Here is a 72,089-nt window from a genome sequence, read left to right as displayed (position 1 = left end):
GTGCAGGGTTTACCACCAGTGAGTTAGTTTAATCCTTTGTTTCTCTGCCTTAAAAAAAATGCTCCACCATATCTGTGCTCAGTGTGCTGCACTGCTGCATGATATATCTGTGCTGAGTGCACTGCTCAGTGCTCACACTGCCTAATTGTGGGGACTGGGGAGCAGTTATAGCAGGAGTACAGTGCACAGTTTTGCTGACAGTTACCACCAGTCCAGTATACGTTTGTCTGCCTGAAAAACACTCCTGTGGTGTTTTTTTTTTTCTTCATACTAGTTTAGCAGTTCGCTGACAGTGTCCACCAGGTCCGTTATATACAGTATATTATATATAAGCAGTACGGTAGGCCACGGCTGTACCTACCTCTGTGTCGTCAGTGCACTCGTCGTCCATAAGTAATATAATACTATACTTACTATCCATCCATCTACATTGTATACCTACCTGTGGTGGTTTTTTTTATCTTCATACTAGTTTAGCAGTCTGCTGACAGTGTCCACCTGGTCCGTTATATACAGTATATTATATATATAAGCAGTACGGTAGGCCACGGCTGTACCTACCTCTGTGTCGTCAGTGCACTCGTCGCCCATAAGTAATATAATACTATACTTACTATCCATCCATCTACATTGTATACCTACCTGTGGCAGGTTTTTTTTTCTTCATACTAGTTTAGCAGTCTGCTGACAGTGTCCACCAGGTCCGTTATATACAGTATATTATATATATAAGCAGTATGGTAGGCCACGGCTGTACCTACCTCTGTGTCGTCAGTGCACTCGTCGTCCATAAGTAATATAATACTATACTTACTATCCATCCATCTACATTGTATTGTATACCTACCTGTGGTGGGTTTTTTTTTCTTCATACTAGTTTAGCAGTCAGCTGACAGTGTCCACCAGGTCCGTTATATACAGTATATTATATATATAAGCAGTACGGTAGGCCACGGCTGTACCTACCTCTGTGTCGTCAGTGCACTCGTCGTCCATAAGTAATATAATACTATACTATCCATCCATCTACATTGTATACCTACCTGTGGTGTTTTTTTTTTTCTTCATACTAGTTTAGCAGTCTGCTGACAGTGTCCACCAGGTCCGTTATATACAGTATATTATATATATATAAGCAGTACGTAGGCCACGGCTGTACCTACCTCTGAGTCGTCAGTGCACTCGTCGTCCATAAGTAATATAATACTATACTTACTATCCATCCATCTACATTATTGTATACCTACCTGTGGTGGGTTTTTTTTTTCTTCATACTAGTTTAGCAGTCTGCTGACAGTGTCCACCAGGTCCGTTATATACAGTATATTATATATATAAGCAGTACGGTAGGCCACGACTGTATCTACGTCTGTGTCGTCAGTGCACTCGTCGTCCATAAGTAATATAATACTATACTTACTATCCATCCATCTACATTGTATACCTACCTGTGATGGTTTTTTTTTTCTTCATACTAGTTTAGCAGTCTGCTGACAGTGTCCACCAGGTCCGTTATATACAGTATATTATATATATAAGCAGTACGGTAGGCCACGGCTGTATCTACGTCTGTGTCGTCAGTGCACTCGTCGTCCATAAGTAATATAATACTATACTTACTATCCATCCATCTACATTGTATACCTACCTGTGGTGGTTTTTTTTTTTCTTCATACTAGTTTAGCAGTCTGCTGACAGTGTCCACCAGGTCCGTTATATACAGTATATTATATAAATAAGCAGTACGGTAGGCCATGGCTGTACCTACCTCTGTGTCGTCAGTGCACTCGTCGTCCATAAGTAATATAATACTATACTATCCATCCATCTACATTGTATACCTGTGGTGGCTTTTAGTTGTGCGAATTGAAATATGGAGAACAAAAATGTGGAGGTTAAAAAAATAGGGAAAGATCAAGATCCACTTCCACCTCGTGTTGAAGCTGCTGCCACTAGTCATGGCCGAGACGATGAAATGCCATCAACGTCGTCTGCCAAGGCCGATGCCCTATGTCATTGTACAGAGCATGTAAAATCCAAAACACAAAAGATCAGTAAAAAAATGACCCAAAAATCAAAATTAAAAGCGTCTGAGGAGAAGCGTAAACTTGCCAATATGCCATTTACGACACGGAGTGGCAAGGAACGGCTGAGGCCCTGGCCTATGTTCATGGCTAGTGGTTCAGCTTCACATGAGGATGGAAGCACTCATCCTCTCGCTAGAAAAAAGAAAAGACTTGCGGCAAAAGCACAGCAAAGAACTGTGCGTTCTTCGAAATCCCAAATCCCAAAGGAGAGTCCAATTGTGTCGGTTGCGATGCCTGACCTTCCCAACACTGGATGGGAAGAGCTTGCGCCTTCCACCATTTGCACGCCCCCTGCAAGTGCTGGAAGGAGCACCCGCAGTCCAGTTCCTGATAGTCAAATTGAAGATGTCACTGTTGAAGTACACCAGGATGAGGATATGGATGTTGCTGGCGCTGGGGAGGAAATTGACAAAGAGGATTCTGATGGTGAGGTGGTTTGTTTAAGTCAGGCACCCGGGGAGACACCTGTTGTCCATGGGAGGAATATGGCCATTGACATGCCTGGTCAAAATACAAAAAAAATCAGCTCTTCAGTGTGGAATTATTTAAACAGAAATGCGGACAACTAGTGTCAAGCCGTGTGTTGCCTTTGTCAAGCTGTAATAAGTAGGGGTAAGGACGTTAACCACCTCGGAACATCCTCCCTTATACGTCACCTGCAGCGCATTCATAATAAGTCAGTGACAAGTTCAAAAACTTTGGGCGACAGTGGAAGCAGTCCACTGACCAGTAAATCCCTTCCTCTTGTAACCAAGCTCGCGCAAACCACACCACCAACTCCCTCAGTGTCAATTTCCTCCTTACCCAGGAAAGCCAATAGTCCTGCAGACCATGTCACTGGCAAGTCTGACGAGTCCTCTCCTGCCTGGGATTCCTCCGATGCATCCTTGAGTGTAACGCCTACTGCTGCTGGCGCTGCTGTTGTTGCTGCTGGGAGTCGATCGTCATCCCAGAGGGGAAGTCGGAAGACCACTTGTACTACTTCCAGTAAGCAATTGACTGTCCAACAGTCCTTTGCGAGGAAGATGAAATATCACAGCAATCATCCTGTTGCAAAGCGGATAACTGAGGCCTTGACAACTATGTTGGTATTAGACATGCGTCCAGTATCCGCCGTTAGTTCACAGGGAACTAGACAATTGCTTGAGGGAGTGTGCCCCCGTTACCAAATACCATCTAGGTTCCACTTCTCTTGGCAGGCGATACAGAGAATGTACACGGACGTCAGAAAAAGACTCACCAGTGTCCTAAAAAATGTAGTTGTACCCAATGTCCACTTAACCACGGACATGTGGACAAGTGGAGCAGGGCAGACTCAGGATTACATGACTGTGACAGCCCACTGGGTAGATGTATTGCCTCCTGCTGCAAGAACACCAGCGGCGGCACCAGTAGCAGCATCTCGCAAACGCCAACTCGTTCCTAGGCAGGCTACGCTTTGTATCACCGCTTTCCAGAATACGCACACAGCTGAAAACCTCTTACGGCAACTGAGGAAGATCATCGCAGAATGGCTTACCCCAATTGGACTCTCCTGGGGATTTGTGGCATCGGACAACGCCAGCAATATTGTGCGTGCATTACATCTGGGCAAATTCCAGCACGTCCCATGTTTTGCACATACCTTGAATTTGGTGGTGCAGAATTATTTAAAAAACGACAGGGGCGTGCAAGAGATGCTGTCGGTGGCCAGAAGAATTGCGGGCCACTTTCGGCGTACAGGCACCGCGTAATGAAGACTGGAGCACCACCAAAAACACCTGAACCTGCCCTGCCATCATCTGAAGCAAGAGGTGGTAACGAGGTGGAATTCAACCCTCTTTATGCTTCTATATGCTAGGTGTTTGTGTCGGCCACTTGGGTCGCTTAGCTTAGTCACACAACGACTTTGGTGCAGCTCTTTTTTTCTTTGCATCATGTGCTGTTTGGGGACTATTTTTTTAAGTGCCATCCTGTCTGACACTGCAGTGCCACTCCTAGATGGGCCAGGTGTTTGTGTCGGCCACTAGGGTCGCTTAGCTTAGTCGTCACACAGCTACCTCATTGCGCCTTTTTTTTTCTTTGCGTCATGTGCTGTTTGGGGAGTATTTTTTGGAAGGGCCATCCTGCATGACACTGCAGTGCCACTCCTAGATGGGCCAGGTGTATGTGTCGGCCACTTGGGTCGCTTAGCTTAGTCACACAACGACTTTGGTGCAGCTCTTTTTTTCTTTGCATCATGTGCTGTTTGGGGACTATTTTTTTAAGTGCCATCCTGTCTGACACTGCAGTGCCACTCCTAGATGGGCCAGGTGTTTGTGTCGGCCACTTGTGTCGCTTAGCTTAGTCACACAGCGACCTTGGTGCGCCTCTTTTTTTCTTTGCATCATGTGCTGTTTGGGGACTATTTTTTTGAAGTGTCATCCTGCCTGACACTGCAGTGCCACTCCTAGATGGGCCAGGTGTTTGTGTCGGCCACTTGTGTCGCTTAGCTTAGCCATCCAGCGACCTCGGTGCAAATTTTAGGACTAAAAATAATATTGTGAGGTGTGAGGTGTTCAGAATAGACTGTAAATGAGTGGAAATTATGGTTATTGAGGTTAATAATACTATGGGATCAAAATGACCCCCAAATTCTATGATTTAAGCTGTTTTTTAGGGTTTTTTGAAAAAAACACCCGAATCCAAAACACACCCGAATCCGACAAAAAAAATTCGGTGAGGTTTTGCCAAAAAGCGTTCGAACCCAAAACACGGCCACGGAACCGAACACAAAACCAAAACACAAAACCCGAAAAATTTCAGGTGCACATCACTACATATTACACAGCCTGGTTACCCCCTCCTACAACCCTTCTCCACTTCCTGACCTGAAACCCACCAGCCACCACCCGTTGAGTTGTAATAAAGCTGAAATAGAGAAAAAAAAATGGTTACTGGTGTGTTCCGGCCTGGTTTTCCTTGCATTCCTGTGCCCGTGTAAACAGTACAAGCTTTAGTAACTATGTAAAACCCTTTAAATTAAATTCATTTAACTGTAATGCAATATCTACTATCTGAAATTATATTTTTTTTTTTGAGGGGGGTTTAGGAAGAGAAATCATTGTTTTTAAAGGGATAAATGAAATGAAACTGCTTGAATTATAATATCAGTTTAGCAATAGTATTCCCTTCTTTTCCATAAGTAGTCACCTAGCTGTCTAAGATACTGGCTAACACCATACATGTAAAAATGTTATGTTGATGAACACACTATTACTATAATAAAAGAAAATGTCTACTGTATGTTGTAATGTTTAAGGGCATACCAGGGCACAGCGTAGCATGTTGTGTTTATGCTGATACCTGTTCCTGAATCCCTTGTTACATCAGGTGACACCTGATGGCAAAATGTGTGCCCCCTGACATTTCACATGATAGGAAAGAACAGCTTGACATGCAGCAAGCCTGGAATTCTGTCATGAAGAAACCCCAAGAGGTTGGAAAGGTAGAAAGCAAAGAATAAAATACAAGAGCCAGACTTAAAAATTAAATATTCTTTAAATCTTAAAAGAATGTAAAAGAAAAGAACTAGTCTTTAAATACAAAAACAACTGTTATGACAAAGAATTTGAAAAAAGGAGACAAAATATGTTTAGAAAACAAGTTACAAATAAAGGGGAGTGAAACAATTTAAAATAAGTAAGGTATTTTGCTATACACTATATAAAGTACTGTAGTGTGCATTAAAAATCCCTATGGCAAAATTCCGTAAAACACTCCTATATAGTGTATAATTTTGCACCATTCTCCGCAGTGCTACGTGATTTACTAGGCAACTGCTTGTGGCACCCCACCAAGACTCTGTGTGCCTATCCGCACTGAGGTGCTCATACAAAAATGTAACGTTATACTGTGCCACCTGCCATTGTTTATTACAGGCTATGATTTAACGGTTTTCATTGGGGTTCAGGGACTTTTTGCACTGGCCTTCTTAGCAGTAATGGACATTAGGGGACCAACGAGTACTGTGGCAGGCTCAAAGATTGAACTAGAGGGAATGGCAATTGGTGACAGCACTATGGTGGAGTAACTGCCAGAGGGAGCAAAGCTGTATTGTGTGTGTGTGTGTGTGTGTGTGTGTGTGTGTGTGTGTGTGTGTGTGTGTGTGTGTGTGTTTGTGTGTGTGCTTTATCTGATTCCCAGTGCTTCCCCCAGTGACTAGTGGGCAGCAGAAAGTGTGATCAAGACTGAGGTGGTTCCCAACAATCATCAGCACAGTTCCACTTGTGGTAGCACTGTTTGACAGTGAGCAGCGGTTCCCTAAGGTCACTGGCTCCTGTGATATCTTCTGGGCAATCAGGGGGCAGTGACGCAGCATCTTCACTCCCAGAGAGGCTGGCATCTTCCTTGGTGGATGGCCAGTAAGTAGTGAAACAGCTTGCCATGCTGGTGTGACTAGAGGTGGATTTCACTCGGTGACTGACAGCATTAGGCTGTGAAAAGGAGAAGTGGTCCTTGCAGGAATGCAGCCACCAGAGAAAGCAAGAATCCAGTCAGTAAACATCATCAAACCTTTCTTTTCATGGAAAGGTTATTGAGAAAGTGGTTGCAACTCAACCAGAAACCTAACACTCAACAAAAACAGGGAGCTATGGGAGGAGAGCACCAGGAGCAAGTTCAGCAGCAACATTTCCATCGGACTTGAGTCCTGACTTGATTAGGACATTTATAATTTAATCAAAATAATGTTAACCTAATTTTCCCCCTTACATTGGTCATCTACTATTATGAGCCACGGCTGTTTTGCATTTTGGTTATGTATTTTATGTTATACTTCTGTTTCTGTTTCCCTTGGCTTTTATGGGGTGTATGGAGTCCACCCTTAAGGAGGGGGTACTGTAATGAACAACAAGCAGTGGTTCATTCCTGTTTGCTTTCTGTTCATGAATTTTATGTTATAGTTCTGTTTGCATGCCAGGATTTATCTTGTACTTGTTTAGCCGATGGTGAGTCTGTGTAACTGCAGCCTGTTTTCTATGTGTTAAGCCTTACCTGTCATATATTTGGTCATTATGTGGTGAGTCTGTGTACTGCAGTCTGGCTCTTGTATGTGTAACCTCACCTGCCAGTATTTTAGTCTTTACCTTGTGCCTGGCTTCCTGATTGGGGCTTGCTTCCCTTATTACCCAGTTAGCCCTGCAGTCCAGGGCCGGTGATAGAAGTTTGTTATGATACCTGTATGTTCCAGTTCTTTGTTAGCTTCCTGCAAGCTTGTTCCTGGTCACTGGCAGCTTCCAGTGGAGCCTGTGTTCCTGCATCCAGCTGATGTACTCCAGTGTCCTGTATCCAGTTTCCAGAGTATGGTCTGAGGGATCATTTCCTGCTGTCCTCTGAGTTTGTCTTCCAGTGGAGTGGTCTGGTGTCCGAAGCCTCGGGGTTCTGGTCATTTCCTGTGCGCACCCTCTGTGGTGTCGTGAGTAGCGGCTCTGCCGCACCTTACGGCTGAAGCTGTATTATTCTAATCATCTTGCCGTTGTGTTTTCTGCGGAGGTTCTGCCATTGTTGTCCTTGCCGAACTGCGACGGATTCGTATTTGGCATTTGGGCAGCGTTACTTTGGTTACGGTTTTTCTTGGTGGCCGTGCTGTACATAAATTAGTTTATTATTTTCTGTGGTTTCCCCTTTCGCTTTTGTGTCTGTCTTAGTTAGTTTTCCCCTTGTTCTCTCTCTCTCTCGGTTAACGCCTTGTCACCAACTAAGACCGGGGGGCATCGGAGTACGGGCAGACCTAATCCGACCATTCAAACGCGGCTGCCATGGGCCCAAGAAACCATAGTTTCGCAGGCGTTAACCGACCACTAGGGAAGGACAACAGAGTTCGGGTTTTCATTAGGTATTGCTGCGTTCCCCAGTTCTGTTGCAGCTTCACGCATCTGTACTTGGAACTCTTCTGCTGCCACCCTATCTCCTGGGTTCCAAGTACAGAGAACATAACACCTGCAAATGTTTTCTTAACATGTGTTTTTTTTTACCATGTGTTTTTTTCTTACCATGCGCTGGGATGCGCTCACATCGCAAGCAAATAATTACAGTACAACGTGGCATTTGCAGGTGTGTGTGTATGCAAGCACCCACAAACTAATGCAGAGAACCAGTGTGCATATGCAGGCAGCGGGAGCAGGATGCTGCCTCTGCCCCACATATGGAGGGGGACTCTGCTGCAGTATATTGGCATGGGTAGCGGGCAGGTATGCTCCCTCTATTCACAGTTTAGTGTGGTTCCCTCAGCACCATTATGCATGTACCCACAAATTTTAGCAGAACAAAGGATTGCAATGGCGTGGCTTTGCCACAATCGCAGCAATGCCACGCCACACCATGCAGTCCTTTTCTACAAAGATGTGTGAGAACACCTCTGTACTGGGGGGGGGGGCACTGTGGAGCATATTAGGGGGAACAGTGTGGCAATCATGGGGAACTATGGAGCATATTGGAGGGCACTATGGTGCATACTTTGGGGGCGGATGTCAAATTAAGGACTTGTCCTGGGTGCCAAATATTTTAGGTATACTAGGTGATGACGCTGGCGAGACACAGAAACAGTGTGCTGAAGAGACACAAGGGTGGTTGGTGTTAGAGAGACGCAGGTGAGATGCAGTGGGGATGATGCTGGAGAGACTCAGGTGTTTTGGCAACGGAAAAACATAGGAGGATGGTGTCTCTCCAGAATGCTTGATCAAGGAAGTTCACATTTTCCATTTCCCCATCTCAAAACTTCTATTACTATGTATTATTTGGTTGAACCTCCATTGTTTGAAGATGACTTATTCCTATGCAAACAGGTGGCTTCCCTACCACATGATCTCCTTTATACATACCAAACAGTGGCTCAAGACATATAAGGCATGTAGGGAGATTTGAGGGTGTGTTGGAAGATGTAGAAATGGCATGTGGGTAGGTTTGATGATAGAATGTAGGAAGGTGTGTGGTGGTCTGTAACGCATGTAGAAAGCACCTAGGGAGGACAGATAGCATTTGGGAAGGTGTCCAGAGGGAATATAACAGGAAAGCAGGAAGGTCTGATGACATTTGATAGATTTATACATTTTGAGGGGCTCTCACAATACAACTGAAGTGTGAAATTCTTAATTGTTCATTTTTTTATATAGTGTCATGTTAACTAGCCACTGTGCTCCAGTTACTATGGCTCAAAGCTGGCAAGTGGTTATCCATTGTTGGAGGACATTTGATGACCACCACTGATATTATATGTTAAATATTTAATTACCTAATTTTGGATTCTGTATTAATTAATTTTAATTTTAAAGTAAATGTAAAGAATGATTGTATTGTTTCATTATCTCACAAATTCATATAATGTTCATTAGATCAAGATCCATAATTATCTTTATATTTAAACACACGTTTATAGATGTGCAAACATGTTGTTCACTATGGCTGCCAAATAATACCTTTTTGTTTGGAGAAAATATTTGTATAAATCCCAGATGGAAAGTTCTTCCTTCACGGTTCCCCAGACACGTCATTTTGATAGACATATTCTCCGAGGGCATTGTATTAAAGCAGCGCATGCACAGATCATTTTGCTGGACAGCCTACTCTATGTAATTGTCTGTAAAAACACCCTAAATCTCATTCCTAACTCCCATCCAGATGGCAACCACTATAATGTAGATGTAATTGTCATGCTCCCATCACTCTAGGTTTATATAAAACAAATATTCTGACTTTGAAACAATAACAAGCTCCATGAAATTATTTCTACCTAATTAACATTTGCATATATTTTTTAATTAGTAAGCTTTAACACATCAAAATAATTAATATAAACATTGACATTAAATGCTAGTTTAAAATGTATTTTAAACATTTATTTTGATTGAATTTTGTTTATATTTTCTTTTACATCTATATACACTCATGAACATTAAGGGACAAACAACACATTAGACAATGGTCCATAAAATTTGCGATGCTCAAGATGAAGCGAAAGTTAATATAGGCTCATGAAATATTCAAACTTTTAGTCATACCAATTGCTTTTTCATGAATGACTAGGTCAGGTGACACTATTTCTTTCAATCAGGTCCTATAGATAAAATATATGCAATAGCATAGTTACAGTACTTTGGCATACTCCATCACATATTTGGTGTATTTATTGCCTTTAATATGAAGCAGGTTGACCTGTAGCCTTTACTGATGCCCTAACAATCACTATGGATTTTGACTACTGCCAATGGCATGTGACTAATAGCTCATATAATCTACAAGGTATTGAATACCAGAACAAACTAAAGTAAATATTCCACACAAAAGAATTATTATTATTTTATTTGAAAATTTTTCATGCCCCCATAATTACAAATTGCAATTTGTACAGGTGCAATACTTGACCTCAAGGTTACGTTTGTTTATTTACTTCGTCTGTGGATTATTTATTCCCTGCTCTTTTGTTAATATAACTGTTCCTCTTTCTAAGGTCCTGCTGCATGCTAGAGACTTATCAAAATGCAGGAGTTCCAAATAAAGGAAATCTGAGAAAAGGTATAAAATCATTGCAAAGACAATGAACTTTCTCAGAACATTTAATTCAACAGTGAAACTGCAGACTGCTTAGATCAGTTTAACCCCGTAACTTAGTTCTTGGAACAGAAGGACGCTAATCCAGGAATGTACTGAGAACCCAACTCTGACGATGAAGGAATTACAGAAATCAATAGCTGACAGAGGGTTACAAAATGGACTCTGAGTCCCTCTTACCATACTCGGCAGTGTGATATCATGGGCTGAAATGCTTCCTATTACAAGAACAGTATATATAAACATGCTGTGTCAAGTTAGTATCTGAATGTTTGCTGTTTATGCTGAAGTTGATGCTGCCCTATTGGATTGTTCAACTGACTCTGTGATGGTCCAATTGCCAAAGAGCTAGTTCCCACATGACTTGAGCCATCAATGACTGATCAGTGTCTCCTTTTAAACCCCTCAGTTGCAACTGCACATTGCCAATACAACTTGTACCTTACCTATTAGCTCATGAGTCAGCAGCTCCACTTCCTGATTCCTGGTTTATTGCTATCCAGGGCACACCAGTGTTCTTGAGTACTCTTGCTCCTATCTTTGTGCCCCAGCTTCCATTGCTTCCTGTGTTCCATACAGTACTCAGCGCTATTCCGTCCAATACCTGCGTGCATTACCACTCAGCCTGCATGGTGCCTTTCATACACAACTGTGCATCACCATTCACAGCATGCAGAGTGCACATCCAGAATCAGCATGCATTACTATACAGAGTCTGCAGAGTGCACATCAAATATCACTGTGCATTACCATTCACAGTGATAGGATCCCTGTTTAGATAAGAACCTTTTTCTCTGTTATATTTAAAACATTTAAACTTATTACCTTTTACTGTAAATTCTGCAGTAGCCACGTACATCTTTGCCATGATGCATATACACGGGCATACACATCGTGGCATGCTGCATGTCACTCAGGGCTGCAACTATTCATAGCCGGCAGCCGCACCATTAAAGTGTATGGCGTGCTCGTCTCTGCATGTGCGTATCACAGTTGCGGGCACACTAGTAGGGCCATCCATGCCACGATGCGTATCCATTGCGGGATGGATGAGTGTGGCTACAACTGCACATGCAAGTGGCAGATTAACCTTTTCAAGATGGTTATTGTGGCCAGAGACTCTCCTCAGCCACATAATTAACTGTGGCCTCGGCACTGAAGAGGTAAACCTTCCTGTGAAAGAGACAGGTACATGTTAATCAGATTGTGTTTGGGAAATCACACTGGTTTTGTTCATATATAAAAAGGAGCAGAAAATTGCTTTGAAATGTAACTTATATTTATTTATATTTTTGTGAGATAACCTGATTGGTTGGAGAAGACAGGGAGGGCTTACTCCCTGTGGTACTGTGTGTAGAATTGGGATAAAAGGAGGGCTACAGTCCTGTGTAAGATGTATTATAACACCTTCTTTCTGCTGTAAACATCTTGGTGTGTGATATCCCCTGGAAATAGGGGAAATAGGGAAGGTCCTTTTAAGGAATAGATTTGAGCAAATAAACATATTTTGCCTCAAGACGACCGCTTCATCTTGTAAACAGCAGGGATACATGAAACTTAGCCCCATTCTCCAGCTGTCCAGGGTAACCCTAGCATCTCCAAGCTCTGGCTTCCATCAGCTACCATGCAGTGGGGATCAGTCAATGCCAGACGCCACAGGAAGAAGGAGTCTGGAGGTGGCAGCATTGTACCCGCCCACTGTATAGTGGGTAGAGTCAGTAGCAGGTGGTTACTGATGGTAAGCGGGAATCCCCTAATTGGCCAGGTCCAGTGTGACCCAAACCACAGGTGCCAATTTATGTTTTTGCTGGTGGGTGCTTGCGGGAGGCGGCAGCGGGAATGAACGGGCGGCCGTGGCAGTGACTAATGTCCATTACACATTATGCAACACACCATAATGCCCATTACACATTATGCAACTCACTGTAATGCCCATAACACATTATGCCACACACCATAATACCCATTACACATGATGCCACACACCATAATTTCTATTACACAAGATGCTACACACCGTAATGCCCATTACACAAGATGCTACACACCATAATGCCTATTACACAATATGCCACACACTGTAATGCCTGTTACATATTATACCACACACCGTAATGTCTATTACACATTATGCTACACACCGCAACACCCATTATGCGTTATGCCACACACTGTAATGTCATGTACATATTATCTCACACACAGTTATGGCGCTTACACCCATGCACAATAATGCCCCTTACAAATGATGCCACACAGTAAGGCTTCTAATTACTTTTAAATTACCTGCCTGTTGTCAGGGGTCTAATGTCAGGGGTATAATGCTTATTGCTAAGGGTTTCATGCACATTATCAGAGGTTACATGCTCTGGGTTCCACGCTCGTCTCCTTTGCATCGCCAGGGGTCTCCAGCATGTTGCCAGGGGTTTCATGTGTGTTGCCAGGGGTCTCCTGCACGTTGCCATGGGTTTCATGCCCATTGCCAGGGGTTTTATGCAGGTTGCCAGGGTTCTCCTTGCCACAGCCCCAGTAAAGTATGGGAGGGTGGGTGCAGGCATCATTAAGTATACTGCTAGCCCCCACAGTAGATTGAGACATGCTGGGGGCTGTGGAAGCGCTTCCATATATTGCAGTGTAGAAATATTTAAAATACCCGCAGCCTGGGGCACCTGAGACAGGTGCTAGAGGTCAAATGTGGCCTATAGCGTCTGTCTCCTCCTTGGCGGCAGACGTTTTTGGTGGGGGGTTTTACACTCTAATGTACAGAAGCGCTTCCAGCCTGTCTCATTCTACTGCGGGGGCTGCAGCAGCTAGCATTACTGGGGCAGCGGCTGGTTCCGTGGGTGCTCCTTGTGGTCCATGGGTGCTCGGGCCCGGGAGCACCGACAGAATTGGCGCCTCTGACCCAAACCTGTTCTATGACCATGGGACGCAAGTCAGTGAGGGCTTAGGAGGCATCCGGTCACAGTTATGTACTGTATAATCCTCATAATTTATGTGCCTTCCTTTTTTTTAAATGTGTCTAAACATTCCACTGTGCCTGTGTATTTTTTTCAAACCGATACAATAATACATTTTTAACAAAATACATTTTTCCTACAAAAAGTAGAGATGTGCAGCGGACACTTTTTGGGTTGTGTGTTTTGGTTGTATCTGGATCCCTGCTCATGTTTTGGATCTAGATTGATTTTACCAAAACCACCCTTTCGGGTTTTGGATCTGGATGATTTTTGAAAAAAACATAAAAACAGCTAAAATTGGGGATAATTTTGATCCTACGGTATTATTAACCTCAATAACATTCATTTCCACTCATTTCCAGTCTATTCTGAACACCTCACACCTCGCAATATTGTTTTTTTAGGTCAAAAGGTTGCACAGAGGTAGCTGTATGACTAAGCTAAGCGACACAAGTGTGCGGCACAAACACGTGGCCCATCTAGGAGTGGCACTGCAGTGTCAGACAGGATGGCAGTTTTAAAAACTAGGCCCCAAAGAGCACATAATGCAATGAAAAAACAAAGAGGTGCAAGATGGAATTATCCTTGGGCCCTCCAACCCAGCCTTATGTTGTATAAACAGGACATGAACAATTTAACAATGCAATCATTTCAGTGACACGACTGTGGCTGAAATGATTAGTTTGTTTGGGCCCCACTAAAAAAGAAGCAATTAATCTCTCCTTGAACAAAATGGCTCTACAGTGGCAAGATGTCATCCTCATCCTCAGATTCCCCCCTTCAGTGTTTTCATCCTCACAGAGAAATAATATTGAAACAAAACCACATCATTTAGGTGTCAGTGGAATGAATACACTATCATCCAAAGTTTCTGAACTTGACAATGACTTATGATGAATGCACTGCAGGTGACGTATAAGGGAGGATGTTCCTAGGTGGGTAATGTCCTTACCCCTACTTATTATGGATTGACAAAGGCAAAAGATGTCTTGACACCTGTTGTCCGGATTTGTGGAGAAAAAATTCCACACTGGAGAGGTGGCTTTTTTGGTATTTTGCCAAGGCATGACAATGGGCTTTTTCATTCCATGGCCAACAGCTATCTCCACTGCTGCCTTATCTAAACAAACCACATCACCATCAGAATCCTCATTGTTAAATTCCTCCGCAGCGCCAGCTACACTAATATCGTCCTGATCCTGGTGTACTTCTACAGTGACATCCTCAATATCAGCAACTGGACTGGCGGTGCTCCTACCAGCACTTGCAGGGGGGCGTGCAAATGGTGGTAGGAGCCTCCTCTTCCCATACGGTGTTGTAAAGGTCAGGCCTAGACATCGCAACTGCAGACAGTGCCAGCACCCCTGTATTTTCACAACACCCTTGTAATTTTACAGCATACAAGACAGGGCCAATGTACATTTATTTTTACTGCACCCTAGAATAATTATAGCATACAAGACAGGGCCAATGTACATTGATTTTCACTACACCCCTGAATGTTTACAACATACAGGGCCAAAGTAATGTTATCTGAACAGCAACACTCCTATATTTTACAGCATACAGCAGTGTGCTTTTAACAACTTCACCTCAGTATTTTTACAACATACAGTGCCAGCAGCACCCCTATATTTTACAGCATACAGCAGTGTGCTTTTAATTGTTAACTGCACCCCTTAATTGTTACAACATTCAGGGCAGCAGAACCCCTATATTTTATAGCATACAGCAGTGTGCTTTTAATTTTTAACTGCACCTCTGAATTTTTACAACATACAGGGCCAGCAGCACCCCTATATTTTAACGCATACAGGAGCAGTGTGCTTTTAATTTTTAACAACTGCACCCCTAAATTTTTATAGCATACAGGGTCAGTGTAATGTTATTTGAACAACAACACCCCTATATTTTACAGCATACAGCAGTGTGCTTTTAATTTTTAACTGCACCCCTGAATTTTTACAACATACAGGGTCAGCACCCCAATATTTTACAGCATACAGGAGCAGTGTACTTTTAATTTTTAACAACTGCACCTCTGAATTTTTACAACATACAAGGCCAGCAGCACCCTTATATTTTACAGTATACAGGAGGACAGTGCCCCTGCACCCTGTACAACACAGTGACAGCAAGGACAGCAACACCCATGTACAGCTGCAGTACATGAAGCACCAGTGACAGCCAGTGACAGCCAGGACAGCACCCCTAACACAGCATAGGTACACCACAATGACTGCAGCAGCACCCCTAAACAGCACACACTAACCCCACCCGACGTCACCACTCACAGAGAGAGACAGAGGTCTGTCTCCCTCACTCTACAAGTCCGGAGTGAAAATGGCGGCAACATGCGGCTGTTTATATGGAATCCAAAACCTGCGAGATTCCGACAGCGGGTTGATGACATTTTGCCTCGTTCTAGTTTCCGAGTCTGGCGGGATGTCCCGAGTCAGACTCGGATCCGGGCTCGGAGCATGAAGTTCAGGGGGATTCTGTTCTCAGGGAACTGAACCCCATCATCTCTAAAAAAAAAAAACAGACAAAAAGTTTTATTGTAACAATATATTTGCTGAACAACAAGGTTCAATACTAACAAAAAATAATGCTAAGGTCATGTAACCACGGTTAACTATGTAAAATTTTACTTAACACAAAAAAAGGGTTAAAAAGGTACTTCTTTGTATGTTACTTACATTTTTTAAAAGGTCACAAACATAATAACATAACCATTGTTTTATCTCCCTAGCTTACCCTTAGTTGAGCCCCACCCTCTATGCGGAGTGTCACCTGGCTCTTGAATGCATAATGTGTGCCTTAGTGGAGAAACCATGGGGGTTGTGTGGTGGTGTGCTGAATTACTTGTTGATGCCTCAGGAAACTGGGAACTTAATAGAGTTCCTAAGTTTAAAATGGTTACATTTAAGTCCCAGAATGCATTGTTTTGAGATTTCATCATGCAAACTACTGTCTCCAATATTCTGATGTATTCCTGATGAAATTGTTGATTATTCTCCATCATGCACAGGTATGTGTCATGAAATGATTATTGTTATTGTGAATCTGCTCCATTTTTGTCAGTGCAGAGATATTCCTGTTGCTCCTGTAGCTGTATTTAGTCAGGTCACTGATTTGCCTTACTTGGTTCTCTAAACATTGAAGTACTTTGATTTGATACTGGCATAATGTGGTCCAAAACATTTGATCTGGATTTTGTGGTGGTGGTGGTCATGTTGGACTGACTTGTGCGTGTGGTGTAGGTTGCATTGGTGGCGTTGTGGCTGCCTCAGGGACTGCCATCAAATTTAATGTAATTGTTTCCTCTTCTGTTTAAGGAGGCTGAATATCTGCTGGTTGCAGATCTGCTTGATCGTCCTCCTCTCAAACTAAGGGGTGGTATCTGATTAGCCCCAAAATAATTTCATCTTCAAAAAATGGTAGGGGGGTTTCAAGTTCTTTTTACATTAGTGCTGACTGTTTTTGTCCCTGTCCAATTATTTCTGTTTATTCAGTTTCTTCTGGGGTTTTCACGGCCACTAAAGAGGGTTTACTGGCACTTTATTTCCAAGGCTTCAACAAATTCACATGGTAAACTTGTACCTCTTTACTTCTACACTCCTGCCGTACCTTATGGTTCACAGGTCCCATCGCCTCTGTGATCTCATAAGAGCCTCACCATTGGGCATACAGTTTACTTTTAGTAGCAGGCACAAGTACCATTACCTTGTCTCCCGGATTAAAGGTCCGGTTGACAGTTGTAACATCAAAACTGTGTTTTTGACGCTGTTGAGCCCTTACATTCTGAAGTGGCGTAATTTGCTTTAGAGTGCCATACAATTGGGACACAAACTGAATGATTTAGGCTCTTGGGGTGATTGCTGCTCCCACTCTTCTTTTAATAGATCTAGTATCCCCCTGGGTTGTCCACCATAGAGGAGATTGAAGGGGCTAAACCCTGTAAAGACTTAGGGTGCCTCTCAAACCGCAAATATTAATAAGGTAAGATCCCAATCTCACTTTTTATCATGTGCTTAAGGGTTTGATTAAAGCATTCGACCAAGCTGTCTGTCTGTGGGTGGTAAACTAAAGTGGTAATTCTATCCACAAGATGACACAGGTCCTTCATGAATTTAGACACAAAAGGGGTACCTTGGTTCATCAGGACCTCTTTTGGTATTCCCAGACAGGTATACAGCACCAAAAACTCCCGGACAATAGTGCTAGATTTCATGTTATGCAGTGGTATGGCCTCCGGGTACCTGGTGGCATAATCCACCACCACTAATATATACTGATGCCCAGGAGCAGATTTTTTCACTGGCCCTATAAGATCCATACCAATACATTCAAAGGCAGAGAAATGTTTTATGTGTGGCCACTGCAGCTCACTGCCTAGCGACCTAGATGCCGCTGCAGCTCTTTACAGTTTGTATTCTGGCTATCTCTTAGCAACTAGGATGCTAGCTGCTACGTACAGTAGCACACCTGTGTGGAATTCTTCATTATCTGATTCCAGCCTGAAGACTTCTGTGATTGGTCTGTCTCCCTTTCATTAAGAATCCTGTTCAGTTCCGCCCAACAGGTGATATTCCCTAAATCCTGCACATAGTGAGCTTGTGTACCATGTACAGTTTCCAGTCTATCTGTTCCTGAGCCCTGGTTCCCTGCCTCCGTGTTCTGCATTCCTGTATCCTGACAGTCTTGCACCCGTGCCCTGTTTTATCCGGCCCTTTACCTGCCATCATTTGTCCATACCTGTTCTGTGTCATTGGGGGTCATTCCGAGCTGATCGTAGCTGTGCTAAATTTAGCACAGCTACGATCAGGCATGCAGACATGCGGGGGGATGCCCAGCACAGGGCTAGTCTGCCCAGCATGTCAATGCCACCCCCCCCCCGCCCCCCCCCCCCCCCGTAGAAATGCAAAAGCATCGCACAGCGGCGAAGCTTTTGCATTTGAGGATTATCTCCCGGCCAGCGTAGCTCCTGCGGCTGGCCGGTAGAACCTCTTTGCTGCCCGGGTTGCAGCAGCTGCGTGTGACATCACGCAGCTGCCGCGGGCCACCCCCCCAATGGTCCGGCCACGCCTGCATTGGCTGAACCGCGGCCTCTAAACGGCGGCTTAATGCCGCCATCCAGCCCCCAGCAACCACCTCTGCCTTTCTATCAAGCAGAGGTGATCGTTAGGCAACGACGGCCTTCTGCCATTTGGCATGTGGCGGCGCACTGCGGCGCCGGTGCATGCACAGTACTGACCCGATCGCACTGCTGCGATAAACTACAGCATGCGATCGGGTCAGAATGACCCCCATTGTCTTGCCGTGGTCCTTCAGGTACTCTCATGTCTGGTCCTGATCCAAGTCCAGGCTCCTGTCGAGTCTCTGTGATTATATCCTGCCAGTTCTGCTCCTGAGTACATCCACTCCAGCCATGCCTTTAATCACAAGTCTGCAGCAAAATGCAGTATCTCCGAAAGATCTGCAACCTTAACTCCAGCCACAGTCTAGCCACTGTGTTTGAATCCTGTCTGTTATTGCAGACTGCAGGCTAATCACATTATCCATTCAGCTAGTCACTCTGCAACTAGGTTCATGCTGCCAGTATTCTGCTTTCAGCAGTATACACCCAGCACCTGTTTGTTCCCCAGCAGTTAACCATTGCTCAGCTATGTTCACCTGCAACAATCATGTAGTCCCTTCAGTTATCATTTCCAGTAACCAGTGCATATCTGGCCCTGAAATATTCAGTTACCATATCTTGTCAAGCCTGTGTTCCTGTATCCAGTCTGCCTGCAATTAACTATTGCCTTGCCAGCTGCTACACTCCAGGTTTATTGGCTTGTGGTCTCCAATCTATTGTGTAATCCCCTACTGCTAAAGATTTAAATCCAGGCGGCATCTCAAGTACCAATGTGCGCATACAGTTCTAAGGGAACAGGAGCGGCTGTTATTGGCAGAAGACCCTCTCATTGGCTCTAGGGGGTCTCACACACATAGCACTGGAGTTCCCTAACAAAATCTTAGGCAGGGTAAATTCTGGCCGGAGTGCGGTATTTTGGCACACTGGGCATTCCTGACAATATTTTTTTAATGCAGCATGAATGCCTGGCCAAAAGAACTGTAGCTGGATACACTGGAGAGTTCTCTCCTCCATTAAATGGCCATCCCATAAATGTGTGTGAGTCACCCTCAATACCAGCAGCTCGCGTTTCTGGGGAATCAGCAACTGGGATATCCTTTTACCATGCAAATAAGTTACACGGTACAACAAATTGTTTTTTTTTTACCACAAAGTAAGGTACACCTTCAGGTTGTAAAACAAAGATTACGTTGGCATTTACTACTACCACATTTTGAAAAGCATTGGACAAGTTGTCATCAGTCTGTTGATTATGCCCAAAGTCCTGCAAGGACACACTTTCACCAATAGTGGACCAACATGTCTCAATCTCAATTTCCCCCTGCTGTTCACTGGCAAGAGAGGGCTTTACAGCCATACAACCTTGGCCTCCAGTAGATTATGGCCCCTGGGACAGCTCAGCCCCTGTCTGCCAATGCCATGCCAGGTAACCACCTCTTGTAACAGTGGGAAGTCCCCGCCAGAATTAGTGTATAAGGAGGTTTGGATGTTACTGCAGTTATAATTTTTTACTGGTCCTCCTTTAATCAACACAGGCAGGTGCACTCATGGGCATTTTCTATCCCCATGTATACACAGCACCTTTACAGGGGGTAAAACCTGGTCAGACCCGTGAGGAAAAGGTGATGGACAATTCACTGCTAGTATCAACCAAGGCCCAGATATTCGGCCTTCAATTTATACCATCAGATGAAACAGGGTGGTTTCAGCTGAGGAAATACTGCTAGCCGCCATGCACTGCAATCTATCAGCTCACCCTGCTTTGGGCAGTCCCGCCATACAGACCAGGCTCACCGCACTCAAAACATAGAGCTGGAGGCGGGTTGTTTGGTTTAACAATGGGGACCTGGGCTGTGGGCTTAGGTACTGGCTGTAACCCTTGCATGGCTTTATTCATTTTTCCCAGGGTCAGGTACCTATCAATTACCACTGCTAACTCCTCAAATGTCTGTGGGGTCAGCCTGCAGGGCCCAGTGTTGTAACTAACTGTCTAATACCCATATAGCCTGGTCTAGAGCCACCACTTCCACTACCCACTGAGCAGAGTTTTTATCCACTTGTAGCCAGACTTTGCTCAGTCTGTCCAATTTCACCAGTTGGACCCTTGGAGGTTCAGCTGCCACTCATGAAATTCTTTGCCTTTGCTGTGGCCCATCACCCCAATCTTGCTGAGTATAGCCTCCTTCAAGCAAGGATAGGAGCTGGCCTCAGACACCCTTAAATCAACATAGGCTCTCTGTGACTCTCCTACCCACGCCTCCTCAGGCTATTTTAACCGTGCAGCAGTGCTTTCAAAGGTGCTCAAAAAATCTTCTGTCTCTGGAGTAAATCATCCAGTGCTTTAAATAAATTTTCCATTTTCGTATGCTTCTCCACATTGTGGATCACATTAGCAGCCTTGATTAACACTTTCTGGTACACCAGTTCCACTGACCACTCCACCATAAATAAACAAACTTAACAATTTTCCTGGCTTTCCAGACACATATGCAACCCACCCCCAAAAAAACAAAACAACAAAAGCAACCTTGTTTAACCTGCAAAATTCTTCCATGTTACTCACTCATCCTCTTGAGTTCTTTGCTGTGTAGTAGTGTCCAGCAAGGGTCCCTGTTTGGGCGCCAAACGTGACAGAAATCACATAGACCAGAGAAACTTCACCAGTTTCTTTATTTCTTTGTTAGGCAGGACAGCACAGGGATCTCTGAGCATAGCAGTGCAGGTTTACGTCAGTACAGGTGCATAGTAGTACAGGATCACATCAGTACAAGTTGATAACAGTGCAGGATCACATCAGTACAAGTTCATAGTGATACAGGTTCACATCAGTACAGGTCCAGTGGCCCTAACGTCCCTGCACCCCCTTCTGGATGCTAGTAACCGCCAGAAGCCTTATTCCCTTTGTTATTATTATTACATTTTATTTATAAGGCACCACAAGTGTTTTTCAGCGCCGTACAAAGGACAGTAAAGGGAGACAAAACTTAACATTACAGTAAATAAATAACAAAAATAGAGTACAGGTAACAAAGAGCACCACAATTCTCAAAACATAATACAGCTTAGATGTAAGTAGCGAGGGAGTGACCAGCATACTACTAGGAGCTGATGGCCATAGATAGAGATGAGCCTTTACCAGCAGGAGAAAAAGTGGGTAAGGAGAGTAGGAGGGGGCTGTGAGTGAAATGTGTCAAGAAGGGGGTTTGGACAACAAGAGGAAAGAGGGCCCTATTTTGAGAAGCTAACACTCTAGTAGGAAGGGGCGACTGACAGATGACGTGAGGTGCGAGCAAGCGGGATGTAGCCTGATGGCAGGATGTAGGCAAAGAAGAGATGGTCAAGGCATGAGGCAGGGGGATGGAGTAGCAGCCTCAGGACTAGGTTATGTATCGAAAGGGTATTCTTTGATGAATAGGTGGGTTTTCAGTAGAGATGAGCGGGTTCGGTTTCTCTGAATCCGAACCCGCCAGAACTTCATGTTTTTTTTCACGGGTCCGAGCGACTCGGATCTTCCCGCCTTGCTCGGTTAACCCGAGCGCGCCCGAACGTCATCATGACGCTGTCGGATTCTCGCGAGGCTCGGATTCTATCACGAGACTCGGATTCTATATAAGGAGCCGCGCGTCGCCGCCATTTTCACACGTGCATTGAGATTGATAGGGAGAGGACGTGGCTGGCGTCCTCTCCGTTTAGACACTTGATTTACTAATTTTGGGGAGCATTAGGAGTACTCAGTAGTGTACAGTGCAGAGTTTTGCTGATAGTGACCAGTGACCACCACTTTTATTTATAATCCGTTCTCTGCCTGAAAAAAGCGATACACAGCACACAGTGACTCAGTCACATACATACCATATCTGTGTGCACTGCTCAGGCTCAGGCCAGTGTGCTGCATCATCTATATATATTATATATCTGTCTGACTGCTCAGCTCACACAGCTTATAATTGTGGGGGAGACTGGGGAGCACTACTGCAGTGCCAGTTATAGGTTATAGCAGGAGCCAGGAGTACATAATATTATATTAAAATTAAACAGTGCACACTTTTGCTGCAGGAGTGCCACTGCCAGTGTGACTAGTGACCAGTGACCTGACCACCAGTATATAATATTAGTAGTATACTATCTCTTTATCAACCAGTCTATATTAGCAGCAGACACAGTACAGTGCGGTAGTTCACGGCTGTGGCTACCTCTGTGTCGGCACTCGGCAGCCCGTCCATAATTGTATATACCAGTGACCTAACCGTGGTTTTTTTTTCTTTCTTTATACATACATACTAGTTACGAGTATACTATCTCTTTATCAACCAGTCTATATATTAGCAGCAGGCACAGTACAGTGCGGTAGTTCACGGCTGTGGCTACCTCTGTGTCGGCACTCGGCAGCCCGTCCATAATTGTATATACCACCTAACCGTGGTTTTTTTTTCTTTCTTTATACATACATACTAGTTACGAGTATACTATCTCTTTATCAACCAGTCTATATATTAGCAGCAGACACAGTACAGTGCGGTAGTTCACGGCTGTGGCTACCTCTGTGTCGGCACTCGGCAGCCCGTCCATAATTGTATATACCAGTGACCTAACCGTGGTTTTTTTTTCTTTCTTTATACATACATACTAGTTACGAGTATACTATCTCTTTATCAACCAGTCTATATATTAGCAGCAGACACAGTACAGTGCGGTAGTTCACGGCTGTGGCTACCTCTGTGTCGGCACTCGGCAGCCCGTCCATAATTGTATATACCAGTGACCTAACCGTGTTTTTTTTTTCTTTCTTTATACATACATACTAGTTACGAGTATACTATCTCTTTATCAACCAGTCTATATATTAGCAGCAGACACAGTACAGTGCGGTAGTTCACGGCTGTGGCTACCTCTGTGTCGGCACTCGGCAGCCCGTCCATAATTGTATATACCACCTAACCGTGGTTTTTTTTTCTTTCTTTATACATACATACTAGTTACGAGTATACTATCTCTTTATCAACCAGTCTATATATTAGCAGCAGACACAGTACAGTGCGGTAGTTCACGGCTGTGGCTACCTCTGTGTCGGCACTCGGCAGCCCGTCCATAATTGTATATACCACCTAACCGTGGTTTTTTTTTCTTTCTTTATACATACATACTAGTTACGAGTATACTATCTCTTTATCAACCAGTCTATATATTAGCAGCAGACACAGTACAGTGCGGTAGTTCACGGCTGTGGCTACCTCTGTGTCGGCACTCGGCAGCCCGTCCATAAGTGTATATACCACCTAACCGTGTTTTTTTTTTCTTTCTTTATACATACATACTAGTTACGAGTATACTATCTCTTTATCAACCAGTCTATATATTAGCAGCAGACACAGTACAGTGTGGTAGTTCACGGCTGTGGCTACCTCTGTGTCGGCACTCGGCAGCCCGTCCATAATTGTATATACCAGTGACCTAACCGTGGTTTTTTTTTCTTTCTTTATACATACATACTAGTTACGAGTATACTATCTCTTTATCAACCAGTCTATATATTAGCAGCAGACACAGTACAGTGCGGTAGTTCACGGCTGTGGCTACCTCTGTGTCGGCACTCGGCAGCCCGTCCATAATTGTATACTAGTATCCAATCCATCCATCTCCATTGTTTACCTGAGGTGCCTTTTAGTTGTGCCTATTAAAATATGGAGAACAAAAATGTTGAGGTTCCAAAATTAGGGAAAGATCAAGATCCACTTCCACCTCGTGCTGAAGCTGCTGCCACTAGTCATGGCCGAGACGATGAAATGCCAGCAACGTCGTCTGCCAAGGCCGATGCCCAATGGCATAGTACAGAGCATGTCAAAACCAAAACACCAAATATCAGTAAAAAAAGGACTCCAAAACCTAAAATAAAATTGTCGGAGGAGAAGCGTAAACTTGCCAATATGCCATTTACCACACGGAGTGGCAAGGAACGGCTGAGGCCCTGGCCTATGTTCATGGCTAGTGGTTCAGCTTCACATGAGGATGGAAGCACTCAGCCTCTCGCTAGAAAACTGAAAAGACTCAAGCTGGCAAAAGCACCGCAAAGAACTGTGCGTTCTTTGAAATCCCAAATCCACAAGGAGAGTCCAATTGTGTCGGTTGCGATGCCTGACCTTCCCAACACTGGACGTGAAGAGCATGCGCCTTCCACCATTTGCACGCCCCCTGCAAGTGCTGGAAGGAGCACCCGCAGTCCAGTTCCTGATAGTCAGATTGAAGATGTCAGTGTTGAAGTACACCAGGATGAGGAGGATATGGGTGTTGCTGGCGCTGGGGAGGAAATTGACCAGGAGGATTCTGATGGTGAGGTGGTTTGTTTAAGTCAGGCACCCGGGGAGACACCTGTTGTCCGTGGGAGGAATATGGCCGTTGACATGCCAGGTGAAAATACCAAAAAAATCAGCTCTTCGGTGTGGAGGTATTTCACCAGAAATGCGGACAACAGGTGTCAAGCCGTGTGTTCCCTTTGTCAAGCTGTAATAAGTAGGGGTAAGGACGTTAACCACCTCGGAACATCCTCCCTTATACGTCACCTGCAGCGCATTCATAATAAGTCAGTGACAAGTTCAAAAACTTTGGGTGACAGCGGAAGCAGTCCACTGACCAGTAAATCCCTTCCTCTTGTAACCAAGCTCACGCAAACCACCCCACCAACTCCCTCAGTGTCAATTTCCTCCTTCCCCAGGAATGCCAATAGTCCTGCAGGCCATGTCACTGGCAAGTCTGACGAGTCCTCTCCTGCCTGGGATTCCTCCGATGCATCCTTGCGTGTAACGCCTACTGCTGCTGGCGCTGCTGTTGTTGCCGCTGGGAGTCGATGGTCATCCCAGAGGGGAAGTCGTAAGCCCACTTGTACTACTTCCAGTAAGCAATTGACTGTTCAACAGTCCTTTGCGAGGAAGATGAAATATCACAGCAGTCATCCTACTGCAAAGCGGATAACTGAGTCCTTGACAACTATGTTGGTGTTAGACGTGCGTCCGGTATCCGCCGTTAGTTCACAGGGAACTAGACAATTTATTGAGGCAGTGTGCCCCCGTTACCAAATACCATCTAGGTTCCACTTCTCTAGGCAGGCGATACCGAGAATGTACACGGACGTCAGAAAAAGACTCACCAGTCTCCTAAAAAATGCAGTTGTACCCAATGTCCACTTAACCACGGACATGTGGACAAGTGGAGCAGGGCAGGGTCAGGACTATATGACTGTGACAGCCCACTGGGTAGATGTATGGACTCCCGCCGCAAGAACAGCAGCGGCGGCACCAGTAGCAGCATCTCGCAAACGCCAACTCTTTCCTAGGCAGGCTACGCTTTGTATCACCGCTTTCCAGAATACGCACACAGCTGAAAACCTCTTACGGCAACTGAGGAAGATCATCGCGGAATGGCTTACCCCAATTGGACTCTCCTGTGGATTTGTGGCATCGGACAACGCCAGCAATATTGTGTGTGCATTAAATATTGGCAAATTCCAGCACGTCCCATGTTTTGCACATACCTTGAATTTGGTGGTGCAGAATTTTTTAAAAAACGACAGGGGCGTGCAAGAGATGCTGTCGGTGGCCAGAAAAATTGCGGGACACTTTCGGCGTACAGGCACCACGTACAGAAGACTGGAGCACCACCAAAAACTACTGAACCTGCCCTGCCATCATCTGAAGCAAGAAGTGGTAACGAGGTGGAATTCAACCCTCTATATGCTTCAGAGGTTGGAGGAGCAGCAAAAGGCCATTCAAGCCTATACAATTGAGCACGATATAGGAGATGGAATGCACCTGTCTCAAGTGCAGTGGAGAATGATTTCAACGTTGTGCAAGGTTCTGATGCCCTTTGAACTTGCCACACGTGAAGTCAGTTCAGACACTGCCAGCCTGAGTCAGGTCATTCCCCTCATCAGGCTTTTGCAGAAGAAGCTGGAGGCATTGAAGAAGGAGCTAAAAGGGAGCGATTCCGCTAGGCATGTGGGACTTGTGGATGCAGCCCTTAATTTGCTTAACAAGGATTCACGGGTGGTCAATCTGTTGAAATCAGAGCACTACATTTTGGCCACCGTGCTCGATCCTAGATTTAAAGCCTACCTTGGATCTCTCTTTCCAGCAGACACAGGTCTGCTGGGGTTGAAAGACCTGCTGGTGACAAAATTGTCAAGTCAAGCGGAACGCGACCTGTCAACATCTCCTCCTTCACATTCTCCCGCAACTGGGGGTGCGAGGAAAAGGCTCAGAATTCCGAGCCCACCCGCTGGCGGTGATGCAGGGCAGTCTGGAGCGACTGCTGATGCTGACATCTGGTCCGGACTGAAGGACCTGACAACGATTACGGACATGTCGTCTACTGTCACTGCATATGATTCTCTCAACATTGATAGAATGGTGGAGGATTATATGAGTGACCGCATCCAAGTAGGCACGTCACACAGTCCGTACTTATACTGGCAGGAAAAAGAGGCAATTTGGAGGCCCTTGCACAAACTGGCTTTATTCTACCTAAGTTGCCCTCCCACAAGTGTGTACTCCGAAAGAGTGTTTAGTGCCGCCGCTCACCTTGTCAGCAATCGGCGTACGAGGTTACATCCAGAAAATGTGGAGAAGATGATGTTCATTAAAATGAATTATAATCAATTCCTCCGCGGAGACATTGACCAGCAGCAATTGCCTCCACAAAGTACACAGGGAGCTGAGATGGTGGATTCCAGTGGGGACGAATTGATAATCTGTGAGGAGGGGGATGTACACGGTGATATATCGGAGGGTGAAGATGAGGTGGACATCTTGCCTCTGTAGAGCCAGTTTGTGCAAGGAGAGATTAATTGCTTCTTTTTTGGGGGGGGTCCAAACCAACCCGTCATATCAGTCACAGTCGTGTGGCAGACCCTGTCACTGAAATGATGGGTTGGTTAAAGTGTGCATGTCCTGTTTTGTTTATACAACATAAGGGTGGGTGGGAGGGCCCAAGGACAATTCCATCTTGCACCTCTTTTTTCTTTTCTTTTTCTTTGCATCATGTGCTGATTGGGGAGGGTTTTTTGGAAGGGACATCCTGCGTGACACTGCAGTGCCACTCCTAGATGGGCCCGGTGTTTGTGTCGGCCACTAGGGTCGCTAATCTTACTCACACAGTCAGCTACCTCATTGCGCCTCTTTTTTTCTTTGCGTCATGTGCTGTTTGGGGAGGGTTTTTTGGAAGGGACATCCTGCGTGACACTGCAGTGCCACTCCTAGATGGGCCCGGTGTTTGTGTCGGCCACTAGGGTCGCTAATCTTACTCACACAGCTACCTCATTGCGCCTCTTTTTTTCTTTGCGTCATGTGCTGTTTGGGGAGGGTTTTTTGGAAGGGACATCCTGCGTGACACTGCAGTGCCACTCCTAGATGTGCCCGGTGTTTGTGTCGGCCACTAGGGTCGCTAATCTTACTCACACAGCTACCTCATTGCGCCTCTTTTTTTCTTTGCGTCATGTGCTGTTTGGGGAGGGTTTTTTGGAAGGGACATCCTGCGTGACACTGCAGTGCCACTCCTAGATGGGCCCGGTGTTTGTGTCGGCCACTAGGGTCGCTAATCTTACTCACACAGCTACCTCATTGCGCCTCTTTTTTTCTTTGCGTCATGTGCTGTTTGGGGAGGGTTTTTTGGAAGGGACATCCTGCGTGACACTGCAGTGCCACTCCTAGATGGGCCCGGTGTTTGTGTCGGCCACTAGGGTCGCTAATCTTACTCACACAGTCAGCTACCTCATTGCGCCTCTTTTTTTCTTTGCGTCATGTGCTGTTTGGGGAGGGTTTTTTGGAAGGGCCATCCTGCGTGACACTGCAGTGCCACTCCTAGATGGGCCCGGTGTTTGTGTCGGCCACTAGGGTCGCTAATCTTACTCACACAGCTACCTCATTGCGCCTCTTTTTTTCTTTGCGTCATGTGCTGTTTGGGGAGGGTTTTTTGGAAGGGACATCCTGCGTGACACTGCAGTGCCACTCCTAGATGGGCCCGGTGTTTGTGTCGGCCACTAGGGTCGCTAATCTTACTCACACAGTCAGCTACCTCATTGCGCCTCTTTTTTTCTTTGCGTCATGTGCTGTTTGGGGAGGGTTTTTTGGAAGGGACATCCTGCGTGACACTGCAGTGCCACTCCTAGATGGGCCCGGTGTTTGTGTCGGCCACTAGGGTCGCTAATCTTACTCACACAGCTACCTCATTGCGCCTCTTTTTTTCTTTGCGTCATGTGCTGTTTGGGGAGGGTTTTTTGGAAGGGACATCCTGCGTGACACTGCAGTGCCACTCCTAGATGTGCCCGGTGTTTGTGTCGGCCACTAGGGTCGCTAATCTTACTCACACAGCTACCTCATTGCGCCTCTTTTTTTCTTTGCGTCATGTGCTGTTTGGGGAGGGTTTTTTGGAAGGGACATCCTGCGTGACACTGCAGTGCCACTCCTAGATGGGCCCGGTGTTTGTGTCGGCCACTAGGGTCGCTAATCTTACTCACACAGCTACCTCATTGCGCCTCTTTTTTTCTTTGCGTCATGTGCTGTTTGGGGAGGGTTTTTTGGAAGGGACATCCTGCGTGACACTGCAGTGCCACTCCTAGATGGGCCCGGTGTTTGTGTCGGCCACTAGGGTCGCTAATCTTACTCACACAGTCAGCTACCTCATTGCGCCTCTTTTTTTCTTTGCGTCATGTGCTGTTTGGGGAGGGTTTTTTGGAAGGGCCATCCTGCGTGACACTGCAGTGCCACTCCTAGATGGGCCCGGTGTTTGTGTCGGCCACTAGGGTCGCTAATCTTACTCACACAGCTACCTCATTGCGCCTCTTTTTTTCTTTGCGTCATGTGCTGTTTGGGGAGGGTTTTTTGGAAGGGACATCCTGCGTGACACTGCAGTGCCACTCCTAGATGGGCCCGGTGTTTGTGTCGGCCACTAGGGTCGCTAATCTTACTCACACAGTCAGCTACCTCATTGCGCCTCTTTTTTTCTTTGCGTCATGTGCTGTTTGGGGAGGGTTTTTTGGAAGGGCCATCCTGCGTGACACTGCAGTGCCACTCCTAGATGGGCCCGGTGTTTGTGTCGGCCACTAGGGTCGCTAATCTTACTCACACAGCTACCTCATTGCGCCTCTTTTTTTCTTTGCGTCATGTGCTGTTTGGGGAGGGTTTTTTGGAAGGGCCATCCTGCGTGACACTGCAGTGCCACTCCTAGATGGGCCCGGTGTTTGTGTCAGCCACTAGGGTCGCTAATCTTACTCACACAGCTACCTCATTGCGCCTCTTTTTTTCTTTGCGTCATGTGCTGTTTGGGGAGGGTTTTTTGGAAGGGACATCCTGCGTGACACTGCAGTGCCACTCCTAGATGGGCCCGGTGTTTGTGTCGGCCACTAGGGTCGCTTATCTTACTCACACAGCGACCTCGGTGCAAATTTTAGGACTAAAAATAATATTGTGAGGTGTGAGGTATTCAGAATAGACTGAAAATGAGTGTAAATTATGGTTTTTGAGGTTAATAATACTTTGGGATCAAAATGACCCCCAAATTCTATGATTTAAGCTGTTTTTTAGTGTTTTTGGAAAAAAACACCCGAATCCAAAACACACTCGAATCCGACAAAAATAATTCGGTGAGGTTTTGCCAAAACGCGTTCGAACCCAAAACACGGCCGCGGAACCGAACCCAAAACCAAAACACAAAACCCGAAAAATTTCAGGCGCTCATCTCTAGTTTTCAGTGCCCGTTTGAAGCTTTGCAAGGTCAGGGAGAGTCTAATGAAGCTGGGCAGCGCGTTCCACTGAAGGGGTGCAGAACGGACAAAATCTTGAACTCGAGCATGGGAAGCAGTGACCAGGGTAGAGGAGAGGCGATGGTCATTGGCCAATCATAGGGGGCAGGAGGGAGTATGAAGGGAGAGGAGGTTGGAGATTAGAGATAGCCTTGTATGTGAGGGTGAGGAATTTGAGGAGGTTTCTGTGGTTGAAAGGGAGCCAGTGCAGATTTTATTGAAGGGGAGTGGCAGATGTGGAGTGGCAGGAGAGCAAAATAAGCCTAGCTGCAGAGTTGAGGACAGATTGGAGGGGAGCAAGTGAGGCCGGTAAGGAGAGCGTGCCTGGAACCCTTTAAACACACTCTTACAGGTGTCTGTAATAAACTGCTTCTCAACCATTAACAACAGTAACACTTGACCTGGATTCTCAATAGCCACAATACTGCAATTCTAAATCCATGTCAGATCTGTGCTGTCTTTGCCACAATATATATATTAGTGATGTGCACCGGAAATTTTTCGGGTTTTGTGTTTTGGTTTTGGATTCGGTTCCGCGGCCGTGTTTTGGATTCGGACGCGTTTTGGCAAAACATCACCGAAACTTTTTTGTCGGATTCGGGTGTGTTTTGGATTCGGGTGTTTTTTTTACAAAAACCCCTCAAAAACAGCTTAAATCATAGAATTTGGGGGTCATTTTGATCCCATAGTACAGGGGTGTCAAACACAAGGCCCGCGGGCCAAATCCGGCCCGCCAGACCTCGTCTGATGGCCCGCGGTGCCGCCGCCAGCCTTGCAGCCTCCCCTTTTTTTTTTTCAATGAATTTACTCCGTGCCTGCACGGAGTAAATTCATTTTAAAAATGGCTCAAGTTAAAAAAAAAAAAAAAAAATGTACTTACCTTCCGGGATCTGGCCCGACTTCTTCCTGCCCCGCACTGCTCCCTGGGTGTCGGACGTGACGTCATCACGTGACGTCCTCCCGACATCTCCAGGGATCAGAGGAGCGCGCGGACGCCGCGGAGAGGAGCAAGAAGAAAGAAGTAAAAGAAAGAAAGAAGTAAAAGGTAAGTAAAGTAAATGGAGGGGGCAGATGGCTGGGCACTATAAAAGGGGGCAGATGGCTGGGCACTATAAAAGGGGGCAGATGGCTGGGCACTATAAAAGGGGGCACATGGCTGGGCACTATAAAAGGGGGCAGATGGCTGGGCACTATAAAAGGGGGCAGATGGCTGGGCACTATAAAAGGGGGCAGATGGCTGGGCACTATAAAAGGGGGCACATGGCCTTGTGTTTTCCATATGTTTAATAAACAGTGTTTGGCAATATTTGTATGTTTAAAAAAAAATGAATGTTTGTTACCAAAAAACATTTTTCAATACATTGTACAATAATTGTACATTTGAATATCTACTTGTCATTATTCTGACTATGTTTCTGCTTTCAGAGCTAGTTATTACTTACATTATTACAAAAAACAGTAATAATTGAATGCAGTGACATTAATTTATGATAATAAAGAGTGGACACATAGACCTACAGATACAACCGGCCCTTTGATGGGGACCAAACTGCTGATGCGGCCCCCGATGAATTTGAGTTTGACACCCCTGCCATAGTATTATTAACCTCAATAACCACAATTTCCACTCATTTCCAGTCTATTCTGAACACCTCACACCTCACAATATTATTTTTAGTCCTAAAATTTGCACCGAGGTCGCTGGATGGCTAAGCTAAGCGACCCAAGTGGCCGACACAAACACCTGGCCCATCTAGGAGTGGCACTGCAGTGTCAGACAGGATGGCCGATTTAAAAAATAGTCCCCAAACAGCACATGATGCAAAGAAAAAACGAGGCGCACCAAGGTGGCTGTGTGACTAAGCTAAGCGACACAAGTGGCCGACACAAACACCTGGCCCATCTAGGAGTGGCACTGCAGTGTCAATCAATACAGGATGGCACTTCCAAAAAATTGTCCCCAAACAGCACACGATGCAAAGAAAAAAAGAGGCGCACCAAGGTGGCTGTGTGACTAAGCTAAGCGACAAAAAGTGGCCGACACAAACACCTGGCCCATCTAGGAGTGGCACTGCAGTGTCAATCAAGACAGGATGGCACTTCCAAAAAATTGTCCCCAAACAGCACATGATGCAAAGAAAAAAAGAGGCGCGCCAAGGTGGCTGTGTGACTAAGCTAAGCAACACAAGTGGCCGACACAAACACCTGGCCCATCTAGGAGTGGCACTGCTGTGTCAGACAGGATGGCCGATTTAAAAAATAGTCCCCAAACAGCACATGATGCAAAGAAAAAAAGAGGCGCACCAAGGTGGCTGTTTGACTAAGCTAAGCGACACAAGAGGCCGACACAAACACCTGGCCCATCTAGGAGTGGCACTGCAGTGTCAATCAAGACAGGATGGCACTTCCAAAAAATTGTCCCCAAACAGCACATGATGCAAAGAAAAAAAGAGGCGCACCAAGGTGGCTGTGTGACTAAGCTAAGCGAAACAAGTGGCCGACACAAACACCTGGCCCATCTAGGAGTGGCACTGCAGTGTCAATCAAGACAGGATGGCACTTCCAAAAAATTGTCCCCAAACAGCACATGATGCAAAGAAAAGAAGAGGCGCACCAAGGTGGCTGTGTGACTAAGATAAGCGACACAAGTGGCCGACACAAACACCCGGCCCATCTAGGAGTGGCACTGCAGTGTCAATCAAGACAGGATGGCACTTCCAAAAAATAGTCCCCAAACAGCACATAATGCAATGAAAAATGAAAGAAAAAAGAGGTGCAAGATGGAATTGTCCTTGGGCCCTCCCACCCACCCTTATGTTGTATAAACAGGACATGCACACTTTAACGAACCCATCATTTCAGCGACAGGGTCTGCCACACGACTGTGACTGAAATGACTGGTTGGTTTGTGCCCCCACCAAAAAAGAAGCAATCAATCTCTCCTTGCACAAACTGGCTCTACAGAGGCAAGATGTCCACCTCATCATCATCCTCCGATTCCTCACCCCTTTCACTGTGTACATCCCCCTCCTCACAGATTATTAATTCGTCCCCACTGGAATCCACCATCTCAGGTCCCCGTGTACTTTCTGGAGGCAATTGCTGCTGGTGAATGTCTCCACGGAGGAATTGATTATAATTCATTTTGATGAACATCATCTTCTCCACATTTTCTGGAAGTAACCTCGTACGCCGATTGCTGACAAGGTGAGCGGCTGCACTAAACACTCTTTCGGAGTACACACTGGAGGGAGGGCAACTTAGGTAGAATAAAGCCAGTTTGTGCAAGGGCCTCCAAATTGCCTCTTTTTCCTGCCAGTATACGTACGGACTGTCTGAAGTGCCTACTTGGATGCGGTCACTCATATAATCCTCCACCATTCTTTCCATGGTGAGAAAATCATATGCAGTGACAGTAGACGACATGTCAGTAATCATTGGCAGGTCCTTCAGTCCGGACCAGATGTCAGCACTCGCTCCAGACTGCCCTGCATCACCGCCAGCGGGTGGGCTAGGAATTCTTAGCCTTTTCCTCGCACCCCCAGTTGCAGGAGAATGTGAAGGAGGAGATGTTGACGGGTCACGTTCCGCTTGACTTGACAATTTTCTCACCAGCAGGTCTTTGAACCTCTGCAGACTTGTGTCTGCCAGATAGAGAGATACAACGTAGGTTTTAAATCTAGGATCGAGCACGGTGGCCAAAATGTAGTGCTCTGATTTCAACAGATTGACCACCCGTGAATCCTGGTTAAGCGAATTAAGGGCTCCATCCACAAGTCCCACATGCCTAGCGGAATCGCTCTGTTTTAGCTCCTCCTTCAATGTCTCCAGCTTCTTCTGCAAAAGCCTGATGAGGGGAATGACCTGACTCAGGCTGGCAGTGTCTGAACTGACTTCACGTGTGGCAAGTTCAAAGGGTTGCAGAACCTTGCACAACGTTGAAATCATTCTCCACTGCGCTTGAGTCAGGTGCATTCCCCCTCCTTTGCCTATATCGTGGGCAGATGTATAGGCTTGAATGGCCTTTTGCTGCTCCTCCATCCTCTGAAGCATATAGAGGGTTGAATTCCACCTCGTTACCACCTCTTGCTTCAGATGATGGCAGGGCAGGTTCAGGAATGTTTGGTGGTGCTCCAGTCTTCTGTACGCGGTGCCTGAATGCCGAAAGTGGCCCGCAATTCTTCGGGCCACCGACAGCATCTCTTGCACGCCCCTATCATTTTTTAAATAATTCTGCACCACCAAATTCAATGTATGTGCAAAACATGGGACGTGCTGGAATTTGCCCAGATTTAATGCACACACAATATTGCTGGCATTGTCCGATGCCACAAATCCACAGGAGAGTCCAATTGGGGTAAGCCATTCTGCGATGATCTTCCTCAGTTGCCGTAAGAGGTTTTCAGCTGTGTGCGTATTCTGGAAAGCGGTGATACAAAGCGTAGCCTGCCTAGGAAAGAGTTGGCGTTTGCGAGATGCTGCTACTGGTGCCGCCGCTGCTGTTCTTGCTGCGGGAGGCAATACATCTACCCAGTGTGCTGTCACAGTCATATAGTCCAGAGTCTGCCCTGCTCCACTTGTCCACATGTTCGTGGTTAAGTGGACATTGGGTACAGCTGCATTTTTTAGGCACTGGTGAGTCTTTTTCTGAGGTCTGTGTACATTTTTGGTATCGCCTTCCTAGAGAAATGGAACCTAGATGGTATTTGGTACTGGGGACACAGTACCTCAATCAAGTCTATAGTTGCCTCTGAATTAACGATGGATACCGGAACCACGTTTCTCACCGCCCAGGCTGCCAAGGCCTGAGTTATCTGCTTTGCAGCAGGATGACTGCTGTGATATTTCATCTTCCTCGCAAAGGACTGTTGGACAGTCAATTGCTTACTGGAAGTAGTACAAGTGGTCTTCCGACTTCCCCTCTTGGATGACGATCGACTCCCAGCAGCAAAAACAGCAGCGCTAGCAGCAGTAGGCGTTACACTCAAGGATGCATCGTAGGCATCCCAGGCAGGAGAGGACTCGTCAGACTTGACAGTGTCATGGCCTGCAGGACTATTGGCTTTCCTGGGTAAGGAGGAAATTGACACTGAGGGAGTTGGTGGTGTGGTTTGCAGGAGCTTGGTTACAAGAGGAAGGGATTTAGTGGTCAGTGGACTGCTTCCGCTGTCACCCAAAGTTTTTGAACTTGTCACTGACTTATGATGAATGCGCTGCAGGTGACGTATAAGGGAGGATGTTCCGAGGTGGTTAACGTCCTTACCCCTACTTATTACAGCTTGACAAAGGCAACACACGGCTTGACACCTGTTGTCCGCATTTGTGTTGAAATAATTCCACACCGAAGAGCTGATTTTTTTTGTATTTTGACCAGGCATGTCAATGGCCATATTCCTCCCACGGACAACAGGTGTCTCCCCGGGTGCCTGACTTAAACAAACCACCTCACCATCAGAATCCTCCTTGTCAATTTCCTCCCCAGCGCCAGCAACACCCATATCCTCATCCTGGTGTACTTCAACAGTGACATCTTCAATTTGACTATCAGGAACTGGACTGCGGGTGCTCCTTCCAGCACTTGCAGGGGGCGTGCAAATGGTGGAAGGCGCAAGCTCTTCCCGTCCAGTGTTGGGAAGGTCAGGCATCGCAACCGACACAATTGGACTCTCCTTGGGGATTTGTTATTTTGAAGAACGCACAGTTCTTTGCTGTGCTTTTGCCAGCTTAAGTCTTTTCTTTTTTCTAGCGAGAGGATGAGTGCTTCCATCCTCATGTGAAGCTGAACTACTAGCCATAAACATAGGCCAGGGCCTCAGCCGTTCCTTGCCACTCCGTGTCGTAAATGGCGTATTGGCAAGTTTACGCTTCTCCTCAGACGCTTTTAATTTTGGTTTTTGGGTCATTTTACTGAACTTTTGTGTTTTGGATTTTACATGCTCTCTACTATGACATTGGGCATCGGCCTTGGCAGACGACGTTGATGGCATTTCATCGTCTCGGCCATGACTAGTGGCAGCAGCTTCAGCACAAGGTGGAAGTGGATCTTGATCTTTCCCTTTAACCTCCACATTTTTGTTCTCCATTTTTTAATGTGTGGAATTATATGCCAGTATCAATAGCAATGGCCTACTACTATATTTACTGCGCAAAACTAAAATGCACCACAGGTATAGAATGTAGATGGATAGTATGCTTAATGGATGACGAGTGACGACACAGAGGTAGGTACAGCAGTGGTCTACCGTACTGCTATAAGTATATATATAGTATACTGGTGGACACTGTCAGCAAACTGCAAAACTGTCTAAAATGCACCACAGGTATAGAATGTAGATGGATAGTATACTTAATGGATGACGAGTGACGACACAGAGGTAGGTACAGCAGTGGCCTACCGTACTGCTATAAGTATATATATAGTATACTGGTGGACACTGTCAGCAAACTGCAAAACTGTCTAAAATGCACCACAGGTATAGAATGTAGATGGATAGTATACTTAATGGATGACGAGTGACGACACAGAGGTAGGTACAGCAGTGGCCTACCGTACTGCTATAAGTATATATATAGTATACTGGTGGACACTGTCAGCAAACTGCAAAACTGTCTAAAATGCACCACAGGTATAGAATGTAGATGGATAGTATACTTAATGGATGATGAGTGACGACACAGAGGTAGGTACAGCAGTGGCCTACCGTACTGCTATAAGTATATATATAGTATACTGGTGGACACTGTCAGCAAACTGCAAAACTGTCTAAAATGCACCACAGGTATAGAATGTAGATGGATAGTATACTTAATGGATGACGAGTGACGACACAGAGGTAGGTACAGCAGTGGCCTACCGTACTGCTATAAGTATATATATAGTATACTGGTGGACACTGTCAGCAAACTGCAAAACTGTCTAAAATGCACCACAGGTATAGAATGTAGATGGATAGTATACTTAATGGATGACGAGTGACGACACAGAGGTAGGTACAGCAGTGGCCTACCGTACTGCTATAAGTATATATATAGTATACTGGTGGACACTGTCAGCAAACTGCAAAACTGTCTAAAATGCACCACAGGTATAGAATGTAGATGGATAGTATACTTAATGGATGATGAGTGACGACACAGAGGTAGGTACAGCAGTGGCCTACCGTACTGCTATAAGTATATATATAGTATACTGGTGGACACTGTCAGCAAACTGCAAAACTGTCTAAAATGCACCACAGGTATAGAATGTAGATGGATAGTATACTTAATGGATGACGAGTGACGACACAGAGGTAGGTACAGCAGTGGCCTACCGTACTGCTATAAGTATATATATAGTATACTGGTGGACACTGTCAGCAAACTGCAAAACTGTCTAAAATGCACCACAGGTATAGAATGTAGATGGATAGTATACTTAATGGATGATGAGTGACGACACAGAGGTAGGTACAGCAGTGGCCTATCGTACTGCTCTAGTATATATAGTATACTGGTGGACACTATGTCAGCAAACTGCAAAACTGTCTAAAATGCACCACAGGTATAGAATGTAGATGGATAGTATACTTAATGGATGACGAGTCGACGACACAGATGTAGGTACAGCAGTGCACTCTGCACTGTACTCCTCCTATATAATATTAATTATACTGGTGGTCCCCAGTCCCCACACAATAAAGCAGCACACTGAGCACAGATATGGAGTGTTTTTCAGGCAGACAACGTATACTGGTGGTCACTGTCAGCAAAACTCTGCACTGTACTCCTGCTATAGCTGCTCCCCAGTCACCACAATTAAGCAGTGTGAGCACTCAGCACAGATATATTATGCAGCACACTGAGCACAGATATGGTATGGAGCGTTTTTTTCAGGCAGAGAACGGATAAAAACTGGTGGTCACTTATCAGCAAAACTCTGCACTGTACTCCTCCTAACAGCTGCTCCCCAATCCTCAACACAAATAAGAAATAAAGTAAACCAATCAACTTCTACAATAAACGGAGAGGACGCCAGCCATGTCCTCTCCCTATCATCTCCAATGCACGAGTGAAAATGGCGGCGACGCGCGGCTGCTTATATAGAATCCGAATCTCGCGAGAATCTGACAGCGGGATGATGACGTTCGGGCGCGCTCGGGTTAGCCGAGCAAGGCGGGAAGGTACTAACCTGCCTCGGACCCGTGTGAAAAAGGTTAAGTTCGGGGGGGTTCGGTTTCGGAGAAACCGAACCCACTCATCACTAATATATATATATATATATTTCCACTAAGTGTTTCTTCAGATAAATCTATTCCAACAATTATTAATACATCTAGGATTTGCCATAAGGGTATAAAGTACACTTCCCCTGTAATATATAAACAGCCATCAAATAACACATGCATGCACACCTCTCTATCCATGCTTTCTGGGAGCCATGCTGTCATTGTTCTTTGTTAAAGATGGTCACACTTGTCTCATATACTATTTCCTGCATTGCTTGCACCCTTATATAGTTTAAACATATTGAAATATTGTATGGTCATTTACAATGTGGAAATACTGTTTATATGTGAATTTTTTGGAGGATAATGAAAATACATTAGACCTGGTTTACAATCTTTCTTGAATAGAATTATCCTAATGATTTTAAAGGTATATTTCCAGGTACAATCTTGCGAGTCAGTTATTTTTAGGTACATAATTAGTGATTAAATCTGAAAAGTTATTAAATGATGAAAATTGTACAGTGCTTTAATAATAAAAAAGTAGTATGAGCAAAGAAAGAGAAAATCAATACACTCCTTTTCAATTTTGCATCACATTTTTTTTAGCTGTTCAAGATAAGAAATAGGATCATGTGACTATTTGTTGGTGCTTTTGGTGCTTATTTGGAACCCTTAACTACCAGGCTTAATGTAACATGCTAAATTTAGAAGGACAAACCTTTTCCTCTCAACTATCCCAAGACTATACAGTATCTGCACCTCTAGTATGCTTGATTGCTCACTTAAGCTAAGGAACTTTTTACGATTGTTTTTATGTATACTAGTGATTTGCATTTAAGCCAGTGGGGGTAATTCAGAGTTGATCGCAGCAGCAAATTTGTTAGCAGTTGGGCAAAACCATGTGCACTGCCTGGGGGGCAGATGTAACATGTACAGAGAGAGGTAGATTTGGGTGGGTTATTTTGTTTCTGTGCAGGGTAAATAATGGCTGCTTTACTTTTACACTGCAATTTAGATTTCTTTGAACACACCACACCTAAATCTAACTATCTCTGCACATGTAATATCTGCCCCCCCCCCCCCCCCCCCTGCAGTGCACATGGTTTTGCCCAACTGCTAACAAGTTTGCTGCTGCGATCAACTCTGAGTTAGGCCGTAGTACTTAGGCACCTAATACATTTTTAACTGGTTACTGTACTGTTGATGTAATATTTTTACTATTTCCAGTTTTTTTGGGTACTCCACATATAAAGAGAATGACCTTGTTATCACTAAAAGCCATTTTAAGGCATCTATAAAGAAATCTTAACATGCATGGTTATCATTGTATTTAGGTGAGTGCAACATCTGTGTGGTTTGCACTTGCATAACATCTCACAGAATTACACTATTGTGTATTTTCTTATTTACATTTCTTGTATAGCATGTCATTAAGGAAAAGATCTTGAAGACTTTCATTTGAATTTACTTCACATATATCCAGCAGTGGAGGAAGATGTATTCCCATATAGACCATAGACCTATTCCACTGGGTATTGAAAGAAACCTTTATGTGCACAATGACCATCTATTTTAGGTGAATGAAACAGTTGAGTGTTCTAACCATCATCTAGTACTAATTTCACAATAGTGTTCCTCCTTTTTATACAGACTGATGACAAAAGAAAGTGAAACACATTTCCTGGTGATAGAGGAGTACACCTGTTATGATATTATATAGAAGCGAAACAACAGCTTTTCCACTGCTGAAACTGGAACAAAATTGTGGACAAAGTAGTGAACTGAGACATATCTCCATTGTATACAGTTTTTAACCTATTGCAGAATTATCTACCCTGTAAGGATTCATCTACGTTGGTGGATTATTATATGGCTGTCTTTCTGATATCATTTGACTGTGGAGGTAATGATTATTTTATCCGGCTTTGGGCACCATTCTACAATCCAAGTCAGATGCTCTGCATAGGATTGGAGTCTAGAGTAAATATTTCTTTCATTTCTGCTTATCAGAGAGTTTTGATCATATTTTTTTAATTTTCCCTTCAAAAACTATAAATAAACATTCTCTGTGGCCAACAGTAAAATAAAGTCCATGTATAATTATGTAAAATGTCACAGAGACCAGAAGTACACTGTATACCAGGTCTTTCCTTGCCTGTTGAGATATTAATTATTAACAGAGTGATTGAAGGAGACAGCAGGACTTCAGAAAAAGAAAGGTTACTGCTTGCCTAGAACTCTGACCCCCATATCAAATAATTCTGTCATTTCATGTCACTTACTTACAGTAATGTACTAAAATATTTTTTTTTAAGTTTGCTTTTCTATGTCCATTAAAAAAAAAAAAATCATAAAGATTGTATGCACTGAAGCTCCAAATTATAGGTATCAGACTGACATTACATAAAAGATAGAGATGAGTGACAGTTTTTTTTAAAACATTACCATTACACTGAATATTCACTGAATTCCACATTTGACCATCAAATGTTGAACATTTTTCAATGGAATTTGTCACTGAGCATTTCTATCTCAACTGCAGCATACAGCAGAATGAATATTGGTCTCAACTGTATTCATACACTATAAATTCCATGACACGTGAATTTACAATTACAGTACAGAATATCTGTGAAATGATGAACAAAGCATGGCTAGAAGACAGCACCTCTGTGAAATAGCCTCCTCTTCCACAAAACCTGATTTGTACAACATGCTGCCACAACAACAACAACAACAACATGTGCTAATGCTAATACAAAGACACTACTTTGTATGGACAAATAATAAAATGAATCTACAACAATAGCAATCAACACTTTTTCGTATTACAACTGTCAAACAGATACAGGTTACATGGTTAAGGAAAACACATTCAAATACTTGCATGTGGTGCTCAACTGAACTTCACTGTGCTAGTAGCAGACAGACCAGCATTTTGAGAGGCTTTTTTTTACTGCAATGCAACATAAAAGCCACATACTATAAGTTCCACCATTGTCTGCGTATGTCATTCCTGCTCTCAAATAAGATACAGGTTGAGTATCCCATATCCATATATTCCGAAATACGGAATATTCCGAAATACGGACTTTTTTGAGTGAGAGTGAGATAGTGAAACCCTTGTTTTTTGATGTCTCAATGTACAGAAACTTTGTTTAATACACAAAGTTATTAAAAATATTGTATTAAATGACCTTCAGGCTGTGTGTATAAGGTGTATATGAAACACAAATGAATTGTGTGAATGTAGACACACTTTGTTTAATGCACAAAGTTATAAAAAATATTGGCTAAAATGACCTTCAGGCTGTGTGTATAAGGTGTATATGTAAAATAAATGCATTCTGTGCTTAGACTTAGGTCCCATCACCATGATATCTCATTATGGTATGCAATTATTCCAAAATACGGAAAAATCCCATATCCAAAATACCTCTGGTCCCAAGCATTTTGGATAAGGGAGACTCAACCTGTAGTAACATCACAATAGATTGCCTCTGCTGAAACGGACTCAAAAATTCAGTTTTTAATCTACTTTTTATTTTTATTCCCAGTTGTGAAAATTATCAATTTTAGTCAATATGTTGCTCTCCTTCATTTTTCTTACATCAGAGGTTCTCAAATGCATCCCAATGGTCCAGGTTTTAAGTAGATCCATGTTTAGCCACAGGTGACTTAATTATCTCCTCAGTTAATTTGATTTAACCATCTGTGCTGAGCCACGGATATACCTAAAACCTGGACCATTGGGGTGCCTTGAGGACTGCGTTTGAGAACCTCTATTTTATGGGGCATACACACGGAGCGATTTGCGCAAGCGATTTGTGCTAAGTGATTTAGTGTAGGTAATTTGCCTAGAGCTTCCCGGAGTCAAGATCGCCCATACATACGTAGCGATGTGCGCAAGTGATCTGTGCTAAGCGATTTAGTGTAGGCGATTTGTGCTAAACAAAAAAAACCTGTTGGTGGTAGTGTACTTACCAAACTACCGTATATACTCGAGTATAAGTCGACCCGTATATAAGCCGAGGCACCTAATTTTACCCCAAAAACCTGGGAAAACTTATTCACTCGAGTATAAGCCTAGGGTGGGAAATGCAGCTCTAGCCGTACACAGCCCTCAGTGCCAGATATGCCCTCATACTGCCAGATATGCCCCCACAGTGCCAGATATGCCTGATATGCCCCACAGTGCCAGATGTGACAGATATGCCCCACAGTGCCAGATGTGCCTGATATGCCCCACAGTGCCAGATGTGCCCCACAGTGCCAGATATGCCCCACAGTGCCAGATGTGCCTGATATGCCCCACAGTGCCAGATGTGCCCCACAGTGCCAGATATGCCCCACAGTGCCAGATGTGCCTGATATGCCCCACAGTGCCTGATATGCCTGATATGCCCCACAGTGCCAGATGTGCCCCACAGTGCCTGATATGCCCCACAGTGCCAGATGTGCCTGATATGCCCCACAGTGCCTGATATGCCCCACAGTGCCAGATGTGCCTGATATGCCCCACAGTGCCTGATATGCCCCACAGTGCCAGATGTGCCTGATATGCCCCACAGTGCCTGATATGCCCCACAGTGCCAGATGTGCCTGATAAGCCCCACAGTGCCTGATATGCCCCACAGTGCCTGATATGCCCCACAGTGCCAGATACTTACCCTCCGTCGCTCCCGTGCTTTCTTCTGAATGAGGGACACGCAGAGCGCAGCGAGCGGCTCTCCTGTGTCCCTCCTGCATCTCGGGCGGCAGCGGCGTGTGTTAAAGGAAGTGCCGGTTCATGCACTTCCTTTAACACTCAGACGCCGCTGCTGCTGGAGATTCAGGAGGGACACAGGAGAGCCGCGCGCTGCGCTCTCTGTGTCCCTCAACGCTGACTCGATTATAAGCCGAGGTGGCTTTTTCAGCACAAAAAACGTGCTGAAAAAGTCGGCTTATAATCGAGTATATACGGTATATAGAACTCCACTTCTGGACTCCGCTTCTTCACACTTCAGACTCCTTGGCGTGGTGCACAGTGTAAATAACAAGAAGAGGGCTCGGGGATAGGCAGGGAGTGGTTCGGGTGACGTAGATCGCTATCGCTCATCGCTCGTTTCTGTACACACGGGTGATTTGAACTCTCTTGCTAAGCATTCTGACTATATTTACACTGCATAGAGACGCAAGGGGCCGCACATCGCTATCGCTATGGGGCATACACAATTTGTCAATTTAATTTCTAAGTGATCTAGTCAGATAGCTTAGAAAATAGGCAAAAATTGCTCCATGTGTACCCCCCATAACATTATATTTTTTATTTATTTATTTATTTAATTTTGGAGGTAGTGGTGCAGTTTTCAGGATTCTCCCACCTCTTACAAAAAAATACAGAGGCTATTAATTAGTCTGGTTTCTAGTTTTGAATAGCACAATGCACAAATATGGTTGTTTGATTCAAATCTTGAAGATTTAGAACTGTAGCAGATACAGCCTGTCCTGTTTTAGAATTGGTTATGTATTTAGGCTGTTAAATGATTTGAGGAGAGGGCAACAAATACATATTTTTTCCCTGAAGTTTTTCATCACAGGTGTCACAAACCATACCGTAGGCCGGTATCCAATTAGCTGCAGTAATTTAGGGGGTAATTCAGAGTTGATCGTAGCAGCAAATTTGTTAGCAGTTGGGCAAAACCATGGGGGTCATTCCAAGTTGATCGCACGTAGCAACATTTTGCTGCCCATGCGATCAACTAGACGCCGCCTATGGGGGAGGGTTTTTTTTGCATAGCAAGGCTGCGAACGCTTGTGCAGCCGAGCTATGCAAAAACATTTTGTGCAGTTTCTGTAGCTCTGGAGTTACTTACCCGCTGCGATGTCTCCAGCCTGTCAGGTCCCGGAATTGACGTCAGACAACTGCCCTGCAAACGCCTGGACACGCCTTTGTTAGCCGCACCACTCCCAGAAAACGGTCAGTTGACGCCCCGGAACGCCTTCCTGCTGTCAATCTTCTTGCGAATGCGGTAGCGATCGCTTTCTTCGTCTTTCTTGTCGTTGCCCAGCGACGGCCGTTGCTGGGCAATGACGCACCTGCGCATTGCGGCCGCCATGCATGCGCAGAACCGACCCATTCGCAAAGAGAGTTAGATTTGGGTGGGGTGTGTTCAAACTGAAATCTAAATTGCAGTGTAGAAATAAAGCAGCCAGTATTTACTCTGCACAGAATCAAAATAACCCACCCAAATCTAAATCTCTCTGCAAATGTTATATCTGCTACATGGGCAGTGCACATGGGGGGTCATTCCGAGTTGTTTGCTCGTTGCCGATTTTCGCTCTACTGCGATTAGTCGCTTACTACGCATGCGCAAGGTTCGCAGAACGCATGCGCTTAGTTATTTTACACAAAAGTTAGGTATTTTACTCACGGCATAACAAAGTTTTTTAATCGTTCTGGTGATCGTAGTGTGATTGACAGGAAGTGGGTGTTTCTGGGCGGAAACTGGCCGTTTTCTGGGAGTGTGCGAAAAAATGCTGGTGTTTCTGGGAAAAACGCGGGAGTGTCTGAAGAAACGGGGGAGTGTCTGGGCGAACGCTGGGTGTGTTTGTGACGTCAAACCAGGAACGAAACTGACTGAACTGATCGCAATGTAGGAGTAAGTCTGGAGCTACTCAGAAACTGCTAAGAAATTTCTATTCGCAATTCTGCTAATCTTTCGTTCGCAATTCTGCTATGCTAAGATACACTCCCAGAGGGTGGCGGCTTAGCGTGTGCAATGCTGCTAAAAGCAGCTAGCGAGCGAACAACTCGGAATGAGGGCCATGGTTTTGCCCAATTGCTAACAAATTTGCTGCTGTACGATCAGGTCTGAATTACCCCCTTAGTTCAGCTAATGGATCGGGCTATCCACTTAGCCCCGATAAGTAGCACTTATTGAGGATTATGCTTTGGGGTGCCTCAGGCAACCAAAGCATTATCCGCGATAAGCAGCCGTCGGAGACCCATTTTTTCGCGATAATGCATGGGTCTGGGAACTTATCAGCGATCCCATGTGTTATGGTCCGAAAACGGGTCATTTACCACACAAAATAAAAAGGCTATAATTGGATACCTAAAATGGAGCTATTTTAGCCCATTTTTTCTGTGTGATAAATTACCACATGCAATTGAATCTTTCATTTCCTGGATAATGCTGTCATATTCAGGTGGACCGTGCCGTTCCTGGCCTGTCACAGTGTTCCTGATTCTTACTGAGCTGGCTGCATGGGCGCAGCCATGTTGTTTACAAGTCAGGGGAACTCACCTTTCTACTGGATCCTGCTGCTGCTGCTGCGCTTACATAATCCATGCATCCAATTGCAGCCAAAAGGCCCCTAATTAAATCAGCACACGTGTCTCAGCCTTTGTTGGAACAACTCACTTTCTATGTATATCATACTTGCCTACCCTCCCGGAATGGCCGGGAGGCTCCCAAAAATCGGGAGGCCCTCCCAGCCCCCTGGAAAGGTGGGCATGTCTCTCGCTTTCCCTTCCAGCCACTCCGCACCCCCTTCCCCCTCTCAGCCACCCACAGCAGAGGGCAAGTGGGCGGTCTGAGGGGATCCGATGACGTGATCCACGCTGAATCGCGTCATCGTAGCTCTGCTCCCCACTATACAGTGCCTATTTTCTTGGCACTGTATAGTAGGGGGTGGAGCCATGATGCGCGATCGTGATGCCATGCCCCCAGTCGGCCCACTTCCCCATAAGCCACACGCCTGGGGATCCCACCTTACATCTTCTACACAATTCTGGATAGTCCATCTTGCCATCGGCCACGCCACTCATGCCCAACAGGCAGCAAAGTAAGCAAGTGTGATGTGCCCAGGCCACTCAGTATGATTACCTGCGCTCAGCACCACTGTATACAGCTAGGCTGACCATAATATCTCTTTAAACTGGGACACTCATAAATTACACATGTTCTGAGGCTGATTAAAACCAGGTGACATCCAGACTTGTAGTCAGCCAGCCACAGAACCTGTGTAATTCATGAGTGTCCCAGGTTAAAGAGATAATATGGTCAGCCTAATACAGCCTGTGCCAGTGCTCCTGATGCAGTACCACTACCATGGAGCACATCCACTGTCAGACTGTGCCAGTGCTCCTACTAGCTGCCTGAGTCCACTCTCCTCACTGCTCAACTCTATACATTCTCCATTTCTGAGCTTGAGCCATTGCTCCTGTTTACAAACCTGGTTGCAGTACTGCTACCACCAGCAGGTGTCAGTACCTCTATTACTAGCTGCCTCATTAACGACAGCCATGCTGCAGATGCAGGATGGCCGTCGCTCCACCTGCAGGCCCCCCTCCCGGCTGTTGCTCCCCGCCTCGACGGCATCGACAAGTGTGTATGCACTTGCCGATACCGGCACCCCGCCGGTTCACCACCGCAGCCAATATCGGCATCAGCGGGGACATATGAAGTGTGTACTGGGATTTTCGTGCTCGCCTTATTGGTTCCCGATATGTCCCTCTGCAACACACCTATAATGGTCCAAGCAGAGGTCAAAGGTTTTCTCCCTGGGAAATGCTTCATGCTACTTTTGCGCATAACAAGAACGAGACAGCAGACTGGAACTTCTCTCCTTAAAAGTTTGAAAACACTGTGCCAAAGTAAGTGACTTCTTAGGGATGTTTTAGTTGTAACTACTATTGTTTAGATCATCTCTTTATTACTCTTACAGAGCCAGCTGAAGGGAAGATAACTTGCAAAACTCATCACTGTGCAATATACTGTATGATAAAACCAGGGGTGTAGCTAGGTGCCATGGAGGAAGGGCATGTTTCGTTGCCCCCTCTTCAGTACTGAATTGGGTGCATGTTACATTTGAAAAGAAAACAATATTTAAAAATCCTAGCTTTCTAGAGTCTAGGGCCGGTTCTAGACCTTGTGGATCTCAGGGCGAAAGTTTCCTTTGGGTGCAACAAAAAATAAGATTTTACTCACCGGTAAATCTATTTCTCGTAGTCCGTAGTGGATGCTGGGACTCCGTAAGGACCATGGGGAATAGCGGCTCCGCAGGAGACTGGGCACAACTAAAGAAAGCTTTAGGACTACCTGGTGTGCACTGGCTCCTCCCACTATGACCCTCCTCCAGACCTCAGTTAGGATACTGTTCCCGGAAGAGCTGACACAATAAGGAAGGATTTTGAATCCCGGGTAAGACTCATACCAGCCACACCAATCACACCGTATAACTCGTGATACTATACCCAGTTAACAGTATGAAATATAACTGAGCCTCTCAACAGATGGCTCAACAATAACCCTTTAGTTAGGCAATAACTATATACAAGTATTGCAGACAATCCGCACTTGGGATGGGACTACGAGAAATAGATTTACCGGTGAGTAAAATCTTATTTTCTCTGACGTCCTAAGTGGATGCTGGGACTCCGAAAGGACCATGGGGATTATACCAAAGCTCCCAAACGGGCGGGAGAGTGCGGATGACTCTGCAGCACCGAATGAGCAAACTCTAGGTCCTCTCAGCCAGGGTATCAAACTTGTAGACTCTTGCAAAAGTGTTTGAACCCGACCAAGTAACAGCTCGGCAAAATTGTAAAGCCGAGACCCCTCGGGCAGCCGCCCAAGAAGAGCCCCTTTCCTCGTGGAATGGGCTTTTACAGATTTAGGGTGCGGCAGTCCAGCCGCAGAATGTGCAGGTTGAATCGTGCTACAGATCCAGCGAGCAATAGTCTGCTTAGAAGCAGGAGCACCCAGCTTGTTGGGTGCATATAGGATAAATAGCGAGTCAGTTTTCCTGACTCCAGCCGTCCTGGAAACATATATTTTTCAGGGCCCTGACTACGTCCAGTAACTTGGAATCCCCCAAGTCCTAAGTAGCCGCAGGCACCACAATAGGTTGGTTCACATGAAACACTGATACCACCTTAGGAAGGAATTGGGAACGAGTCCTCAATTCCGCCCTATCCATATAAAAAAATCAGATAAGGGCTTTTGCATGATAAAGCCGCCAATTCTGATACACGCCTGGCCGACGCCAAGGCCAACAGCATGACCACTTTCCACGTGAGGTATTTTAGCTCCACGGATTTAAGTGGCTCAACCCATTGCGACTTCAGGAAATCCAACACCACGTTGAGATCCCACGGTGCCACTGGAGGCACAAACGGGGGCTGACTATGCAGCACTCCCTTAACAAAAGTCTGAACTTCAGGCAGTGAAGCCAGTTCTATTTTGGAAGAAAATCGATAGAGCCGAAATCTGGACCTTAATGGAACCCAATTTTAAGCCCATAGTCACCCCTGACTGTAGGAAGTGCAGAAATCGACCTAGCTGAAATTCCTCCGTTGGGGCCTTCCTGGCCTCACAGCACGCAACATATTTCCGCCATATGCGGTGATAATGGTTTGCGCTCACTTCTTTCCTAGCTTTAATTAGCGTAGTGATAACTTCCTCCGGAATGCCCTTTTCCTTCAGGATCCGGCGTTCAACCGCCATGCCGTCAAACGCAGCCGCGGTACGTCTTGGAACAGACAGGCCCCCTGCTGCAGCAGGTCCTGTCTAAGCGGCAGAGGCCATGGGTCCTCTGAGATCATTTCTTGGAGTTCTGGGTACCAAGCTCTTCTTGGCCCATCCGGAACAATGAGTATAGTTCTTACTCCTCTCCTTCTTATTATTCTCATTACCCTGGGTATGAGAGGCAGAGAAGGGAACACATACACCGACTGGTACACCCACGGTGTTACCAGAGCATCCACAGCTATTGCCTGAGGGTCCCTTGACCTGGCGCAATATCTTTTTAGCTTTTTGTTGAGGCGGGACGCCATCATGTCCACCTGTGGCCTTTCCCAACGGTGTACAATCATTTGGAAGACTTCTGGATGAAGTCCCCACTCTCCCGGGTGGAGGTCGTGTCTGCTGAGTAAGTCTGCTTCCCAGTTGTCCACTCCGGGAATGAACATTGCTGACAGTGCTAACACATGATTTTCCGCCCATCGGAGAATCCTTGTGGCTTCTGCCATCGCCATCCTGCTTCTTGTGCCGCCCTGTCGGTTTACATGGGCGACCGCCGTGATGTTGTCTGACTGGATCAGCACCGGCCGGTGTTGAAGCAGGGTGTCTAGCCTGACTTAGGGCATTGTAAATGGCCCTTAGTTCCAGAATATTTATGTGTAGGGAAGTCTCCTGACTTGTCCATAGTCCTTGGAAGTTTCTTCCCTGTGTGACTGCCCCCCAGCCTCGAAGGCTGGCATCCGTGGTCACCAGGACCCAGTCCTGTATGCCGAATCTGCGGCCCTCTAGAAGATGAGCACTCTGCAGCCACCACAACAGCGACACCCTGGCCCTTGGAGACAGGGTTATCCGCCGATGCATCTGAAGATGCGACCCGGACCACTTGTCCAATAGATCCCACTGGAAGATCCTTGCATGGAACCTGCCGAATGGAATTTCTTCGTAAGAAGCTACCATCTTTCCCAGGGCTCGCGTGCATTGATGCACCGACACCTGTATTTGTATTAGGAGGTCTCTGTCTAGAGACGACAACTCCTTGGACTTCTCCTCCGGGAGAAACCCTTTTTTCTTGTTCTGTGTCCAGAACCATACCCAGGAACAGTAGACGCGTCGTAGGAACCAGCTGCGACTTTGGAATATTCGGAATCCAGCCGTGCTGTTGTAGCACTTCCCGAGATAGTGCTACTCCGACGAACAACTGTTTCCTGGACCCCGCCTTTATAAGGAGATCGTCCAAGTACGGGATAATTATTTCGGCCATTACCTTGGTAAATACCCTCGGTGCCGGGGACAGACCAATGGCAACGTCTGGAATTGGTAATGACAAACCTGTACCACAATTTTGAGGTACTCCTGGTGAGGAGGGTAAATAGGGACATGCAGGTAAGCATCCTTGATGTCCAGTGATACCATGAAATTCTCCAGGCTTGCAATAATCGCCCTGAGCGATTCCATTTTGAACTTGAACCTTCGTATATAAGTGTTCAAGGATTTCAATTTTAGAATGGGTCTCACCGAACCGTCTGGTTTCGGTACCACAAACATTTTGGAATAGTAACCCCGGCCTTGTTGAAGGAGGGGTACCTTGATTTCACCTGCTGGAAGTACAGCTTGTGAATTGCCGCCAGTACTACCTCCCTTTCTCCGAGGGCAGCAGGCAAGGCTGATGCGAGGTAACGGCGAGGGGGAGTCGCCTCGAACTCCAGCTTGTATCCCTGTGATACTACTTGCAGAACCTAGGGATCCACCTGTGGGCAAGCCCACTGGTCCCTGAAGTTCCCGAGACGCGCCCCCACCGCACCTGTCTCCACCTGTGGAGCCCCAGCGTCATGCGGTGGACTCAGAGGAAGCGGGGGAAGATTTTTGATCCTGGGAACTGGCTGTCTGGTGCAGCTTTTTCCTTCTTCCCTTGTCTCTGTGCAGAAAGGAAGCGCCTTTGACCCGCTTTTCTGAAGCCGAAAGGACTGTACCTGAAAATACGGTGCTTTCTTAGGCTGTGAGGAAACCTGAGGTAAAAAATTTTCTTCCCAGCTGTTGCTGTGGATACGAGGTCCCAGAGACCATCCCCAAACAATTCCTCACCCTTATAAGGCAGAATCTCCATGTGCCTTTTAAAGTCAGCATCACCTGTCCATTGCCGGGTCTCTAATACCCTCCTGGCAGAATGGACATTGCCTTAATTCTGGATGCCAGCCGGCAAATATCCCTCTGTGCATCCCTCATATATAAGACGACGTCTTTAATATGCTCTATGTTAGCAAAATATTATCTCTGTCTAGGGTATTAATATTGACAGGGTATCAGACCACGCTGCAGCAGCACTATTCATGCTGAGGCAATTGCAGGTCTCAGTATAGTACCTGAGTGTGTATATATAGACTTCAGGATAGCCTCCTGCTTTTTATCAGCAGGCTCCTTCAAAGTGGCCGTATCCTAAGACGGCAGTGCCACCTTTTTTGACAAACGTGTGAGCGCCTTATCCACCCTAGGGGATATCTCCCAACGTGACCTATCCTCTGGCGGGAAAGGGTACGCCATCAGTAACTTTTTAGAAATTACCAGTTTCTTATCGGGGGAACCCACGCTTCTTTACACACTTCATTCACTCATCTGATGGGGGAACAAAACACTGGCTGCTTTTTCTCCCCAAACATAAAACCCCTTTTATGTGGTACTTGGGTTCATGTCAGAAATGTGTAACACATTTTTCATTGCCGAGATCATGCAACGGATGTTCCTAGTGGATTGTGTATATGTCTCAATCTCGTCGACACTGGAGTCAGACTCCGTGTCGACATCTGTGTCTGCCATCTGAGGTAACGGGTGTTTTTTGAGCCCCTGATGGCCTTTGAGACGCCTGGGCAGGCACGGGCTGAGAAGCCGGCTGTCCCACAGCTGTTACGTCATCCACCCTTTTATGTAAGGAGTTGACATTGTCGGTTAATACCTTCCACCTATCCATCCACTCTGATGTCGGCCCCACAGGGGGCGACATCCCATTTATCGGCCTCTGCTCCGCCTCCACGTAACCTTCCTCATCCAACATGTCGACACAGCCGTACCGACACACCGCACACACACAGGGAATGCTCTGACTGAGGACAGGACCCCACAAAGTCCTTTGGGGAGACAGAGAGAGAGTATGCCAGCACACACCAGAGCGCTATATAATGCAGGGATTAACACTATAACTGAGTGATTTTTCCCCCAATAGCTGCTTGTATACACACATTGCGCCTAAATTTAGTGCCCCCCCTCTCTTTTTAACCCTTTGAGCCTGAAAACTACAGGGGAGAGCCTGGGGAGCTGTCTTCCAGCTGCACTGTGAAGAAAAAATGGCGCCAGTGTGCTGAGGGAGTTAGCCCCGCCCCTTTTTCGGCTGACTTTTCTCCCGCTTTTTTCAGGAATTCTGGCAGGGGTAATTTATCACATATATAGCCCTGGGACTATATATTGTGATGATTTGCCAGCCAAGGTGTTTATATTGCTGCTCAGGGCGCCCCCCTCCCCCAGCGCCCTGCACCCATCAGTGACCGGAGTGTGAGGTGTGCATGAGGAGCAATGGCGCACAGCTGCAGTGCTGTGCGCTACCTTGTTGAAGACCGAGGTCTTCTGCCGCCGATTTTCCGGACCACTTCTTGCTTCTGGCTCTGTAAGGGGGACGGCGGCGGGGCTCCGGGACCGAACGATCGAGGTCGGGTCCTGTGTTCGATCCCTCTGGAGCTAATGGTGTCCAGTAGCCTAAGAAGCCCAAACTATCTCCAGTCAGGTAGGTTCGCTTCTTCTCCCCTTAGTCCCTCGCTGCAGTGAGTCTGTTGCCAGCAGATCTCACTGTAAAATAAAAAACCTAAAATATACTTTCTTTCTAGGAGCTCAGGAGAGCCCCTAGTGTGCATCCAGCTCAGCCGGGCACAAGATTCTAACTGAGGTCTGGAGGAGGGTCATAGTGGGAGGAACCAGTGCACACCAGGTAGTCCTAAAGCTTTCTTTAGTTGTGCCCAGTCTCCTGCGGAGCCGCTATTCCCCATGGTCCTTACGGAGTCCCAGCATCCACTTCGGACGTCAGAGAAATATAGGGGCATGGCTTCATGGGAAAGGGGCATGGCCACAGAATAGTACCAATTCAGATTGCACCTTATAGTATTTTCAGTTATTCACATTACACCAAAATAGTGTCCATTATTCACACCACACAGTAGTACCCATTATACACTTTATGCCACACAGTAGAGCCCCTTATACATGTTACACCACACAGTAGAGCCGCTTATACATGTTATGCCACAGTAAAGCCATTTATACACCTTACACCACAGTAGAGCTGCTTATACTGTACATGTTACTTTGCAGCTTCTAATGCGGAGAGAAGTGCTGCAGCAGCAGCTGGGACAGAGAGAGGTGCTGCAGCAGCCAGCGCAGAAAGAGGTGTTGCAGCAGCTTGGGCAGAAAGTGGTTTAGCAGGCCATAAGAAACCCAGCTGTACAGCTACAAGCAGACATATAAAGAGGGCAGCAGAGCTCCAGCATATGCTGGTTGTCAGTTTCTCCTGTTGTCGCCTCTGGCCTGGCCTGTTCCCTACCTTGTCTCTGAGTCCAAATCAGTGTGCACCCTTCTGCTTCTCCTCCTCCTGCTCTGCAGCTGCCTGTACAGCGACCTGCGGTATAGTGTATGGAGGGAGGGGGCAGGCGGCTGCGTGCCCTCTAACTTTTCCGGCGCCCAGAGCCACCCATGCTACAACCCTGGATAAAACACTACTGTACCTGATAATTATGTGAGGTCAGTATATACTTTGTCACTAAGCCCAAAAAGCCCTATCTCAGCCCCCTGCTCAAATTAATTAAATAATTTTCTGGGTATTGGCTTAGTAGATACATTTAGATCTAAAGGGGGGCTTAATTAATATACATGAGCAGAAGCGGCCCGAATCTGTGTGTGCCCATATATGAAGTACCAGAGAATTACTGTGGTCTCGTGTGGAACCTGATTCATCATTAACCAATGATGGCAAATCAGGACAATCCAAAATCATTTAATACTGACATGTTTAAAGCGTTACTGAAACATATTAACAAAGCCATAAGGATTAGGTAACACCCTGCTTCAGACCCTTCTCAAGATTAATTTTAAATGGATCAACAGTGAAAAGTGTTATAGTACACCAAGTGGATAAATATTTCATTTATAAAGAATGGGATTGCATATATAAAATGCAAACTAAGCCCAAAAGTTCTAGCCATAGGGGGGGTAATTTGGGTCACATTTCTAAGCAATATGACAGCAATATCCCTGTTGGTGGCTCCACTGCGCACACACAGGTCCCATCCTGCACGGCCCGGCCAATGCAATAGCGTTGTATTGGCTGTGAACACTTCTACCTGATTGACAGGTAGAGGCGATCGCGGGGCGGGCGGGGGTGGCAATGGACCGTAGTGGGGGCGGCGTGGGGAAGACGAGGGTGGTTTGGCTGTGTTTTCAGGGTGGCTGTGTGACATCACTCGCAGCCGCTCCAATTGAAAAAATGGCAGCGGGTCGCCTGCCTTGGCAGCAGGTCTCTTGCTTCGTTAGCGGAGCTGCGGAGACATGGGTTCATCCTCAGTTTCTGCGACCGCAGTATGTATCTGTTTCAGGATGGAGAAGCTGCTAAGTGAGGATTAGCACCAACAATTGATGCAGCTGTGACTGGCCTCTCCACTACAGCTATTATTCTATTAGCTTGTTGCAGTCCATAGGATCCTATATATAGAAAATGGAAAATTGTTCTAAGAAAATGCTGATTTCCTCAGAAAAAGTATGCTTAAGTCAGCTGTAGCTATGACTTCATTTTCTGAAGTAGTGTTTAGATGGAGATCATACATAAACACACACAAGACAAAATAAATTACATGAAATTAAAAATATTGATCTGATACAAAAGGGGATCGAATGCTTTTTTCATACAGAACTCTCTAGAAGAGATAGCCACAAAAACTTGTTTTGAGCAATTGCAGCAGATCCACAATAATCTAACTTCCATTGTTTGAGGATGTTCTGTTTGTGATAAAACTGAACACAAAGCTCCAAGAAGTCACTGCAGGGAAATCCCGTAATTTACTAGAGTACAGAGGAAATAGAAGATTATTTTCATCATATTCTCATCAACAATTCAGATGTATAAGCCATTGAAACAGCAATGGCAGCAGTATAATGTTTAGGCAGCATATCCATTCTTTTAGAAATATGGAAGCTAAGACAGTACCAAAGTCCTTGCAATGACTATGACAACATTGGATCACGGAAGGAGGCTGGAGGTGTCTATTTACACCATAGGCCTCCTGCTGCATTAGCATATTAGTCATGTGGTATTGCACAACCACTTCTGTGCGGCTGTGCAATATTGTACAACTCTGAATTAGGCCCTTTTATAGCACTTCGTAATGCTTATCCATATATTTATATTGTAGCTGAACACTGCTAAGTACTTTCATGTTTTTGTACACTGGGGGTCATTCCGCCCCGATCACTCGCTGCAGTTTATCACAGCGCAGCGATCGGGTCAGAACTGCGCATGTACCGGCGCCGCAGTGCACCGGCGCATGCCGGATGGCCGAAGGCCGTCGTTCCCTAGCGATCGCCTCTGCCTGATTGACAGGCAGAGGCGGTCGCTGGACGGGAGGGGGCAACACAGCGGGGTTTGGCTGCCGTTATGGGGGCACAGTCTGCCAATGCAGGTGTGGCCAGACTGTGCGGGGGGCGGGCCGCAGCAGCTGCGTGACATCACACACAGTCGCTGCGACCAGGGGCAGCGACGATCAACTCCACAAGTACAAAAGCATCGCCGCTGTGCGATGCTTTTGTACTTGTGCGGGGGAGGGGGGGGGCACTAACATGCAGGGCAGACTAGCCCTGTGCTGGGCGTCCCCCCGCATGTCAGGGAAGATGATCGTAGCTGTGCTAAATTTAGCACAGCTACGATCAATTCGTAATGACCCCCATAATTTCCAGTTGATGGTGCTGATACTGAGTTGGACGCAAGTGGCAATGCGGATTTATCTTATGGAAGGGTGTTTCTGGGCCATGACATTGGATGCGAGTGCCATGGAAATGTCATGGGCATGTAGAACGACTTTTGTGCTAATCCGAGCATGTTGATGTTTGCACCCAGCATGCAGTGGGTGTACATCCAGATAATAATGATGACTGCTGAGGCTGTGGATGGGAAAACAGCTGAGAGGATAGGTTTCCACATGGATTTTCTGCATACACTGGTGGATTATTCCATTATTATAAGCTAGTGAGTAGGCTGCATCGGCCACCCGGAAATGTGTTTGACTCTGAATGAGCCCTCATCTGTCTCCATTTGGATTGTGCTCCCCTCCAGGAACCTTCACCAAAGTGCAGGTGTCTGTTGCTGGTAGTGTTTATGGTCACCCACAGAAAACAAGGAATCTTTGTATAGCCTTATCTGGACAACAGTTTCCTAACATGAAAGTCAGAGAACATTGCCAGAAACAGAACAATCAAAATCATAAATTACCTACAGGAACATGGTTTGATCATCAGCACAGAAAAAAATCATCTACATACAACAAAAATCATAGTATCAGGCAGTTCTTCAATTTTGTCCATGCCAACCATTCAATGGCGTAAGTTCATACCAGGTGCCCGGAGGCAAAATAATTGGAGGTGCCCCCCATAAATTCTAATACACTGTCCCCACGTTACATGACAATATCTTCCCCACAGCACAGCCACCTCCACAGCAGCTAGAATATCACTTGCATACATTACCACACTCACAGGGGCCCCATTACCGTACAGTCCCCCATTTTCACTTTCTCAGTAAGGGCTGCATATTGATATTAGCTTTATTAACCAGCCCCAGACCCTTACACATGGTGCCCTGCAGCTCCGCGTCAGCAGAACAGAACCCTGAGAGGAGACCCCTGGACCCAGAGCAGCCCCCGGCCCATTATACCTGCATTTAGGGTCCCTGGGTCACAGGCAACCGCTACTTCCGACAACTCCACACTGCAGAGCCAGATTTAGACCTCATTGGGCCCTAAGCAAGATATCCATTTGGGGCCCTCCTCCCTCAACTGCATGCAATTTCACACAGTGCCCCCATAGCTGTGTACACACTGACCCCATAGCCACACATACAAGCACATACCTTTCTTGCCTGCCCCCTCCAGCGCTGTTCCACAAAGCATGAGCAGCATGGAGTTTCAGGCAGCCGACACCTCACACCAGCGTCCAATGCTCTTCCCACTTGCCTTCTAAAGCACTGTTCTCCAAAGCCTGAGCCGCACAGAGGGTGTCATTCCGAGTTGATCGCACGTAGCAACTTTTCGCTGCCCATGCGATCAACTAGACGCCGCCTATGGGGGGAGGGTTTTTTTACATAGCAGGGCTGCGATCGCTTGTGCAGCCGAGCTATGCAAAAACATTTTGTGCAGTTTCTGAATAGCTCTGGAGTTAATTACCCGCTGCAATGTCTTCAGCCTGTCAGGTCCCGGAATTAACGTCAGACACCCGCCCTGCAAACACCTGGACACGCCTGCGTTAGCCGCACCACTCCCAGAAAATGGTCAGTTGACGCCCCGGAACGCCTTCCTCCTGTCAATCTTTCTTCATTCTTCTTGCCGTTGCCCAATCTTTCTTCATTCTTCTTGACGGCGATGGCCGTCAATGGGCAATGACGCACCTGCGCATTGCACCCGCTGCGCATGTGCAGATCCGACCCGTTCGCACCGCTGCGAAAAACAGCAGCGTGTGAACTGATCGGAATGACCCCCAGAATCTGCTTCCATTTGCCGCCTCACAACAGTGGGCAGAATTCTTCTGCCTCATCCAGCAAGAGCCTCGGAGCCTGTAAATGCCGTCAAGATTCAGGTCCAAATAGACCTGGAGCAGAAATTTACGAAGGACCTATTGAGTGCTGCCACCGTTGCCAGTGATGGGGTGTGGCTTGTGACATATGATGTGATTAGCACCTACAGTACCTTCTAAAAGCTTGATCTCTCTCGATACGAGAAGTACAATTTAACATCAGGATAAAAACATCAGGATTAAAATATTACCAATCTTAAACATATATATACACCAGTATTACACATTGGGGATGCAATCAGGGCCGGTTCTAGCTCTTGTGGCACCCCAGGTAAAAATAGGGGCATGGCTTCATAAAGGGGCATGGTCAGGTATGCCCCCTGTATAGTTGTGCCCCCTGTAGAGTTGTGCTCTCGTTTGTGCCCCCTGTAGAGTTTTGCCCCCGTTTGTGCCCCCGTTTGTGCCATTTACAAAAAATAATAATAATAATTAATTCTCACCATCCCCGATCCTGATTCCCGACCGCTGCTGACCTCTGTCTCCATCTCCGTCCGCCGGCGCCGCTCCTCTGATTTAAGGGAGAGACGTCATGACGTCTCTCCCATACCACAGCATAGACACTAGAGGTCAAATATGACCCCTAGCGTCTATGTGCCGGTCCCACAATGCCGTGCGCAATGATGTCATTGCGCACTGCACAGCAGTGACAGCACAGCACCCGGGGGCACCATCAGTAGCGTATCTTGCCTGATTGACAGGCAGAGGCGGTCGATGGGCGGGAGGGGGTGGGCCGGCAGCGTTTGGCCACCGTTTAGGGGGGCACGGTCTAGGCAACACAGACGTGCCCAGACCGTAGGGGGGGGCGGGCCGCAGCAGCTACGTGATGTCACTGGCTGGGAGCTACTCTTCCAGTACAAAAGCATTGCCGCTGTGCGATGCTTTTGTACTTGTGCGCCCTGGGCTGGGCGTCCCCCTGCATGTCTGATCGTAGATGTGCTAAATTTAACACATCTACGATCAGAAAACAAGAGGTAACCCTTTTCTGCGCTTTACCACTAGTCTCAAACCAATAAGAAATACCCTCTGTCAGATAAGGTATCAAAGATAGATATGGAGTAAAAAGGTTCTCATGGGAGCCAATCAGCCTTTAGATTAATAATATTTAACAATATTTAAAAGGTTTTTATTTATACACAAATAAAAGGTACTTGTAACCTAAAAATTCGACATTGATACAATAGTCTAAAAATTCAGTAAAACGATTTCACAATCTTATACATAGACATTTTTAGTTGATATGAGGAATTTATAGTCAGGTAATCACAATCAGAACTTGAAAAGGACGTGTATCCAACCAGATGCTTGTGGTGGTGACTTTTTTGACCCAATACTGCGAAACCCAACGCGTTTCGTCCGTTAGGACTTCATCAGGGGTTTACAATCTAAATAGTTACAGAGGGAAATAAGTAAATCACATAGTCTTCAAGATTAACTTATTGAATAATAAACTCTTTTTTTCTCTCTCATAACGGGTACTCTAATACAGTCAAGTAGGGATGGACATACATACCCGTTTTTCTGACCCTTTTCCCTCCCCTTCTTGGAATATATATATAGATATAATGTATATTGATGATTATAACGGTAATGTTTCAGACACCACATCATTTGAAAAGAACATGTGATTGGATGTAGCATTAGGAATTTAATCCCGTCCTAACCAGTGGTAAATTATTTTCTCACAAAAACGGGTATGTATGTCCATCCCTACTTGACTGTATTAGAGTACCCGTTATGAGAGAGAAAAAAAGAGTTTATTATTCAATAAGTTAATCTTGAAGACTATGTGATTTACTTATTTCCCTCTGTAACTATTTAGATTGATAACCCCTGATGAAGTCCTAACGGACGAAACGCGTTGGGTTTCGCAGTATTGGGTCAAAAAAGTCACCACCACAAGCATCTGGTTGGATACACGTCCTTTTCAAGTTCTGATTGTGATTACCTGACTATAAATTCCTCATATCAACTAAAAATGTCTATGTATAAGATTGTGAAATCGTTTTACTGAATTTTTAGACTATTGTATCAATGTCGAATTTTTAGGTTACAAGTACCTTTTATTTGTGTATAAATAAAAACCTTTTAAATATTGTTAAATATTATTAATCTAAAGGCTGATTGGCTCCCATGAGAACCTTTTTACTCCACATCTACGATCAGGTCTGAATTAGGACCTATATATATATATATATATATATATATATATATATACACACATATATAAACATATATATATACATATATATATATACACATATATGCACAGCAGCACCCTCTGTCTAATCATCTCAGCCTTACCTGCTGCAGCAGTGAGGTTTCCTGACCCCTGTGGTGGAGGGCACACTCTTCCTGGCAGCCTTAATGGCCGGCTGCTTGCTGTGGGCTTTTCTACCAGAAAATTAACGGGCTGTCTCCTTGGTACGAGCCATCTTATCGACAACGGATGGGTCCTAAACCTACTCTAAACCTAGTATAAGCAGCAGCACAGAGGTGGTGAAGGAGGAGGGAGTGATAAATAAATAATAAAATAAAAAGTGTATGGAAATAAATTGTAACTCAGTAAATGTGGGTTTCTGCCATTGCACTCAGCAGCGGTGTCTCATCTCTCCCATACACCTAACATGACTGGTGGTATCTGCCTGCTCCATCCTGTGATCTCCATTGTAACTTATCTGCAGGGACCTAAACAAACACCTCCTAAAGGCACCCACAGGACTGACCCCACCATAAGACCCTTCTATGCCCATCCTGAGTGCAGGCTGCACCTGTAGGATAGGAGTGATTAGAAGAGGGGGCCCAACTCCAGCACAAACTCACCCCAATAATCTCCTAGGGGCTGCTAATTAGTGGGACAAAGACCTGGGAAGGGTGATAGGGTCGAGGTTCTGGGTGCAGCAGCCATCACTTATAACCCCTGTGTGGGCACATTGGGCAGAACTACAGGACAATTTCACTATCCAGCTTACCCCTCCTGCATCAACCAGGTCTCAGCTGTTATATCAGGGAAGGGGGTGGGGGAGGAGTGGCAGACACCCCAACATAACCTGAAAGGGGCAGGGAAAGAAAGAGGTTTGAGGAGGCTGGGGTATGTAGGGAGGGCTCAGGCTGAGCTCAGATTTCTCAGTGACTGAGCGTTACATGAACTGATACAATGTAACATCATACTTGCCTACTTGACCCTCTCCATGAGGGAGAAAATGCTCTGTTCCTGGACTTTCCTGGTAATGTATGATTGTCATCATCTGTGGTGAGCTAGTTAATTGATAAGCAAGGTGTTTCACCACAGGTGATGGCAATCATACATTACCAGGAAAGTCCAGGAACAGAGCATTTTCTCCCTCATGGAGAGGGTCAGGTAGGCAAGTGTGTGTGTAACATACATTGTAGCAAAGCGCCCTGCGTAGCTACTCCGGGTAGGGGGAAGGGGGGTGAGGGAATATCAGTGGGTCTTCCAACCACAGAGATGCCTCCAGAGCCCCAGTAGGACTCCCTCACCATTCTCAGTGACATGGGGATAAACATCACGGCCAGAGAGGGAGACAAGATAGTGCAGCTCAGCAACAAGCAGGAAGCACAGGGTTATGCACAGGCTTCAGCTCAGCCTCGGTTACAAACACCCGTGCAGCCTTCATGGATCGGAGTTCAGCAAACAACTCCGACACCCCCCCCCCCCCCCCCCCTCTGCAACCATTGTATTCCTACAACATTCTTTGGGGTAAATGTACTAAGATTAGGTTTATGTAAACTGCTGGGCTTTGTTGGTTTTTGCTGTGGTTTAAAAACCTGATGATTTACTAAAGCCAAAACGACTGTGAAATCAACATATATTAGAAACTACATGCTACATGTCCAAAGTTTCATGGTGGAAGAAATACAGTCCCGATTATTTACTATGTATTAGTTTTGAAAACCGCACTAAAACTGCTGGCAAAGCAAATGACTTGCTTCTGACTGGTGAGTTTGTGTGGAAACATCTAGTGGTCTATGCTTCATTATGATGCTTATAAAAAGGGGCACAAGCATGTGCTATATTGTGGCTGTTGGAATTGTGGATTTTTTGGAAGCCACAAGTATACTATATACAGAATAATGTAGCATACCATCAAAACCTGACAAGAAGTAGCTATGAGGCAGAAAAGGAATGCCAGTAGCAGCATACACATGTTCTGGCCCAGTGGTGTAACTATGGGTCCGCAGCCACTGCGAGTGCTTGGAGGCGCGCAGGGATGCGGGGCGCCCTAGCTGCCGCCACTGATTCTGTTTTGGGAAGGAGGACACAGAGGGTACAGCACGTGCCTCTCCTGTATGTCCCTCCTGGGGCTCCGGCGGCAGTGGTGTGTCTGTTAAATGAAGTGCCCGTTCGCGAGCTCTGATTGGCTCACGAACCAGCACTTCATTTGATAGACACGCCGCTGCCGCCGGAGATGCAGGAAGGACACACAGGAGAGGCGCGCACTGTTCCCTCCGTGTCTTCCTTCCCAAAACAGCACAGCAGAGGAGCCCGGGGATGGGGGGGGGGGGGGGGGCACTGGGGGAGCATATTTGGCACTTGGGGGGGCATGTTTGGCACTGGGGGAGCATATTTGGCACTGGGGGGCATATTTGGCACTGGGGGGTGTACCTGGCACTGGAGGAGCATATTTGGCACTGGGGGGGTGCATATTTGGCACTGAGGGAATGTATTTGGCACTTGGTGGGCATCTTTGGCACTGGGGGAGCATATTTGGCACTTGGGGGGCATATTTGGCACTGGGGGAACATATTTGCCACTTGGGGAGGCATGTTTGGCACTGGGGGAGCATATTTGGCACTAAGGGGGCATATTTGGCACTTGGGGTTGCATGTTTGGCACTGAGGGAGCATATTTGGCACTTGGGGGGCATATTTGGCTCTGGGGGAGCATATTTGGCCGTGGGGGAGCATATTTGGCACTGGGGGCATATTTGTACCTGGCACTGTGGGGGAATATCTGGCACTGGGGGCATATGTGGCACTGGGAGCACAGACCTAGCAACAAGCATTACCCCCTGGTAACAAGCACAACACCCAGCTCATGAAATCCCTGGCAACAAGCATTACACCCTAGCAACGAGCATGACACCCAGTGCATGAAACCCCTGGCAACGAATATTACCACCTGGCAACAAGCTTGAAACCCAGAACATGATACCTCTGGCAACAAGCATAACACCTACCGCATGAAACCCCTGGCAACGAACATGAAACCTCTGGGCAACGAGCAGGTTATTTAAAAGTAATTAGAAGCCTTACTGTAGGACTTAATGTGTAATGGGCATTGCGGTGTGTGGCATAATGTATCACGGACATTGTGGTATGTGTCATAATGTGTCACAGGCATTATGGTGTGTGGCATACTATATCATGGGCATTGTGGTATGTGGTATAATGTCTCAGGTGCATTGCAGTGTGGGTCATAATGTATAATGGGCATTGCGGTGTGTGGCATAGGGTATAATGGGCATTGCAGTATGTGTCACAGGCATTACGGTGTGTGTTGTATACTATATCACGGGCATTGTGGTATGTGGTATAATATCTCAAGGGCATTGCCGTGTGTGGCATAATGTTTAACGGGTATTGTGGTGTGTGGCATAGGGTATAACGGGCATTGCGGTATGTGTCACAGGTAGAGATGTGCACCGGAAATTTTTCGGGTTTTGTGTTTTGGTTTTGGATTCGGTTCCGCGGCCGTGTTTTGGATTCGGACGCGTTTTGGCAAAACCTCCCTGAAAATTTTTTGTCGGATTCGGGGGTGTTTTGGATTCGGGTGTTTTTTTTCAAAAACCCCTCAAAAACAGCTTAAATCACAGAATTTTGGGGTAATTTTGATCATATAGTATTATTAACCTCAATAACCATAATTTCAACTCATTTCCAGTCTATTCTGAACACTTCACACCTCACAATACTATTTTTAGTCCTAAAATTTGCACCGAGGTCGCTGGATGACTAAGCTAAGCGACCCAAGAGGGTGGCAAAAACACCTGGCCCATCTAGGGGTGGCACTGCAGTGTCAGACAGGATGGTACTTAAAAAAATTGGCCACAAACAGCACATGATGCAAAGAAAAGAGAAAAAGAGGTGCACTGTGGTCGCTGGACGGCTAAGCTAAGCGACACAAACACCTCAATATCACAGGAATTATTCGTTCTAATCAATGGTATTATTGGTCCAAATCACTGGAAGATAATGACAAAATCACAGGAATTATTTGTTCTAATCAATGGTATTATTGGTCCAAATCACTGGAAGATACATACATTGTAGCAAAGCGCCCTGCGTAGCTACTCCGGGTAGGGGGAAGGGGGGTGAGGGAATATCAGTGGGTCTTCCAACCACAGAGATGCCTCCAGAGCCCCAGTAGGACTCCCTCACCATTCTCAGTGACATGGGGATAAACATCACGGCCAGAGAGGGAGACAAGATAGTGCAGCTCAGCAACAAGCAGGAAGCACAGGGTTATGCACAGGCTTCAGCTCAGCCTCGGTTACAAACACCCGTGCAGCCTTCATGGATCGGAGTTCAGCAAACAACTCCGACACCCCCCCCCCCCCCCCCCCTCTGCAACCATTGTATTCCTACAACATTCTTTGGGGTAAATGTACTAAGATTAGGTTTATGTAAACTGCTGGGCTTTGTTGGTTTTTGCTGTGGTTTAAAAACCTGATGATTTACTAAAGCCAAAACGACTGTGAAATCAACATATATTAGAAACTACATGCTACATGTCCAAAGTTTCATGGTGGAAGAAATACAGTCCCGATTATTTACTATGTATTAGTTTTGAAAACCGCACTAAAACTGCTGGCAAAGCAAATGACTTGCTTCTGACTGGTGAGTTTGTGTGGAAACATCTAGTGGTCTATGCTTCATTATGATGCTTATAAAAAGGGGCACAAGCATGTGCTATATTGTGGCTGTTGGAATTGTGGATTTTTTGGAAGCCACAAGTATACTATATACAGAATAATGTAGCATACCATCAAAACCTGACAAGAAGTAGCTATGAGGCAGAAAAGGAATGCCAGTAGCAGCATACACATGTTCTGGCCCAGTGGTGTAACTATGGGTCCGCAGCCACTGCGAGTGCTTGGAGGCGCGCAGGGATGCATTGCAGTGTGGGTCATAATGTATAATGGGCATTGCGGTGTGTGGCATAGGGTATAATGGGCATTGCAGTATGTGTCACAGGCATTACGGTGTGTGTTGTATACTATATCACGGGCATTGTGGTATGTGGTATAATATCTCAAGGGCATTGCCGTGTGTGGCATAATGTTTAACGGGTATTGTGGTGTGTGGCATAGGGTATAACGGGCATTGCGGTATGTGTCACAGGTAGAGATGTGCACCGGAAATTTTTCGGGTTTTGTGTTTTGGTTTTGGATTCGGTTCCGCGGCCGTGTTTTGGATTCGGACGCGTTTTGGCAAAACCTCCCTGAAAATTTTTTGTCGGATTCGGGGGTGTTTTGGATTCGGGTGTTTTTTTTCAAAAACCCCTCAAAAACAGCTTAAATCACAGAATTTTGGGGTAATTTTGATCATATAGTATTATTAACCTCAATAACCATAATTTCAACTCATTTCCAGTCTATTCTGAACACCTCACACCTCACAATACTATTTTTAGTCCTAAAATTTGCACCGAGGTCGCTGGATGACTAAGCTAAGCGACCCAAGAGGGTGGCAAAAACACCTGGCCCATCTAGGAGTGGCACTGCAGTGTCAGACAGGATGGTACTTAAAAAAATTGGCCACAAACAGCACATGATGCAAACACCTCAATATCACAGGAATTATTCGTTCTAATCAATGGTATTATTGGTCCAAATCACTGGAAGATAATGACAAAATCACAGGAATTATTTGTTCTAATCAATGGTATTATTGGTCCAAATCACTGGAAGAAAATGACAAAATCACTGGAATCATTTGGCAAGATCACTGTAATTAATAATTAATTATAAATCACTGATATTAATTGGTAAAATCTCGCTATCGCCTGCCTAGTGAAGTGGAATCTAGATGGGATTTTGTACCGGGGACACAATAACTTCATCAATTGTCTAAATCCCAATGCACTAATGGCGGAAAACAGGCGCACGTCTAACAGCGCACTGATTGTACTGAGAACTGATTATACTGATCAATCACTGATTATACTGAGCACTGATTTTACTGAGCACTGATGATACTACGGAGAACTGACACTGAGCAGCGAGAACAGCACTGGACTATTGTACTGTAGTATACGGGTCACCACAATGCTGCACTGTACTACTGTATACTGCTCACAACAATGCAGCACAGATATGGATACTTGAAGTAACATGGAGCTGCAAGATACAGCAATGGCCTACTGTACTGTACAACTATATACTGTTGGTCACCAAAATGCTGCACTGTACTATATATATATATATATATATATATAAATATATATAAAAATACTGCTCACAACAATGCAGCACAGATATGGATACTTGAAGTGACACCGCGGAGTTGCAAGATACAGCAATGGCCTACTGTACTGTACAACTATATACTGTTGGTCACCAAAATGCTGCACTGTACTGCTATATATATATATATATACTGCTCACAACAATGCAGCACAGATATGGATACTTGAAGTGACACCGCGGAGCTGCAAGATACAGCAATGGCCTACTGTACTGTACAACTATATACTGTTGGTCATCAAAATGCTGCACTGTACTACTATATATACATATATACTGCCCACAACAATGCAGCACAGATATGAATACTTGAAGTGACACAGAGCTGCAAGATACAGCAGTGTCCTACTTACTGTACAGCTATATACTGGTGGTTACCAAAATGCTGCACTGTACTACTATATATATATACTGCTCACAAAAATGCAGCACAGATATGGATACTTGAAGTGACACGGAGCTGCAAGATACAGCAATGGCCTACTGTACTGTACAACTATATACTGTTGGTCACGAAAATGCTGCACTGTACTACTATATATATATATACTGCTCACAACAATGCAGCACAGATATGGATACTTGAAGTGACACAGCGGAGCTGCAAGATACAGCAATGGCCTACTGTACTGTACAACTATATACTGTTGGTCACCAAAATGCTGCACTGTACTGCTATATATATATATATATATATATATATATATATACACTGCTCACAACAATGCAGCACAGATATGGATACTTGAAGTGACACCACGGAGCTGCAAGATACAGCAATGGCCTACTGTACTGTACAACTATATACTGTTGGTCACCAAAATGCTTCACTGTACTACTATATACTGTATATATAGTATATACTGGTCACACAAGAATGCAGCAGATATTGAGCACTGATCAGGATACTGTCTAGAACTGAGTCTGACACGGAGCTGCAAGATACAGCAATGGCCTACTGTACTGTACTAATATAATATACTGGTGGTCCTCACAATGCAGCACACTGAGCACAGATACAGTATTTGCATCACACTGAGCACAGATATGGAGCTTTTCAGGGAGAGAACGTAGCCACGTCCTCTCCGTTCAATCTCCATTGCACAAGTGAAAATGGCGGCGACGCTCTTTATGTGGAATACGAATCTCGTGAGAATCTGACAGCGGGATGATGCCGTTCGGCCTCTTTCGGGTTAACCGAGCAAGGCGGTAAGATCTGAGGCTGCCTCGGACCCGTGTAAAATACATGAAGTTCGGGGGGGTTCGGATCTCGACAAACTGAACCCGCTCATCTCTAGTCACAGGCATTACAGTGTGTGGTATACTATATCACGGGCATTGTGGTATAATGTCAGGGTCATTGCAGTGTGTGGCATAATGTATCACGGACATTGCAGTGTGTGGCATAATGTATCACGGACATTGCGGTGTGTCATAATGTGTCACAGGCATTGTATGTGCTATAATGTATCAGGGGCGCCAGATAATTTTTTGGCTGGGGGGAGAAAAATTTCTAGTTACGCCACTGTTCTGGCCAGCTACACTATCACAGGTTTTTTAGGAGGTGGATAAACCTTAATGTCCTGTCTGATGATGTTAGCCATACAAGTGTTTTACTTCAATCACAACTTAATGACTGTCTGTGACCTCACCATTTATAGCCAGTCAGGCCTAACACAGATAATGGGGCTGATGTAACAAAAATGTGATAAGTTTAGACATTTTTTCATTACTTATTGTGTCGTTATCAAATTTTTTTCGATCATGTATCATTTTTTTAATCGAAAATGTGATTGTAATAAAAGCCCAGAAATGTGATAAGTATCGAAATCTACTTTTATGTATGTATGTATGTATATATATATATATATATATACCAGCAAATAGAAAACCACAGCACTCGGCACCCCAGAAGCGGGGTGCAGTATCCGCACTTGCCACTAATAGGGTGGGGTGAATGTAGCCCATGGCCACCTACTCAAAAATATAGAAACAAAAAGTTCAGCACTCACCAAAATGAGCTCACTTATCCTCACAACATCAATGAATAAATGAATAAATGATGGGGGTTTAGTTAGTGAATTGGCCAATGCACGGAAGCCTGCATACCGCTCACCAAGCTACCCCACCTTCATGCAGGTCCTACACTATCACAAAATCATAAAAATGAAAACCTGGCAACTGTATCACATAATATAACTGCAAATATGCCCACTTGGTGTAAGGTGTACCTGCATGAACTGCATGGCTTTTAAAAGGTACACTAGTCACCTGACACTGGCTGATAAATTACTAAAGGGCAGCTGACACAGGTTTATTCATTGATGCTGTGAGGATAAGTGAGCTCATTTTGGTGAGGGCTGAACTTTTTGTTTCTATATTATAAGGGCACGGTCGTGCCCTTATATTAAGGCTGAATCGAACAAACGGAATTCTCCCATAGGGAACTTCAGAGATGGGGGCATGGTGTTTGAGGGGCTACACCTCAAACGTGATTAGACGTACCGAGCTGAAATTTGGCATGGACGCGTAGAATCGTCACCCGGTGCTGCATGCCAAATTTCAGGGCAAAATAATAAAAACTGAGGAATTGGGAGTAACCTAAAGTTCCAACTGTCAGTTTTTTTCTGCAACTTCCTGTATGGCTTTTTGACAACGTTTTCCTATAGAGTGAATGAGGAGATTTTTGGGAAGGCATAACTCAGGGTAGAGGACAAAGAAAGACTTGGGGTTTGTTTTATTAGACAGAGTATGTCCCAGTGTAGTGCCTTTTGGGGTTGTGGTTTTTGAGAAAGTTATAGTTTTTTTTTTAATTAAGTAAAATATGCCCCATTTTAAAGATAGGGCTTTTCAATTTGTTGCGCCTGCGCAGTGGCCGCCAGCAGGGGGTGTACAGAGAGTAGCTTCACTTGAGTGGAGCAATATGGCTGATCACTCCTCACATAGCCAATTTATTTTGTGATTATAAAAATAATTAGATCTATATGTATTATACAAAATGATTGGGGGGTGTTTTGGGACTGAGTGGATGCTGTCTGAGTCTTTTTTTAGTTATGGTGTCGTGTCAGTAAAAATATATTACATCCGTATTATGCTGTGAGCGTGGCCAGGCAGTTTAGATGACGTCACTTAATTTATTCATGTGTGTGCCGCAATGCCAGATGGGGCGGCAAATTCAAATGTGCTCTTCTAGTCTATGTGACTGTGTACATTGCTGCCTGGCCGGCCGCCCTGTTACTGCTGCACCTGAAGCTGCCACACAGTAGCAGCCGCACAGGACATGTGACGGGAAGACAGAGCGGGCAGCTAGTCGCCTCTGTCCCCATCACGACTGCCTCTCAGCAGTGACAACCTCGGCAGAGTGTTCCTGGGCCAGGCTCCCAGCAGCGCTGTGCACTAGTGATTCATGCGCTCGCTGGGCCCGGTGCAAAGACTGCAGTTCGCCTGCGGGTAGCCTGATCTGTGTAACCCGCTGGATCTGCAGTGACTGGCTTCCACTACCTGCGGGGGCATGAGAATCGGAGGTTACCAGCAGCTACTGGGGATCCTCTGTGACCCTATCTCCCGCTCTATGCTCCTCCTCTACCTGACACTAATGTGCTCCAAGAGCCGGGAGGGCACCGGCCACCTGTACTGCCCCCTGCTGATGACAGTATTTTGGGTGTGGGTGGGTTACTATGGTACGAGTGCCGGGCAGGAGGCACAGGACACATGCCCACTGTCAGCGCCCGTCATATGCTCCAGAGTCCTGGCCCTAGCTATAGGCAACTACCTAGGACATGGGGAAATCCTAGGGCCATCTGGGCAGGCAGAGCACGGCATAGATACTACTGTCATGTCAGCACAGCTGAAAGTGAAACTACAGAGGAGTCCGATCAGGGGGCGTGGCTACACGGGTCACTGCTGCCTTCCTGCAATGTGGGAAACTGAGGGGAGGAATGGCTCTGAGCTGCAATACTGAACATTGTGATATGCTGCCATGTAATTGTCATGTGTTAAGGTAAGGGAGGCACCATCTATAAGTGAACATGTATGTATAAGTGTGTGGGTATGAGTATATATGTGTATAAGTGTGTGGCTGTGAGTATAAGTGTGTGGGTATGAGTATATATGTGTATAAGTGTGTGGCTGTGAGTATATATGTGTATAAGTGTGTGACTGTGAGTATATATGTGTATAAGTGTGTGGCTGTGAGTATATATGTGTATAAGTGTGTGACTGTGAGTATATATGTGTATAAGTGTGTGGCTGTGAGTATATATGTGTATAAGTGTGTGGCTGTGAGTATATATGTGTATAAGTGTGTGACTGTGAGTATATATGTGTATAAGTGTGTGGGTATGAGTATATATGTGTATAAGTGTGTGGCTGTGAGTATATATGTGTATAAGTGTGTGGCTGTGAGTATATATGTGTATAAGTGTGTGACTGTGAGTATATATGTGTATAAGTGTGTGACTGAGTATATATGTGTATAAGTGTGTGGCTGTGAGTATATATGTGTATAAATGTACGGCTGTGTGCATATATGGGTATAGGTATATGCGGATGTATGATTGCGTCAGAGTACGTATGTATAAGTGCACCAGCGTGCGGACGTATGAGAGCGTCAGTGTGCGGCGGTATGAGAGCGTCAGTGTGCGGCGGTATGAGAGCGTCAGTGTGCGGCGGTATGAGAGCGTCAGTGTGCGGCGGTATGAGAGCGTCAGCGTGCGGCGGTATGAGAGCGTCAGCGTGCGGCGGTATGAGAGCGTCAGCGTGCGGACGTATGAGAGCGTCAGCGTGCGGACGTCTGAGAGCGTCAGCGTGCGGACGTCTGAGAGCGTCAGCGTGCGGACGTCTGAGAGCGTCAGCGTGCGGACGTCTGAGAGCGTCAGCGTGCGGCGGTATGAGAGCGTCAGCGTGCGGCGGTATGAGAGCGTCAGTGTGCGGACGTATGAGAGCGTCAGTGTGCGGACGTATGAGAGCGTCAGTGTGCGGATGTGCGGGTGTATGAGAGCGTCAGTGTGCGGCGGTATGAGAGCGTCAGTGTGCGGCGGTATGAGAGCGTCAGTGTGCGGCGGTATGAGAGCGTCAGTGTGCGGACGTATGAGAGCGTCAGTGTGCGGACGTATGAGAGCGTCAGTGTGCGGACGTATGAAAGCGTCAGTGTGCGGACGTATGAGAGCGTCTGTGCGGAGGTATGAGTGCGTCAGTGTGCGGACGTATGAGTGCGTCAGTGTGCGGACGTATGAGTGCGTCAGTGTGCGGACGTATGAGTGCGTCAGTGTGCGGACGTATGAGTGCGTCAGTGTGCGGACGTATGAGTGCGTCAGTGTGCGGACGTATGAGTGCGTCAGTGTGCGGACGTATCAGGGTGCGGACGTATGAGAGCGTCAGTGTGCGGACGTATGAGAGCGTCAGTGTGCGGACGTATGAGAGCGTCAGTGCGGACGTATGAGAGCGTCAGTATGCGGATGTATGAGAGCGTCAGTGAG

Source organism: Pseudophryne corroboree, chromosome 5, assembly GCF_028390025.1.
Source record: "Pseudophryne corroboree isolate aPseCor3 chromosome 5, aPseCor3.hap2, whole genome shotgun sequence".
NCBI lineage: Eukaryota > Metazoa > Chordata > Amphibia > Anura > Myobatrachidae > Pseudophryne > Pseudophryne corroboree.
This window is presented reverse-complemented; position numbering follows the sequence as displayed.